The sequence below is a fragment of the Panthera tigris genome, chromosome B4, assembly GCF_018350195.1.
Source record: "Panthera tigris isolate Pti1 chromosome B4, P.tigris_Pti1_mat1.1, whole genome shotgun sequence".
In the NCBI taxonomy this organism is placed as follows: domain Eukaryota; kingdom Metazoa; phylum Chordata; class Mammalia; order Carnivora; family Felidae; genus Panthera; species Panthera tigris.
Genome location: NC_056666.1, coordinates 130,874,429 through 130,935,376, shown reverse-complemented (window position 1 = coordinate 130,935,376; position 60,948 = coordinate 130,874,429). Strand labels below are relative to the sequence as shown.

Below are 60,948 nucleotides of genomic sequence, written 5' to 3'. Positions count from 1 at the left end.
TGTAAGTCAAGATCTGGGGAAACCTGGTATCTGTTTAGAAAATGAAGAGGTTGAGGGGCCCCTAGGTGCCTCAGTCGGTAAAGCATCTGGCCGACTCTTGATTTTGGCTCAGGCCATGACCTCACAGTCATGAGATTGAGCCCTGCCTTGTGTTCCTCGTTGGGTGTGGAGCCTGCTTAAGATTCTCTTTCTCCTTCTCCCTCCATCCCTCCTCTGTGCACTCTCTCTCTCTCTCAAAAAATAAAAATAAAAAATAAAATAAAATAAAATAAAAATGGCCTTAGAAAATGAAGGCGTTGAAATAGAGTATCTCTGCCACCCCTTTCTTACTTTCCTGTTCAATTGTTCCTTAAAGAGCAAAGAAAAACCAAGTTCAGAAAGCCAGAAGATCAGAATAAGGTGGCCAAGTCAAAAATAGGGAATCCAGTAGACAAGACACCTGAGAAGAGATATCTTTCCTGGAGAAAAGAGGGGTTGGGACCTTGGAAACCAAGCTGCAGCCAGTCAAGTGTTCTTCACCTGACACTGACTCGGATGTAGTGAATATGTATACTTTTTTGGTTGTGCAGTTCCCATTTCTCCATCATAATAGCACCCTGGTTTTCTTTTCTTTTCTTTTTTTTAAGTTCTTCTTTATTTTTGAGAGAGAGAGCACACAGGGAGGAGCAGAGAGAAAGGGAGACAGAGAATCCCAATCAGGCTCTGCGCTGTCAGCACAGAGCCCAACGCGGGGCTCAAACTCATGAACCACGAGATCATGACATGAGCCTAAACCAAGAGTTGGACGCTTAATGACTAAGCCACCCAGGTACCCCCAACTCTGGTTTTCTTTTAAAGAGTTACTCTCAAAAAAAAAAAAAAAAAAAAAGAGTTACCTCTCCCCTAAAAAGATTTTTTTTTTTAACAAAAGGGGAGGGCACCTGGATGACTCAGTCGGTTAAGCATCCAAGTCTTGGTTTCGGCTCAGGTCATGACCTCATCATGATCTCATGGTTCCTGAGTTTGAGCCCTGTGTCAGGCTCTGCACTCATAGTGCAGAGCCTGCTTGGGATTCTCTGTCTCCCTCTCTCTGCCCCCCCCCCCCCCACTCACAGTCTCTCTGTCCCTCTGTCTCTCTCTCTCTCAAAATAAATAAACTTAAAAAAAAAATTTAAAAAGAGTTACCTCTCCCCAATTCATATGGTCTATCCTGAGACATTGGACACTGAGTGACAGTTGCAAGGATTAAAACATGGGTTAGAAGCTATTCATTCGTGCAGTGACAGCAGGGCGGCAGAGCCAGCAGCCAGTGGCAGTGACCTGGCAGTCTGTTCTTGCTGCTAGACTGCAGGTTTCTGAAAGCTAAACTGCAGTGTCGCTCAGACTCCCGTCCATTCCCAGGGTGGTTTTCCAGCCTCCTGCCAATTCAGTGACTCCTAATGTCCTTCTGACAAATTTTCCTTTGTTTCATTTAGCCAGAGTTGGACTATACTACTTGCAACCTAGAATTCCAACCAAGGCACGGAGAAAGTGACTCCCAAATGCTGCTTCTGGGGAATGGAGAAAAAGGAAGCCAGGAGAGGCTTGCTTAACACTCAGATGAGAGATTCCTCCTCTATACCGATCTTTAATGGTTTAATTTTTTAAACATTTCTTTCTTTTTTTTTTTTAATTTTTTTTAACGTTTTATTTATTTTTGAGACAGAGAGAGACAGAGCATGAACAGGGGAGGGGCAGAGAGAGAGGGAGACACAGAATCGGAAGCAGGCTCTAGGCTCTGAGCCATCAGCCCAGAGCCTGACGCGGGGCTCGAACTCACAGACCGCGAGATCGTGACCTGAGCTGAAGTCGGACGCTTAACTGACTGAGCCACCTAGGCGCCCCAACATTTATTTCTTATTGAGAGACAGAGAGAGAGAGAGAGAACATGAGCATGGGAGGGGCAGAGAGAGGAGGAGACACAGAATCCGAAGCAGGCTCCAGACTCCGAGCTGTCAGCACAGACCCTGACACGGGGCTCGAACTCACAAACCGCGAGATCACGACCTGAGCCGAAGTCGGACGCTTAACCGACTGAGCCACCCAGGCGCCCCAACCAGTCATCAATAGTTTAAAAGGAAAGTTGAGGTTTTACGTGGCTGAATATAAAAGAAAAACTGAAAGATAGCAATGTCTTAAAATCAAGGTTTGGATTTCTCTCGTCGGCAAGTAACCAGAAGCCAGGCAGTCCAGAGATGCTATGGTGGCTCTACTTTCTCCTCAGGACCCCTGCTTTGTCATTAGGCTCTGTCTTTCTGCTTGACCACCCTAGCTCTTGGCTTCCGTCCTCAAGGTCACCTTATGGCCTAAGATAGTGCTTGGAACTCTAGTCAGAGAAACCAAGCTGGGGGAAGAAGCATGAAAGGCAGAAGGAGAAAAAAAAAAAAAGGTTCCTTCCAGCTGAGTCAGCCCCTGTGAAGCAGCCCTCCCACACAACACTTCTGCTTGTGTGTCATTGACTTGAACTCAGTCACACGGCCTACAAAGAAGTAGGGAACTAGTCTTTTGTTCTAGACGGCAATATGCCCAGCTAGAATTTAGAGTTCTGTAATTAAGGGGGAAGGGGAGAACGGCTGTTGGGTAAGCAAACTAGCAGTCTTTACCACAAAATCTTTCACTTTCTCAGCAAAGACACACTGATCAGTAGTCTGTCTACTTGTTTTCTACTTGTACAGGTAGAGCTGGTTGAAGAGTGTATCCGTTAGAATGCCTTCAGCTGCGGGGGCGCTCGGCTGGCTCAGTGGAGCATGTGACTCTTGAGCTCAAGGTCATGCGTTGAAGCCCCACATTGTGTGTAGAGATTACTTAAAAAAAAAAACAACAAACAAAAGAATGCCTTCAGCTGCAAATAACAGAAAACCCAGCTCAAAGGAACTTAAGCAATGACGAAATATGCCATTTCATGTAATAAAAATTTCAGAAGTTGACCTTACTAATTAACTAGTAAGTTCATTAATGTAACTAATATTAAGTTAATAGCAACTATATAACGTCATCAAGGGCTCACACTCTTCCTGTTTCTTCACTTTCCCATCCTCGGTGCTGGTTTGTTCTCCAAAAGTTCCTCTCATAGTCAAAAGATGGCAACAGCCGTTGTACCTTCACATCCTAGCATGACAACACCTAGATAAAGTGGCAACAAAGCAGCCCACTCGCACAGCTGCATTCAGCTCGTGGGTTGGCCGGAGGGTCTAAGATGGCCTCACCCGTATGTCTGGGGTCTTGGCAGGGATGGATGGGTGAAAGGGTAGGACTTCTCTCTGTCATCATTCAGTAGTCTAGCCAGAGCTTCCACCTGGGAGCTGGGTTTCAAGAGAGCAAGTGCTTATCAAACCTCTGCTCGTCTCATGCGTGCTAATGTCCCATTGGCCAGAGCAAGCCAGGCACCAAGCCCAGAGTCCTAGTGGGAGGGGACTACCCAGGGGCTTGAATGCCAGGAGCATTGGAAGTCATCAGGATAACAGTCTTCTACAGGGTATTCTGTTGGGCCTTTGCAGGTAGGGAGACTTCATCTTCAAGAGCTTACAATAGGGTCAGAAACATGAGACACAAGCTCTTAGAAAGTTAAATAGCAACACGGGATTTAAATATTTAAATAACATTTTAAGACGATGTGAGTCTGACGGTAGGCTCAGAGAAAGGGGTTTTGACCTGGGAAGGCTAGCTGGAATTTTCCCAAGAGGTCTTATATAGTGGTGAATGTTTCATGCTTCAGGGGCAGGCCTTCAAAGTCTTCCTCTTCAATGTGTTTAGTGCCCCAGTATTGATTGATTTCTAAAGAAATGGCTCAGTCTGACTAAGCAACATAAGCTGCCAAGGAGAGTATACCAGAATGCCTGTGATACGGAAGAATGGACTTTAATGGCAAGCAGACCGGATGTAAAGATTGACCTGAACTACGCATTGCCTCCCGTGAGCAAGTTCAAGTGAAGTTAAAGTTGCTTGATGAACATGGAATCAAAATAAGGTTTCTTGGGTATAAATCTTAAATTCTTAATGGGCTCTGATGGCCCACTGCATTTATCCTCATTCATTCATTCACATGTATATTTTATTTTTTTTTTCAACGTTTTTTTAATTTATTTTTGGGACAGAGAGAGACAGAGCATGAACGGGGGAGGGGCAGAGAGAGAGGGAGACACAGAATCGGAAACAGGCTCCAGGCTCCGAGCCATCAGCCCAGAGCCTGACGCGGGGCTCGAACTCACAGACCGCGAGATCGTGACCTGGCTGAAGTCGGACGCTTAACCGACTGCGCCACCCAGGCGCCCCCACATGTATATTTTAAATGTTATGGAGTACTCAAGACAAAAAAGTATAAAAAATAATGCAATGAATTATTTGTGAAATGAAATATTACCAATATAACTGGAAGACCCCTGAATATCCTCTAGGATTGAATCTCTTTCCTCCCCCACAGAATTATTCACTTTTATGAATTTGTTTTCAAATACTCCCATATATTTCTTAATTCTTACATTACATATATGTGCATCCCTAAGTTACAAAGCATACTGTCTTGTATTCCACCAATATTGAAACACCAGTTAGTTGCCAAGTACAACAGATATAGTAATGATTAATCGAGACAGTCTCTGAGGCATGAACTTGCAGGGAAAATCACGCAAATCACCCAAATAACCACAAAGCAAACAGCAAACAGCTACAAAGCGAAAGTACAGGTAGCTATGAGAGTATGCACTGAGGGAACTGCCTTGTCTGGGGTTGACCTGACCAGGTTTGGGGCAGATACGAAGACCCGCCAGGCAGCCTGGACATTCACATTGTCTTGACAAGGCACCCTCTGCCTTGGGTAGCTCTTGGATGGCTACTTTGCCAACCTTCCCTCCACCCACTTCCTCAAATACTTTCACTCCTTGTTGGCAGAGAGCAAAAAAAACCTGTTCTGAACACTACAGTCCCAATTCAATTCACAAGTACTGCCCAGGGAGTCAACTCCCTCATTTCCCAATCTAAGAACTGGTCTTTGCAACAATTCCAATAGGTAGAGGAGGTAAAGCCCATGTGAATCTACTCGCACTGACTTCTCTACTCTGAGCAGGAGTCCGTTAGGGGAAACAACAGGGCTGCAGTACCCCCATAAATTCTCAAACATATATGCCTAGGATTATATATGTATTTAAAAGCAAAAGTCTTCCCTTTTGATTCGATCTGAACCACCCCGAGATATCAGGTAGGTATATGTGTGAAGGGGTGTGTGTGTGTGTGTGTGTGTGTGTGTGTGTGTGTGTGTGTGTTTAGGCTTGATGTCCTTGTTTGACACAGTCCTTCCCTAAGAGATAACCCTGATGCTAGTTGGTTTTCCTCCAAGTGTGTGCAAACTGCATTTTGTCCCTGTGATCAAAATTATTTAAACACCAGAGAGTTCCTTCTCATTATATAATGCCTTAGAGACACCAGTTGGTGTTTAACTGACCCATCGATGTTTTCACTCTTTGTCCTTATGTTCTGATTTTTGGTGCCAGCCTGTTTCTCTTCACATTATTGTCTATGTAATTCCAAAGTACGATTGTATTTCTAAAGTGCAATTCTAAATGTACAATTAAAGTACATAATTACATACTTTCTGGTCAATTCTCCTTTTCATTCTGTTCTTCAGCAGGACATTGCCAAGTTTCCTCTCAGATTCTCTCCTCAGCTCTGGACCTGATCAACATCCCTACATCTGTCTGGAGGACACAGAGGAATCTATTTAAATACATGAACTCATTCCTGTAACTCCTGCTCGGCTGCTTTAACACATAACTACTCCCTCCCCTCCAGGGTATGAAGGCTGACTTTTCCTCTCTATGATTGTCAAAAGTAAACCAAGATTGCCAATCACTGGTTCTTCAGGTTTGTCTTCCCCGGCAAAGATAAGGCCCTGCTGTGGGTTCCGAGACTGTCAGGGCCTCCCAGGCACCAGCGGTGCTAGTCACACAGCTCTGGCAGGTCTGATCTTGAACCCTTGAGCCACACCCAGGAGAGCTCGGAGATGGGGGCCCAGCTGTGACATGGCAGATGGTTCTTGGCCAGAGTGACCCAGAAATTTGCTTGGGTCAGTTTTATGCTTCTCCAGAGCCAAGAAGGTACCATGGAAATCACCTTGGTCACTCAGTCCGTGGTCAGTCCAAGCCTGTGACAGTTGTTTTCTATTGCTAGCGTGCACAGAAGAGCCAGTAACGTCAGCCATACCGGGACTCCCAACTGCTGAAAACCCCGGGATTGGCCGCAACCTTTGCAACAGGGGACATGGGGCGGTGAGGGGGTGGGGGAGACAGGGGCTACAGGAGTGAGGAGCAACAGAGAATTCGGGGAACCGGAATCTAAAGAAAATTAGCTCCCTGTGCTTTACAATCTACTGGAACATCTCGGAACTTTCTCTGGACTGAGAACCAATTAGTTACCTCCTTTGTGGCTGCGAAAACACTGACCGTCTCTGCTCTCAACCAGTATCCATCTTGAAGAGGAACTCAGCACTCCATGGCATTTTAATGGCACCTCCGTTAAACAAACACCCTCTGCTGAGCACTAGAGAACATTACCGATTTTACTGAAGGTGAAGCCATTGCCTTACTGCCTCCTCTCCCACTTCCCCATGCAAAACTTTTTTACCTTCTCGGGCTTCTCAGATTTTGCGCTCCCATACACATCATTTAACCCTGTCTTTAAATTCATTTATATTCACAAAACAAAGAGCCTTCCGCTACTAGGATCCTTCGACTTAGAAGGCTGCTGGGGAACTGTAACAACTTTTTCTGTCACAAAAAAAAAAAAAAAAAAAGTTTCTTGTCCCACCCTAATTAGAAAGGTACATTTGCCGAGGGAAAGGGCAGGGTGGATGTATCATCCTGTGTATTCCAAAAGATAAGTGCCAAGCGTTTGTGTATGCGAGTGTAGTATTTGTCACACCTTGTTAATTATAATACCCCCTTTCTCATTTAGAGTCTTTAAGACGAAGTAACACTGTTAATCTCTAGGCTTGTGAGTCATTCTCTTTAATTCTTGTCTGTGTCACCCCTAGTGCGCTGACTGTATAGTCTCAACTCTCTTCCTCAGCCTGCTTGCGTGCTGTGTTGAGGGGAGGAACCGAACAGCTGCCCCCATTATCTATCAAGAGAACAGAAAAAATGTTTCCAGGTGGTGATTAATGCCTCCAAATGCCAGAGCACAGGAGATCACTTCTCCAAGTTTCCAAGCAGGGAGGGGACAGAAGTAGACCTTGAGTTTTTCTACTCGCACGTATAGACAAGGATTAACAAAAATCACAAAAGTTAGCATAAATATTTTATTTTATTTATTTATTTATTTTAGCATAAATATTTTAAATGTGGGTGAAGGCTAGAGAATAGAGATTTGCCGGAGCAGGCAGGTGGTGAGAGGTTGGAGCCAGAATTTGGAAGGCCTTCAATGTCAGACTATGGAACTAAAACGGGGTCCTCAGGCCATGGCGAGCCGTGGAAAGTTTTTAAGCAAGAGATTTATACAGAATAGCGGAGTTGAAAAACAGTGACAGTGGGATTCCATTCTCCTATGTCTCTCTAATACAGAAGCCACAAACACACACATTCAACTCGAGTCCGTAACTAACACCTCTCGGCCTAAATTTCTGCCTAGCAGCAATTAGCTGGACAGTGAAGCACCCGTTCTAGATGGAGCATGGCCACCTGGTCTGGGTTCGCCTTTTTGGAATAGCAGTCTTCAAATAGGACCCTAAGAAAATTCTGAAAACAGAATATATGCTGACACCCAAACTTCTTCATTGTAGGTTTAAATTGTTTGAAAGGATGGAATTTATGATATGGTGAAGTATTGACATTTTATTTTATTTTTTAATTTTTAAAAATTTTATTTTCTCCCTTCCCCAAAGCATTGACATTAAAAAATTATTTTTTTTAAGTTTATCTATTTTTGAGAGAGAGAGAGAGAGAGAGAGAGCGCATGTGAGTGAGGGAGGCACGGAGAGAATCCCAAGCATGCTCCTTGCTGTCAGCATAGAGCCCCATGTGGGGCTTGAATTCATGAACCATGAGTCATGATCTGAGTCGAAATCAAGAGTTGGATGCTTAACCAACTGAGCCACAAGGCACCCCAAATATTGACATTTTAAAATGAAACTGTCACATCACTCTTTTAAATGTATCCCAGTGTAATTTAAATACCATAGCAGTTTGATACCCAGCATCTCCCTTTAAAAATACATGAATAGGAGGGGCACCTGGCTGGCTAAATTGGTAGAGCATTAGACTCTTGACTTCGGGGTTGTTGGTTCAAGCCCCACGCTGAGTGTAGAGATTACTTAAAAATTTTAAAAATCTTTAAAAAAATAAAAATATATGAATAATTTATATCATTATTACTTAAATTATTATTCTTTATAATAATAAATGGTTTTATATGGTTTTCTTTTTATTTTATATGGTTTTCTTTCCTCTTTGAACTCTTATTTTCTTTCCAGAATTTTATCCCATGTTTTTTATATCCAATGTCTTATTCATTTAATTTTATTTCTCTGTCACCCAGAATTGTGGCACAAATATTCAATTTTTTTTTCTCATTTCCTATGATTCTAAGGCTCTACATATTAAAATTTCTTCTGGATTAAGTTACCATTATAACTATTATTAGAACACAATTAAACAAAGCATCATAAATACATCAAACCTCTTAATAACTATTAAACATAGTACATTTTTTATTGGGAATGTATCTTTTAAAAACAAGATGGAGGCAGATTAAGAAAAAAAGATCCTGCATCCATGGAATAGTATTACTTTTGGGTATTCTTTTTTTTTTTTTTTTTTTTACATTTTTTATAGCTATAAGTGCTGAGATTCTTTGATCACATAATTTAGTAGGTGGGAATGGAAAGAACTTTGTTATAGTAATGTCACTCAGTTCTTTAATCTTTCAAGCTATATGCCAAAAATCTAGTAATCTATCTTAAATTATTTTTGACAATCTATTGGCTGAAAATTCTACGTGGTCCTCTTTCCATTTGTTGAAAGCAAAGAACTGGAAATCTCTTACTTTGCAAAAGGATGTGTTACCAAGTCATTAGAATCATTTCCTTTTCTCACTTCAATATCGTCATTTCTAATTGTCCCTGTATTCAGCACCTCTGAGGTTTTACATGCATAGCAAAGTCCATAGTGAGATTAAAAAAAATTTTTTTAATGTTTATTTATTTTTAATCTTTATTTGAGAGAGACAGAGTGTGAGCAGGGAAGGAGCAGAGAGAGAGGGAGATACAGAATCCGAAGCAGGCTCCAGGCCCTGAGCTATCAGCACAGAGCCCGACGCGGGGGCTCAGAATTCGCGAACCGTGAGATCGTGACCTGAGCAGAAGTCGGATGTTCAATCGACTGAGCCACCCAGGTGCCCCAAAGTTTATTTTTGAAAGACAGAGAGAGACAGAGCACGAGCCGGGGAAGGGCAGAGAGAGAAGGAGACATAGAATTTGAAGCAGGCTCCAGGCTCTGAGCTGTCCGCACAGAATCCGACACGGGGCTTGAACCTACTAACTGTGAAACCATGACTTGAGCCTACGTCAGATGCTTAACTGACTGAGCCACCCAGGCGCCCCCATAGTGAGATTTTGGATAGAAGAGAAATACTCTTTTTGTTTGTAAAATCGGAGGGTGACATTTTAAATATATTTCTCAGTTTTACCAATTTTAGAGAAAAGTATGTATGAAAGTTCATGCTTTGGAAATAGATTTCCTAAAAACTCTGTTTCAGTGTGTCCCTCACATACCATAGTTTAAAGGCAACTTCTTTAAGTTACCTTTGTTGACTGAAGTATGTCCGTATTCTCAACTTATATCTAAAGTACAATGAACCAAGCTAGCAAAAAACTAACGTCAGTCCTACCAAGACAGAAAGCAGGGCAACTGCATTTCACCTCTGGGTGAGTTTAATGACCCAAATTGCAGAGTTGTATCACTGAGAAGAGAGAATGTATGTATAGAACTTAGCATGGGTGGTTGATGGTGAAAGTAGCTTAAAAACAAAAACCTATGGCTTTAAATCTAAACAAGAGGAATAACTCTCTTCGTGGTTGGCAGTTGGGTTTTGAATACAAATTTTACTGCTGTGATAACAATAAAACAGATAAAATTGAAAATGGCAGGGGCGCCTGGGTGGCACAGTCGGTTAAGCGGCCGACTTCAGCCAGGTCACTATCTCGCGGTCCATGAGTTCGAGCCCCGCGTCGGGCTCTGTGCTGACAGCTCGGAGCCTGGAGCCTGTTTCCGATTCTGTGTCTCCCTCTCTCTCTGCCCCTCCCCCGTTCATGCTCTGTCTCTCTCTGTCCCAAAAATAAATAAAAAACGTTGAAAAAAAAATTAAAAAAAAAAAAAAAGAAAGAAAATGGCATTGGTATTGGCACACGGAGTGCAGAAGGCAAACCAAATTCGCAGGAAAACTTGACAACTGAAAGAGAATGATCATCCTGGGATCCCGCAGGGAGGGAGTGTAGCATAGGGGTCCTAAAACAGTGGTTCCCGATTGGAGTCATTCTCAATGTTCCCGAGGAGACAACCCCCCCCCCCCAACGAATTCTCTGGCCCAAACTGTCACCAGTCCTATGTGAAAACCTTCTCCGAGCACCCAGGTTTGAGTCCCAGCTATGCCAATGGCTCTGTGACCCTGGCTGAGTGACTTAATCTTCCTAAGCCTCAGCCTTTTTTCTGAGAAAGTGATATTTCCCTTTATTCTGAGAAAGTGATCTCTTCTGAGAGATGGTAACAGGCAACGCCACTCTGAATGGGATTTTCATTGGCTCTAAAATCCTATGGGGTACTGTTACCTCGTTTACAGATGAGAATAAAATAAAATAAAGTAACAGCTCATAGCACATGCCTAGGATATGGTGAGCATGAGCATTCCGTGGTCGTCGGTTCTCAGGGTTGTTTTTTTTTTTTTAAGGGTTTATATTTTTAGGGAAGTTTTAGAATTACAACAAAATTGAGAGGAAGGTACAGAGAGTTCCTATCTACCTCCCGTCCTACACATAGAGCCCCTCGCCATTATCAACCCTCTCCACATTCGTTACAATTGATGAACTTACGTCGATATATCATCATCACCCCAAGTCTGTAGTTTACATTATGGTTCATTCTTAATGTTGTACATTCTCTGGGTTTCGATAAATGTATAATAATACGTATTCACACCATCATGGTACCACACAGAATAGTTTCACTGTCCTAAAATTCCTCTGTACTCCCATCTACTGATTCTTCCTCCCCCCGCCCCCTCACCGGTATCCCCTGATACAATCACTGATCTGTTTATTATCTCCATTGTTTTGCCTTTTCCAAAAGGTCATGCAGTTAGACTCATACAGTATGTAACCTTTTTCGATTGGCTTCTTTCACTTAGAAATACACAATTACGATTTCTCAAGGTCTTTTCGTGTCTGGATAGTGCATTTCTTTCTGGTGCTGAATAACATTCCGTTCCCCTGATGTACCACAGTTTATCTGGTCACCTACTGAAGGACATCGGGGTTGCTTCCAAGTTTTGGCAACTGTGAATAAAGCTGCTATGGCCACCCGTGTGCAAATTTTTGTGCGGACTGAAGTTTCAAATGTTACAGGTGATACCAAGGGGCACAACTGCTGGATCATACAGTTTTCAAATAAAGATGAATTGAGCAAAGCACATTTCCTTTTTCTCAACAGTCGTGGCTGTTAGTGATGAAATTCCTAGGTTCTCTGACCGCTCTACTTAATAAAAATCTTTCTCTGTGTTTAGAAAAAATTTAATAAGCTTCAACCATCTTTGGTAAGAAAACAGACATATATCAAGAATGAGAGGGGCGCCTGGGTGGCTCAGTCGGTTGGGCGTCCGACTTCGACTCAGGTCATGATCTCGCGGTCTGTGAGTTCGAGCCCCGCGTCGGGCTCTGTGCTGACAGCTCAGAGCCTGGAGCCTGTTTCAGATTCTGTGTCTCCCTCTCTCTCTGACCCTCCCCCGTTCACGCTCTGTCTCAAAAATAAATAAAAAAAACATTTAAAAAATTAAAAAAAAAAAATGAGAAATGCATACTGTGGATTCACTTTATAATCAAAAACTTGTCTGACATAGGAAGACTAAAAGTTCACTTTTTTTGGACGTGGTATTAATCAAATAATGACATAAATATAGAATTGCATGCCGTGAAAAGTTTTATAAAGACAAAGGAGCTATGAGATGCTGTCAGACAAGGACCTGATCTCGTAGCAAAATACAAATTATTTCTCCTCAGCAAAATGTAGGGAGGGTTTCAGTGGAGCTACCTTACTTTATAAATTGTTATATGGAGAGCCTCATATTTAATTACTTAGCATCCATGATAAATAGGCAAACTAGTCCAAAGTATTCTTTCAGTGCCCATACGTTCTAAATCACGGGAGCTTGACCGTTGTGCCACTCCTACAAGATTTATCCTTGAGTATTTATTTCCTATCCCACCCATTAGCAAATCACTGGCTAAATTTCCAATCAGACCGTTCCTCTTTCACCCAGTGCTATTAACCTGCACCAAGCCCATCATCTCTTGCCTGGACTACTGCACCAACCTCCTAATTAATCTGCCTCCTGCTGCACTAGCCCACTCTCAATTTTTTCTCCACACTGTCATCATAGGGGTCCTTTCATTATGTCACTCGGCTGAAAACTTTCCGGAGATTTCCATTTTACCAAAAGGAAAAGATAAAGTTCACAATCTGGCCCTCTCTCTTTCTTCCTCCTCAAAATACGCTGGGCCACATTCTGCCTCAGGGCCTTTGCACATGTTCCATCCCTGTAGTTCTCTGCTTAAATGTCACTTACTTAGGGAGGCCTTCCCCAGGGCATCGTAGGCAAGTAACGCTAGGACACCTACACATTCCCCTCTCCCACGGGCACACAAGTACTATGCCCTTCCTCTCTTTTTTCTGTTTTAGTTGGCGATACTTAACCTACCATTTGTCTCCTCTCCCCCACTAGAGTATAAACTCCATGAGGGCAGGAACCCGGAAGTTCACTGCTCTAACCCCAGGGCCTAGCACAGCGCTTGGCCCATTAGGCAATCGACACTTGTCCAGTGATCCCCACTGCCCATTTGCGTCCATGGTCCCAGCCAGAGACACCTGAACGGCTCGTCACCAAAGCTCCTCTCCCTATGCTTTCATAGCAATTTGGGAAACATTCTCAACAGGGTAGGAGACAACACTCAGCCCCACAGCGAGGGACCTCAAATCTCCCATCTGTAGAAAGAAACAAAAGAGACGACAGATGAGCTGTTCGGAGGGCCCTAGCTGCTTGACGATTCTGCGACACCATCCGGCCTTGCTTGGGAGACTGAAGTTCAGTCTGGGAGAGAAGCAAGCAGGAGGCTGGACGCCAGCTCAGAAGGAATTGAGCGAGAGGAACGCCGTCCGGCCTGGTTAGACACACGTGCTTATGCCTTCACCTCTTCCGTGTCTACAGGCCACAGCTTTTGAGCCTTTTCGTCTCCGGAGAGCGCCAAGGGTCTCCCGAGGGCCTCCGGAGGCGGCGCCGAGATGAACGGCGGCCAAGGGACCCCGGCGTCTATCTATCTCAAGAGGGACCCCACCCACGTTTTGGTTCGCTGCTAGCCGACTGTGCTCAGCCGGGGCCAGCGGGAACGTTCGGCTCAGAAACAGCACTTCGGTGTGAACCGGGCGTCGTGGAGAGGACTTGAACCCAACTGAGACGTCGTCGACGGATCACCTCCCGGAAGAACGGACGAGGCGCATCCATCATGGCTGCCGGCGACGGCGCAGCCAGAGGCAACCGAAAGAAAATGGCGCCGAGGCGCGCGGCCCGTGACGGCAGGCCCAGGCCGGCGGGGCCAGGGAGCCGGCAGCGCTGTTTGGGAGCGCCGGCCAGGGACCCTGAAGACCCTCCTGGGCTTAAGGCGCCTGAAGGCCCTGACACCTGGCGACTGCAATATGGAGGACAGTTATTGTCTCCGCAAAGCAACTTGCACAAGGAGGACGGGAGACCGTCCCGCGTTCGGAGCACGGCAAAATCCTCTATTCTCCAAACAGAATGCGTTACGCACACTGCGCATCTCCGCAATAGTGGGCCGGCTAACGACGCAAAGAATGTTACGTCGCACCGGAGGCTCTTCCCCTCACCCCACCCCACGTTCTAGTTCAGGTGGCGCGAGAACTCTACGCCCGCTTCGTACTTTCTTTTTCTTCTACCGAATGCAGAATGGGCTTGTCTGCGCAACTGACGTAAAGTGCTTCCAAGAATACCCTTAGGACTCCGCGAAGCCCTCGGGCCATTCCAAGACGCTGTTTACGTATCGTCTCCGACGTACGTAGCGTTAAGCTGGAGCAGTCTCAGCGCCGGCCGCCATTTTGTGCAGTCGCTGGGAAGGAAGGAGACGCCTAGACCGCGGCGCTGCCGGGTTTGAGCGTAGCCAAACCTACCCACTGTTTTTATAACCCCGATTCTCTGTGTTTTGCTCCCGTCTCCGACGAGAGAGGCGGCGACGGTGGCGTCTGCGACGGGAGACAGCGCGTCGGAGCGAGAGAGCGCCGCGCCTGCCGCCGCCCCAACAGCGGAGGCGCCGCCGCCATCGGTCGTCACCAGACCGGAGCCGCAGGCCCTCCCGAGCCCGGCCATCCGTGCCCCGCTCCCAGATCTCTATCCGTTTGGGACCATGCGCGGAGGCGGCTTTGGGGACCGGGACCGGGACCGTGACCGTGGAGGGTAAGGGGGGAGGGGGAGAGGGAAGGCCTCGCGTGTGCGTGGGCCGGGGGGGAGGGGGAAGGTTGCTTCCCGAGGAGACCGCAGCCTCCGGCCCAGCGGGAGACCTGGAGCGGACCGCGGGCCCGGGAGCGACGCTCCCGACTCCGGGAGGCGAGGCGACCGGGGACTTAATGGCGGTGTGGGGCGCGGGTCTTCGGGGGGGGGGCCTGCGCCCCGGGATCGCGGGTGAGCCGGCGGGGGGCGGCGGCCTGGCGACGCCCCGGCCCCTCCTCTGCGGACCGCCGTCGTGGCGGGGAGCGGCAGCGGCCGCCCCGGCGCCGCAGACCCGGCCCGGCCTCGCCTCGCCGCCCGGCATTTCGAGCCCGGCCAATTTGGTCAAGTCATTTGATCTCCAGGCCTCAGCGCTCATCTGTGAAACCACGGATGTTCTTGCTGAGAAGAGGAGGAGGTCTCCGAGTTCGGCCTGGGAAAATCTTGACGCCAAATGGCTTCCCTTATGTTGTCGGCCGCCAGAGATCACTGTTAATGGAGCTGGAAACCTGGTTGGAAACTAACTAGAGACCCTAAGGCTGACTTCTCGTTTTAAACGTATTTTTAAATCACCTTTAGTCGTATTTCAGGTAATTCGAAGGAAGCACATTGGACAGTAAAGCAGTGGAATTGCTAGCGATCTAAATGATCTTGTTTGAGGAGGGAGGGGTTGTTTTTATTTTTTTTAATCGTTAGTTTAGGGGTCCCCCCCACCCCGTGTTTCGGTCTCTTTTTCTCCGCTTGGTGTCGGGTATTAGCTTCGCGGCCTAACCAGAAAGTTTTTGGTGGGGTAATGCCACGGTTCCTGGGGTTGAAAGTTAATAAAATTCGACCCGACGTCTTCGCAGATACTGAGATTCAACTTAAAATCCGTAAAAAGAAGAAGTTGCTTAAGAGCTCCATGTTGGTTTGTGCTGTTACTTTTGTGTAATAAAAGTCTTAACCTCTGGATAAAAAGTCATGGAACGCCACTTATTAACATATATGTGACCTTGGGCAAGATCCTGGACCTTTGTGAGCCTGTTTTCTCAGCTGAAGATGGGCATAATACTTGCCTTTACTTTGCATTGTTCTCTGGAATTAAGATACCATGTGAAATTGTCTCTTTGTAGTAGGGTGTTCTGTTACTTGATGTTTTCTTCAAACATTTTTGTTTTTTGTGGTTCAGATACACACGTCCCAGACGTACGAGTCACAAGCACTTCAGTTATCATTTGAGTTGCAAAATAAAAGATTATTTATGCTTTGTTAGGAAGGAAAATATTTGATCTTAGTGTTAAATTTGGAGGGCTAGAAGTGGAGTGTTTGCTTAGTGTTTCACAGTATAGCTAAATTTAGAAGTCAGTTTCTGTGCAACCATTTAGGAAAGGGAATTTGAGGTTAGCTAGTAAATTTGAAAATGACCAAGTAATTCCCCTCTTAAGCTTTATACTGTAGACATTAAAATGCAGAGAAACCTTGTACACCTTCCCCAGCATTTGTATACAAAAGCGTTTATACCAGCATTGTTCATGTTAATAGTGGACACAGCTCCTGTGTATGTCTGGATAAAGTGTGGGTATTTATACAAGTAGAATACAACACAACAGTGAAAAGAAAAAAACTTAACATCAACATGGATGACTCACAAACATTAAGTAAAAAAAATCGTGGTAAAAGGATAATAGCTATAAAGACGTATATGACAAAACTATGAAGCAAAATTTGAGATGGTTGTTAGGGGGTTTGTGAACTTGAAGTGGGCACAGGGAGCTACCAAGGTACTGATAATGTCCTCTTTGCTGTGGGTGTTTGGTTTAATACTTAATTTCATCGTATATATGCTGTAACAATAAAAATAAATTATTTTAAAAGAGGAAAAAGTGAATTACTGATCCCTACTTTATCCCATATTGACTATCAGATGACATTTTAGGCTTTAAAAATGGTTCATATCAACAAAATGACACTTTTTCATAATGTCTGTGTCTTAATTCTACCTTTACCATGAAATTTCATTTACGATTTAAATTGCTGTTTTTCTTAACTGAGTGTTAACAGAGCTGAAATGGATTATTAGTTTGAACAATGGATTATTTGAACATTTTATACATTGTAAATTTAAACTGGCATGATGTTGCTGAATCTTAAGAGCTGCATTTATTGCAAAGTCAAACTTCATATGCAGTCAAGACCTTAATGAACAGTATGGTATGTCAGGGATTAGGATATGTGCTCAAAAATTCTGTGAAAGTAAAAGGCTATCTTACTTGGGTTAGCTTTATAAAGGTGCAGCATATTTTTGAAGAATCCCGTGTTTCAAAATAATATATTTGTAGTATAGAGTAGTATGTCTTGGAGAATGAAATAGTCAAGATGATACGGGGGAAAAACCTCTTCCTTTGAATAAGCCTTTAAAGGAACCTGACTTTCCAAAGTTCTCTTGTAGATCATTAGTTTAAGGTCTGGACAGCATTGGAATGCAGCAGCATGGAAAGAGCACCTAGGAACTACATAAATTAGTAATAGTATAAACTAGGCTGACAGTCTCTCGAAAAATAGTATAAACTAGGCTGATAGTCTCTCAAAATTGGTCCTATAATTCTTTGCAAACCTGACAATCAAAATGCTTGACTTACCTACTTACTTAGAACTGTTGCTTCCTTTACAGGGAGGAAAGTTGACCCAGGTGGTCTTTGATCTGTTCGGTATTGACCTTTGGGCCTGAGGGCAAGTTGAAGAAGTCGTTGATCTATGTCTTCAATAGACGTATCTTTGTAACATGCTTCAGTTTTGATTCCTGATTTCTGTTAACAGTTCAGTAGTATACATGGAATCTGTCAAGTTCTGCCTGTTGAGTGTAGGTACTCAGTGGTCCCAAGAAAATTTCCTGCGGTCAGTCTTTGTATTTAGAGAACTATCTAGTTGGGTAAGTTTTAGGAACACTTTGAATCCTAGGGAATTGAAGCCCTTTAAAATAATACAGCTACTGCCTGTCAGTTGTGATGTGGAACCATCTGCAAGATGATGTGAGTGGGTTAGAGTGGAAAGGGGAAGTTAAATTCAGTATAGTATTTTGGGAGGTAAAGAAATGGAATGGAAACATCATGTAAGTGTATACTACTTGTATTCAAAACAATGGCCCACACTTCAGTAGGTTGAAACACAGGAATGAAGATCATCTTTGTGGTCTAGGAAGAGTAGGACATTGCAAGTTGGCCTAGTGGTCATATTTGTATTCCAGTTGAACTTGTCTGTTACGAATGTTGGATAAAACAAAGATCGGCCTTAAATCTGTTTGAGTTTTTAAAACCCTAAGTAAGGGGTTCCTGTCTGGCTCAGTCAGTGGAGCATGTGATTCTTGATCTTGGGATTGTGAGTTCGAGCCCCATGTTGGGCATAGAGGTTACTAAATAAAAAAAGACAAAAAAGAAAAACTTAAATAAGACTCAGTAGTGTTTTCTTCGGCACATTTATAGTTAACAGTACTATTTCCCTGGGAACAAAGAGGAGAAGGTAAAGGTGGCAGTTAAGAGGAAGGAGAGGTCATAAATCATTTCTGGCTATTCATTAGCATTAACTAAAGGTGAAGAGTAGCCTCTTGGTCTTATAGGGGCCCTGGTAGTTTTCCTTAGCTTAGCAGACAACAGGAGTACTTACCACAGTTACGGGTAAGGAGTCCACGAAACTGTTGCAGGTATGGGGCGACTTGCTTCAAGTGGATCTTTCTACCTGTCCACCTGCTTGCCTTTAATTTAAACATAAACTAATGTCTTCCTTTGCCTACGTGTCTGATTGTTCTACGAGAGTAGAGATTTCTGTTTTATTCAGTTTAGTATCTCCAGGAACCGCTTAAAACAGTACCTGGTGCAGTAACTTTGTTGAATGAATACAGTTACGCTAACTTGTATTGAATACTATGCCAGGTACTTTTTTTTAATACTTCTCACACATTCGTTTCATCTTCATAGCGGTCTCTGAAATAGGTGGTGGTAGTAGTATTTCCACTTACATAAGAAACAGGTACAGAGAAGCTAAACTGTTCATAACAACATCTTAAGTAGTAGAATCAAAATTCAAGCCTTTTCAGTGATTCCCGAATCTGGTTGTAATCCCTAGGATACATGTCTGTAAACATAAAAGAGTTTTTAATTTTTCACTCCTCATAACCATACCTGTAACAATATTAGTAAAGGAAGTTTTATGAACCCTTTTCCTCCATACCTTTGAGTAAGAAAAACATATTCTTGGAGGGGCCTGGTAGTATCCTAAGAGAAGAGTTTTTTGCTTGTTTTTTATGGCACCTAAGGTGCCACCCTCGTAAGTAAATACTCAGTAAAGTAAAAATTTTGGTGTTTCTAGATTTGGAGCAAGAGGTGGCGGTGGCCTTCCCCCGAAGAAATTTGGTAATCCTGGGGAGCGTTTACGTAAAAAGAAGTGGGATTTGAGTGAGCTCCCCAAGTTTGAGAAGAATTTTTATGTAGAGCATCCGGAAGTGGCAAGGCTGACTCCGGTAAGTTTTGGGGGTTTATTTCACCTTTTTTGTATACACGGTAACGAACTCAGTTGACATATTAGGCAGTCTTTACTCACACTGCTATTACTTGTTTTGTTCTAGTGTGGTACCTAGATTCTTCTTTGTTTGGTTTTCATTTATTGGTATACTTCCCAATTGGTCATGTAGGAGATTTCAACTGTATAGGAGGTTCATGTTTTTTCATCTGTGAAGTTAAAATGAAAACATCGACATAAATATAGGGGCCCTTGGCTGTCTCAGTCAGTTAAGTTGTCTGACTGTTGATTTCACCTCAGGTCGTGATCTTAACCATTGGTGAGTTCAAGCCCCGTGTCAGGCTCTGTGCTGACAGCATGGAGCCTGCTTGGGATTCTCGCTCTCTGCCCCTCCCCCCACTTAGACTCTTGTGTGTGCTGTCTCCATAAACTTGAAAACATAAATTAAAAAAATAAAACATTGGTCTAAATATACTTCTGTCTGTCTTTTTTTAACCTCATTGTGATTGTTTTGGACTCTACTCATGAAATGATTACTTGTTCAGAAGAAGGTGTAATGGAAAGAGCATTTGGTTCCGAGTTCCACCGTTTCTCCTTCCTACTTCTGACCTTGGGCACGTTACTTAATATTTTGAAGTGTCTCGTTTTCTCGTGGGGAAAATGGAACTCTTACCGTTATCACTTCATGGACTCACAAAGTTGGGAGGATCCTTACAAATTGGGTGACGTTGAACGTATGTGAAAGAGCTGTTAGAAGTGGTAGATATATTTTCCAGCGTAATCGTGGAATGGATGATAATTGTTGAGCTTGATTGGCAAGTAAAGTTTGGCGTGTTTAGAATAACTTTGTTCACTTACTTGTTTTACTTTGTTTTCTTCCATAGTACGAGGTTGATGAACTACGCCGAAAGAAAGAAATTACAGTGAGAGGGGGGGATGTTTGTCCTAAACCTGTGTTTGCCTTCCATCACGCTAACTTCCCACGTAAGTGTTCTTTAATCCAGGATTTTACTTGTTAGTTTTTATTGAACCGTGAACATGGGTAACGGGTTATTCAAAGGTTTTCATTCGGGCTCAGGATTTTGTTGAAGAGGCAAATAGAAACCCTTCACAAAGGTGATGATAAATGTTTTGTTTTATAATTTCAAGGCTTGGAAGTAAATGCTGTATTAATTGAATAAGAGATTTTTTTTTATGCTTATCTGTTCATTTATTTATTTATTTCATCTTCCCCTGGAACTTTTGTCTCCTTCTTTCAGAAAGTAGAATGAAATTGCTTTCTAGCTGGATATGACTTGGCAGACAATACATGACTGACAGCCATGTGCCCACTCTATACCTTACGGCAGTGGTTTTTAAAGTATTAAGGGGGGGGGGGGCGCCTGGGTGGCTCAGTCGGTTGAGCGGCTGACTTTGGCTCTGGCCATGATCATGCAGTTCATGGGTTCGAGCCCTCGTTGGGCTCTGTGCTGACAGCTCAGAGCCTGGAGCCTACTTCAGATTCTGTGTCCCTCTCTCTCTGCCCTTCCCCCACTCATGCTCGCTCGCTCGCTCTCAAAAATAAACATTAAAAAAAATTTTTTTAAGTATTGAGGGGAAGGGTAGATATATCTAGCAGCAGCATTCAGAGAGGTAGTCGTCATCGGGTCAGAGATTCAGTAACTAAAGAAAGAAACAGCACTTTCCTTGGAGGGATGTAAAGCCGGGTAAATCCTTCCTTTGATGAGTTGAACGGTTTTTTTAGAATTCTCTTGGCCGTGTTCTTAGTTTTTTATCTAAAAGCAGTAATGGTTGTTCTCTTACAGAATATGTAATGGATGTGTTGATGGATCAGCACTTCACAGAACCAACTCCGATTCAGTGCCAGGGATTTCCGTTGGCTCTCAGTGGCCGAGATATGGTGGGCATTGCGCAGACTGGGTCTGGGAAGACATTGGCGGTACGTACCACCAGGAGGGGAAGGTTAATATTGTGGTGACTTATTTTGCTATTCTGATTATCCCATTAATTCTTAATTCTTGGAAAGTTCTGATTCAGATGGTATAGGTAGTATTTTAGCTTTCTTAGTTATGTGAGATCATGTGCAAGTATTTTGTGTTCAAATTTACATTGCATGTGTGTTTAACAGTTGTGAGTTCTGTTTTCATTTTTGTGATTAGGCATTATCAGTTACTGTGATAATTTAAGGTAATGGCTTAGTTTTGGAATAAGACTGTCATTCTTTCCCCCCCCCCCCAGTATTTGCTGCCTGCAATTGTTCATATTAACCACCAGCCATACTTGGAAAGGGGAGACGGCCCAATTGTAAGTGTGTTTATGATTATAAAATTAACTGTAATTTATTGATCACTGTGTTTCAGGCACTGTGCTTTGCATGTGTTTTCAGATTTCATTCTCAAGTCCATCCTCCATATCTGAAAGTGATACTTTCTTACTGATAAATTTTAACAGTGCAATTAAATGACTAGTCCAAATAGCTATTTTTTATTTATTTTGAGAGAGAGCATGCGCAAGTTGGGGAGGGGCAGAGAAAGGGGGGGAGAGAGAGAGAATCCCAAGCCGACTCCTCACTATCAGTGGGGAGCCCGATGTCGGGCAGACTGCGAGATCCTGACCTGAACTGAAGTCCTGACATTCAACCAACGGAGCCACCCAGGCGCCCCTAGCCAAAACAGCTATTAAATGGCTGAACTTGAGTTTGAACCAATGTTACTTTTAACCATTATATATACTGCTTTCATATATAGGCATTTACTGTGTAGTAAATTCAAATACAGTTCTTAATTGCTCAATGGTGCTGTGAGGGATTAAAGGAAGTGTGAAATGATGTCACTTCTCTGCATGTCAGTCAGATTTGGGGTGTGTATTCTTTGTGGTTAAGTAGTATTTCTGTAAGTGTTTATGGGGCAGGATGATTTTCTGGTTTGATTGTTTTCACTTAGTGCTATTTCCTGTAAGTTTTGTGTAGTGGTTTTCAAACATTTTGGATGTACATTCTTACTTTTTTTTTTAAAAATTGAGGGGTGCCTTACTGGCTCGGTGCAATCAGTAGAGCATGCAACTCTTGATGTCAGAATTGTGAGTTTGAGCCCCACGTTGGGTGTAGAGATTACTTAAATCTTTAAAAAATTGGGCTCGCATTTGATAATGTGTTTACAAACAGGTACGTCTCAAAATATTCGCAAAAAGAAGTAACACGTTACTTTGCATTATATGATACATCATATATTCCATATGGCTAATAGAATCAGCTTTATTATTAGCTAATACTTAACGGATCTGTACACAAAACGGGAGTCATTGATAACTATGTATACGATACCTATTTAAAAGAGTCCTAATTTTGTATTGTTTTGAGTGTTCTAGAAGTCATCATTGTTTTTGCCTTGTGTGTCTGGCTAAAAGTTTAAACTGGAATTCAGAAAAGTGTCTGCTTCTTTCTTGTTTATCTCTTTTTACTAATATTTAATCCGTGGTTAAAGCCACTTGTTCATTCTGTGAGTTGTTAAAACTAGGTGATAAAATCTGTAAATCCACTTAGATAGCAATAAACTGTAATGAATCCTATATCAAAAGTAAACCATCATTCCATATGCTAAATATTGTCACAATTTTTTTGCCACACTCCGGTGCACAGTCTTAAACTCTCTGCCTTCTCTCCCCATCGTGTAATTTTTAAAGTATCAGATTAGACAGTAGAAAGAATTAGATCACCTTTTTGTTCTTTTTCTTTTTTAACTTGGGAGAGGTGTATTAATGTGCATGTTTGTTTCAGTGTCTAGTTCTGGCTCCTACGAGAGAGCTTGCCCAGCAAGTACAGCAGGTGGCTGATGACTATGGCAAATGTTCTAGATTGAAGAGTACTTGCATTTATGGAGGTGCTCCTAAAGGTCCCCAGATTCGAGACTTGGAGAGAGGTAATCTTTTTTAAAATTATTAGCACGTAAGAGTTTTATCAATTTTTATGAATGAAATCGAAGAGGAAAATAGTGGGTCCTTGTGGGAAGAAATTCAGTATTCCAGCAGGTTAGAAATTCTCAGGTATGGTTGAAAGGCTATTAGGGGAAAGTTTAACATCATTAGAGACAAACTTTGTGGAGATTTGGTAATTATACGTCAAGTGTCTTTACATCATGCTCTTCCAAGTATGGTGTTAAATGTAGCTAGTGCTCTGTGGTATTGAGTGCAGCCACCGGAGCTGGTGCTTCTCAGTTTGGTGAGGCTCGGAGAGCGTATGAAGAATTTAGTTGACTAGATCTGCGGTTTTGTTTTATAGGTGTCGAGATCTGTATAGCTACTCCTGGACGCCTGATAGATTTCCTCGAGTCAGGAAAGACAAATCTTCGCCGATGTACTTACCTTGTACTGGATGAGGCTGACAGGATGCTTGATATGGGCTTTGAACCTCAGATCCGTAAAATTGTTGACCAAATCAGGGTGTGTAAAGCTGATGATCGACCATCTTTATGCCTAGTGCCTGTTGCCATCCTTAGCCTGAAAGAAAGCTTTTCTTTTCCTGGTAGCCTGATAGGCAGACACTGATGTGGAGCGCAACCTGGCCAAAAGAAGTAAGACAGCTTGCAGAGGATTTCCTTCGTGATTACACCCAGATCAACGTGGGCAATCTGGAGTTGAGTGCCAACCACAACATCCTCCAGATTGTGGATGTCTGCATGGAAAGTGAAAAAGACCACAAGTAAGAGAGATTTTACCGTTTGGGTGCTATTAAACCTTTCCTAATTATCCTCCAAAATTAAAGCATTTGAGAAACCTGACATTTTTTGAGGCCCCAAAACATCAAAAGCATTACTAGCTTTCTTTATATCATTCATCAGGGCACTGTCGTTAGAAGCAAGGATTCCGGATCCTTAGTTGTGATAGTTACCAGCTGTATAGAACGTAATGTGAAAAAAAAGTACCGTAGTTTTGGGGAGTTATGTTGTAGACCTCCCTTCTACATAGTGTACGGGGAGGCCTTCTCCGAATGACTGTATTTTTGCTCGTCTTGTTTTCAGGTTGATCCAACTCATGGAGGAAATAATGGCTGAAAAGGAAAATAAGACAATAATATTTGTAGAGACAAAGAGACGCTGTGATGACCTCACTCGAAGGATGCGCAGAGATGGGTGAGTGCAGCGCTGAGGTAATTAGCCTCAGGTTTTATATTTATAGTTCAGTAGGAATTTTTAAAGTTTAGATTTCCTCTTTTTTAAAGATTTTTGAAATATTGGTTACTTTTCCTCTGACAGTTGGCCAGCTATGTGTATCCATGGAGACAAGAGTCAACCGGAAAGAGATTGGGTGCTTAATGGTGAGTTCAAAACTAAATATTGTCCGTACTGTTTCCGAGATGGGCACGCTTTCTGTAAAGGACCAGGTAGTAAAGATTTTCTGCTTTGCAGACTCTATGGGGGTTTGTGTCATAGTCGTTCAGGTCTTATGTTACAGCAAAAAGATGGTCAAGAACCATATGAAAAAAATGGTCTGGCTGTGTTGCAGTAAAAGTAAAAATAGATATTGCCAGATTTGATCCATAGGCCAGCGTTTGCCAAACTCTGCCCTTGTTTATTGAATATGAGGGGCATTTTTGGCATATCTCTACTGTCCTTTAAAGTCAATAATGCGGGCTGTTTACACTTTTTCATAACTTACACCACATTTTCGTTCATAAGGTCTTTTTTTTTTTTTTTTTTTTTTTTTTTTAAGCTTATTTTGAGAGAGTGAGAACGCCAGCAGGGGAGAGGGAAAGAGAGGGGGAGAGAGTGTGGGGCTCTAACTCACTGTGAGATCATGACCTGAGGCAAAACCAAGAGTTGGACACTTAACTGACTGAGCCACCCAGGCGCCCCTAAGGTCTTATCTTTAAAATACATACGGGGGCGCCTGGGTGGCTCGGTCGGTTAAGCGTCCGACTTCAGCTCAGGTCATGATCTCACTGTCCGTAAGTTCGAGCCCCACGTCCGGCTCTGTGCTGACTGCTCAGAGCCTGGAGCCTGTTTCAGATTCTGTGTCTCCCTCTCTCTCTGCCCCTCCCCCACTCATGCTCTGTCTCTCTCTGTCTCAAAAATAAACAAACGTTAAAAAAAAAAAAAAATTTAAAATACATACGTTCACCAGCCTGTAAAGCTCCCCAAACCTTGTACTTCTGGAATTTTCACGGAGGCTTCATAACATAGGCTTAATTGATTATTAACTCGATCTCTATCCTCTCCTCTGAGGATGAGGGGTAGGGCTGAAAGTTCCAAGCTCTTATAATCATGGCTTGGTCTTCCTGGTGACCAGCCCCCATCCTGAAGCTTTCCAGGATTCCACCAAGCATTGCCTCAGCACAAAAGATACTTCCGTCACCCAGGATCTTCCGAGAGACTTGGGGTCTGTGTGTCAGGACCTAAGGTCAAAGACTAAGAATAAAAGACTCTCCTAGCATTTCTGTTTACAAGCGTTTTAGGAGCTGAGTGCCAGGAGTTGGGGGCAGAGACGAATACACGTATTTTCTGTTATTTCACAGAGGAAAGTAGGGTTCCTCCTTTCATTTCACATCTTTTAAAGTTGCTTCCTTCTCCTGCCCCTTAACTTTTGGTTTTATTTCATGTGAAAGGTAACTTCAGTGTCATAATTTAAGGGCAAAAAATTGTAGCTCATTTAAATTTTGTTACAAATTGCTACATAGTTTTAACAGTCCTTTTCAGTAGAGGTAGCTTTTGGTCTGTTGCCTCTCTGCTAAAAGTGAGTAGAGTGAAGATTTTCAAAGAATCACTGTTTTCCTTTGAATTTAAAAGAGCTTGGCATGTTCTTGACACCATCACTTGAAATTTAACGTGGTAGAGTGAAAAGGCCAGATAGCTAGGAATGTCTGTGTGGTCATTTTTAAAGATAATCATTTGGCCTTGATTGTATAACTTGGCTTTCGTGGTACTATTCTTGTTTTGCAGAGTTCCGTTCAGGAAAGGCTCCCATCCTCATTGCCACAGATGTAGCCTCCCGTGGGCTAGGTTTGTATAGATAGGCGTCTCTGTCAATGGTATATGTATCTTTTGGTTTAAAGATTTCTTTGTCATTTCAAATTAGAGTCGTGTATACATGTGTTTAGATAAATATCTAAAAGAGAAGAACACAAAGTGTGATAATTTCCCTTCCCCCCACAACTTTTTTTTAACCTTGGTGTTTTTTGTTTTTTGTTTTCTTTTATTTTCAAAGTCTCTTCCTGCTCCTGACAAACAGGCTTTGGTCTGCAGCAAGGCCTAGGCATGACTATTCAAATGGTTAGAGGGGACAGGAGACATTCAGTTGAACAGCTCAGCTTTTTCCTGGTTTTATTCTGTTTTCTGGCTGGATAGGATGAGTCTGATTGAACCTAACTTATTAGAAGCTAGTTTCGGCAGATACTCCTTTCTCTTTCTCTCTCTCTCTCTCTCTCTCTCTCTCTCTCCCTCTCTCTCCCTCTCTCTCCCTCTCTCTCCCTCTCTCTCCCTCTCCCCCTCCCTCCCCCTCCCTCCCCCTCCCTCCTTCTCCCTCCTTCTCCCTCCTTCTCCCTCCTTCTCCCTCCTTCTCCCTCCTTCTCCCTCCTTCTCCCTCTCCCTCCCTCTCCCTCCCTCTCCCTCCCTCCCTCATCCTCCCCCGCCCCTCTCCCTCTCTCCCTCCCTCTCTCCCCCCCTTCTGTATATGCATATACATATATATATATATATATATACACGTGTGTATATATACATCTATATGTATGTGGAGTTCCGATTCCATGAATGCTAACATAATCTTGGTATTTAATGAGTCCATAAATATGTTATCATTCAGTAATTAAATCTGCATTGCCCAATTTTATTCACTGAAGTAAGATAATTGTGTACGCTCAGTTGTCCCCTCCTCCCACCTATGCTCCTATCATCAATGTGCTGTCTTCCAGTTTAAGAACTTAACTTGAAGCTTATGTTCTTTTGGAGGTTTCCACCCATTATGATTTAAATTTATAGAACTATTTTGTGGTACTTGACCCCATTATTTTCTGAGGTACACAGGTACATCTCGAAATTTTTATATCAAAAAAGATGACATTATGTCTGTCACAAAGATCTTTTTAAATTACTGACAGGTGTTTAATTTCTTGCCCAGTAAGGTGAGAAGTACCATATTCCCTTGTAATGCGTAGCGTAAAGAGAAAGCGTTCAACCGGAATACAAGAGAATGAAGGCTTTTTATACATTGCATTCATCATTCCCTCCTTCAGGGGTGGTGGCCTGCAGCCATGACTGAGAATTGTCTCTGCCCTCAGAGGTCATGTCTGGATCTGTGCGGTTAGAACTTGGGCCTGTTGGGAGAAGAGGCTGAGGCCTGAAAGCAGTTTACACAAAAGCTTTCAGTGATGGTGGTTTTTAAACAGGCTTGCTATGTGCTGGTAGCTTCTTTGTGCATCTTGCCTAGACAATTAAAAATACTTCCTCCCTTTCCCCTTGCATTTCTAAACCAAATCAATTGGCTACCATTAGAATAACTTAGACTCTTCATCCCACCCCCACTCATCCAAGTGAGGGGAGAGGGAAGGTACCTGAGTCTGTTTCTTGTTACTCAGCATCAGTGCTTGTTTTGGGCCCCTTTGTTTGCTGCCTTGTAAAAATCAAAAGGAGGGGGAAAACCCACCAAAATGGCAGAATGCTGACCAAGGTCCTACAAGATCCTGGAAAGTGAAGGCTTCTACCTCATAGACAGGGGTGCAATTTTCAGCTGAGTCACCAGGCCTTTTTTCACTTCCTGTCCAGCGATGGCCTCTTAAATGTTCCCTTCAGGTAAGTTCTTCAATTCCCATAGTTTTACGATAGTCATCCTCAGGAAACCACTATTCCCTTTGCGCTGGGATATTTTTAATTTTTCTTTTTCTTTTTTTTTCGTTTAAACTACACACTGTTAAACTAAAAGTATTGAATTGATTTTGTTTTGTTTTTTAACAGAAGCTTTGATATCAGCTGCAGATCACTCAGTACATGGCCGAGGCAAATCTACATTGGCCCGAAGCAGCTCTAGATGAGCCTGTTGGCTAGTCTCAGTCCCTCCCAATTAGTGATTGGGAGGGGTTTGTCAGACAAAAAGTTGTTATCCCGGGCAGCTGGCCAAAACGTTAACTTTTCAGTGTCTTACCCTGCTACAGCATCTCCTCTAAAGGCAGCAAGATCATATTGTGGCAGTGCGCAGATAAGATCAGGGCAGGCCCGACTGGAGAAAACCAAATCCTGCGCTTGCTCTTTGGTGCCCTCAGCCAGCTCTGTGTGCACACACACAGGACCCCTTTCTAGGGTGAAGAACTTGCGACATGTCCGTCCCCTATCGAACCCCTCCAGAAATACTCCCGACTAAAAGTTTCTGAACGGTTGACTCCAGTGCCCAGTGCTTTCTGCTAGGAAAGCACACGTCTGTGCCTCCAGTGCAGTAATTCAGCTTGCTCTGCTGCCCACGGTCCTACACCGTGGGACTGACTCTGAGGAGCATTACCATAGGTCTGAAGATGTGGTCCTGGAGCGTAACTTCCCAGCCCTTCAGCCCACATCCATCCTGGCCCTGGCAATTTTTATTTTTCCTTCGTTGCATCAACGACCCTAGCCGGAGACTCACGCTGCCCCCTGTGATAACTGCCTTCTCGTCTTTCTGGTGTGATTTCAGGACTTTAGGGGTCAGTAAAGACTGAGGAGCCTTTATCGTAATAAGAAACAGACATAATGCCCCTTTCTTCACAGGCCCTTTAACAACAGCTGAATTTTTTTTTTTTTTTTTTTTTAATCATCTCCCCTTTCCCCTGAAATTGATCCAGTCTGGGCAATAGATGCAGTCTGACCCTTTGGATGTAACTTACATTTTTTAATTAATTATTTTTTTCTACAATCACCCCAATTATCCTTGGGGGAGGCGTTGGAGGACCTGAAATTTTTACCCGAACCCAGGTTCTCCGGCGCTTGGCAACCAAATGGGGCTACAGAGAAGCATCTAAGCCAGTTCACAGAGCGAGCGTGTGTGGGGACTTCTCACTGCCACGGACCCTTGATGCATGCTCCCCGCGCTCCAGTGGTCCCGTGTCAGAAGGCGGAGTTTTCGAAAGGAGGCCGCCAAAAATAAAAGGCAAAGAGACGGGATCGGCTGCAGCGGTTTCCCAAAGGAGGAGGGAGTGTGCATCGGTCTGGTAACAAACAGAGAATGTTTTTTAATTATTTATATCACAAAAATCTGTGTTTTATCTAGGATATTTTCTGAATATTCTTTGTAAAATGCAGATTTTTTTCCACAAAACATTAGGATTCTTTGTTATATTAGACTTGTTTGTTTAAGTAGGTAAAAATCTACATTTCGCTGAAAGCATTACACTAACATTTACATACTTGAAGCATTAGGAGGTTATTCAACCCAATTCCCAGCAGTGGATAGAACATTAAACTTGTGTCTCAAGGTTTCATGGTTTTTCCCACCCTCTTTGGCTATTTTAATTTCCCAGGTTACGTAGACAATCTTTGACAATTGAAGCAAGTACTGAGTTGAAATAACCTTGAGTTGAGCAAAAAAACCTCATTTGGCAGAGCTGGGCTTGGTAGTACAGTGAAATTTTAGTGTAATGTGCTCTTGTGGTAATTGAACGGGGAAAGATAATTCGGATATTTCTGCAAAGGAAAATAGGTGTGTACTGTACTTTGGCTCTGATCAGTTTTTTAAATAAGGAGAGCAAAAATTCTTTTAATCTATTCTGATTGAGTCTCCTTGAAAATGCAGTAAAGTATATATGAAGTTTCTTTTTTCATTTTGCTCTGTGACTGGTTTAAAGGTAAGTTTGTTATACTACTGGTAGATTTTGCCAGGCTTCTCCCAACAGAGTAGAAGTAATTTGATCTTGTAGCTTATCGGTGGTACCACTTTTTTTCTGCATTTCCGGTTTTGAAAAGGAGCTGGAATTCGATACAACTCCTGCCAGTGCGTTGGTTAAAATAAAGAGGCAAGAGTTCGGGTGGTCGAACGGGATTCCATTAGGATTTCATAGCTGATAAAGATGCCGCTTCCTGTGCATGTCCCAAGAATCAGTAATCCTCTTTTACTCTGTTGGGATGAGTCTTTTTTTGTTCCTGTTTGGAATGGTTACTAACTTGATCTTCTTTCCTCTTGCTGTCATCTGCATTCGTGCTTCCCACCTGTTGTTGGCATGTCCTTTACCTTCTCTTTCCCTGCCACATCAACCTACACACCGATTCGTCGTTGGCCTCGAAGATGTGGAAGATGTCAAGTTTGTGATCAACTATGACTATCCAAACAGCTCTGAGGATTACGTGCACCGTATTGGCCGAACGGCCCGTAGCACCAACAAGGGCACTGCCTACACCTTCTTCACCCCAGGGAACCTAAAGCAGGCCAGAGAGCTGATCAAAGTGCTGGAAGAGGCTAATCAGGCTATCAATCCAAAACTGATGCAGCTGGTGGACCACAGAGGAGGCGGCGGAGGAGGGGGTAAGGGTAAGTCCTGGAGTTTTCCAGGTACTGCCAAGGTATCTTTTTGGGCTCATTGGGCCTTTTTTTGGTTTGCTTAAGTCCTGTGAAGACTTTGAAGTGTTACTGAATAACAGAGGATAGTGATTAATAGGTTTTCATAATTGTTCCTGAGTAAGACCACGTGATTGGGGCGGGGGGTGGGGGGGCTGTCATGTTTGGCCTCCTAGCAGCATGGTATTTCCACAGACAGTAATCTAAAACTGACTTTTGTGTTGTGAAGTATATGGTGCATGTTCAAAATTAAGGTGAATTACGGTTATTTTTAATACCTTCAAAAACTTTAGTGTATTAGGCTTTCAGTTTCTCATGTGAAGAGAGCAGTAATTTTATATCGTTTTGTGGCAGTAGAAACAGGTATAGTTAACGAATATAAAAATTGGATAGTTCTGGGACACCTGCGTGACTCAGTTGGTTAAGCATCCCAGCTCTTGATCTCAGCTCAGGTCTTGATCTCGGGCATGAGGTCGAGCTCCGCCTTGGGCTCCTCACTAGGCATGAAGCCTACTTAAAAAAAAAAAATGGATAGTTGCAAAATAGGCTAGGGTCATAGCTTCTGAACTACTATTTTGGTATTCTTTTGTCCCAAACTTACTGCATGCTAAAGCTCTGTGTCTGAATTACCTGAACGGTTTTTAAAATACAAGGTTTTTGGTTTATTTGTAAGTGGGTTTGGAATTGAGCCTAGGAACTTCAAGTTTGTGAGGTAACTTTGACGCGGCTAGGCCCACGGAGCAACGTCCGAGAGCTGGTGTGCGCTAGTAGACGGTCCTCGTAGGGTCATAGCAACTTGGCTGCTTACCTTTTTGCGTTTAATGTTTATTTATTTTTGAAGGAGAGACAGAGCGTGAGCAGGGGTGGGGCAGAGAGAGGGAGAAACAGAATCTGAAGCACGCTCCAGGCGCTGAGCTGTCAGCACAGAGCCCAGTGCAGGACTTAAACTCACGAGCTGTGAGATCATGACCTGAGCCCAAGTCAGACGCTTAACTGACTGAGCCACCCAGGCGCCCCACTGTCTTTTTATTTTTAATCTATGGTAAGTCACCTCAACTTCTTTACCATTGTTGCTACATTTGTAAGATTGTTTCTTAATAATCCTCAAAGAAAAGGATTTACAATGGTGAGAAGCTGAATGTCTTTTCGTGTTTACCATTCTTTTGAATATGTCCTATTAAAGAATCAAATGGTGGGTATCTTTTAAAGTAACGGATTTGGAGGCTGGCCTGGGTAAAAATCAGATCAAGAAGGAACGTTGACTGCTTTTGTACCCGGTAGAAGTTTTTACACGTGGTCGTGTGTGGACTGTATTTCTGGCATTAAAAACTCCTCGTGTCCTCCCATCAGGAGGTCGTTCTCGATACCGGACCACTTCTTCTGCCAACAATCCCAATCTGATGTATCAGGACGAGTGTGACCGGAGGCTTCGAGGAGTCAAGGATGGTGGCCGGAGAGACTCTGCGAGCTATCGGGATCGTAGTGAAACCGATAGAGCCGGTTATGCTAACGGCAGTGGCTATGGAAGTCCAAATTCTGCCTTTGGAGCGCAAGCAGGCCAATACACCTATGGTCAAGGCACCTATGGGGCAGCTGCTTATGGCACCAGTGGCTATACAGCCCAGGAATATGGCGCTGGCACTTACGGGGCTGGTAGCACCACCTCGACTGGGAGAAGTTCACAGAGCTCTAGCCAGCAGTTTAGTGGGATAGGCCGGTCTGGGCAGCAGCCACAGCCACTGATGTCACAACAGTTCGCACAGCCTCCGGGAGCTACCAATATGATAGGTTACATGGGGCAGACGGCCTATCAATACCCCCCTCCCCCTCCTCCCCCTCCCCCTTCACGTAAATGAAACCACTTGAGTGGTAGTGACTTGCGCAGACTTAACTGCATTTAAAGGAACGCTGTCTTTCCCTTTTATTTCTCTTCCCCTTTTCTTTCTTTTTTTTATTTTCCCCCCAACCATTGTGATTTGTCTTTCATGCAGATTAGTTAGAATTCACTGCCAGGTTTCTTCTGTCCGCCAAAATGATCCAGTCTGAAATAACAGATTTTGTAAAAACGTATATATAGCCGACTGGAAGAGATTCTTTTTTTTTTTTTTCCCCAACTTCTTGCATGTTGAGGATACTTGAGCTATTTTTCATCTTAAAAGAAAAAGTAAGGTATTAGGCCCTTTTGTGGGAGCCCATTTTTGTTGTCCTGAGTTGGGGGTAGGGGGGGGAGGGTAGAGGGTTGAATTCTGCAGAAGAAGGTGGCATCTGTGCTTTAGATTGCTCTCATTACTGGGTTAGAAAACCAAGAGGGAATTCCCTGCACATTCTGTAATACTTTTTAATGTTCCTTGGGCCTGATGAGTATTTAAGACAATGCATTGGCCGTTGTCATTTTGGCTGATTGCTCGTTAAGCGCATTTGACAGTTAAAAAAATTCCTAATTGGTTTTGTCTCCCTTATATCTGCCTTGCCCCTTCCCAATTACTGAAAAATAACCATTTTAGTCAGGTTAGACATTGAATTGCTGAGTCTGAGTTTCTTAAGTGTGTCTTTTAAAAACCCCAAGTGTTTATTGAAATGGTGAAACGTAGCATCTCGGCGTCTGGGTGGAAGCTGCCTAGTTTTCTTCCCCACATAACCAGGGACCATCTGTGAAATTCATTTTCCAACTAGATAGTTGCTCGGGGCAGAATGAACGTAAATGCTCACTGAAAATTTATTAACCAGTTAAATAATTTAACCAGTTACATATGCGTTCACCTGCAGTGTAAAAACCACTTTTAATTATAAACAGTATACTCAGTGGCAAAGTTTCTTTTTAAACTCCGTATCTATAAAGCTAGAATAAAAGCAACTCTTGCCAGCTACTCTGCCCTTTCGGCCAAATTCTCTTGAATAAAGAACCTTCGGGGTCTGTTAAGAAAGAACTCTTAATTCTCTTCATACTCTTCTCTGCAGTGCTTTGTTGTAACAGCTTTGGGATGCACATTTTCTTCAGCATCCTTTTGCACTCAGCTTTTTACAGGTAGGTAGTGCTTAAGAGAAGTTACAGAGGACTAAAGCCTAAGTCCTTTCACTTTTCCTCCTTCCGAAGGTAGGTGAGTTTGTCCCCTTTAGAATGATACTGTTTAACTGAGACTCCCTGTAGCACACGGGCCTAGAAAGAATTCTCTGCTCTTGTGGTCACCGTAACAGGACAGGGAAACCAGACAGCACCAGAAACCTCTTCCATATCCAGTGTTGGACTATTAATTTTTTTATGCTATTGGTATCGTTCATGAACAATGTAGTTAAAGGGGGAAGGCTCCACTGCGTCCTTTGGCTAAGGCCTGAGGGTGCTTGCTGGTTTGTAATATCTAAATACTTGAGGTTCTTTTGTTTTTTTCTTTTCTTTTTAAAATTCTTCAGGGAGAGAGAAGGGATGGTTTCTGAGGGGTTCTGAAAAGTATGGTTGAATGTGCAACATACAGGTAGGTTGTCAGCATAAGCTGAAATCTGTGCATGTGAGAACTTTGACATGTCGTCTCCCCCCAGTCCCCCCCACACTTTCTTCTTCCTTTACTTCTCTTTTTTCCCCCCTTATAGAAGTTGAGGCCGAGGGAGGATGGTAGGCACAGGAAAACTTGGGCAGAACCGCTCTGTGCTTTCAAACCAAAGTGCCCCCCGCCACAGAAAAATTGTGTCTGAGCACTGACCAGTCCATCGTAGACATTTCTTTCTACATCAGACTCGTGACTATTTTTAAGCAGAGGTGCCACTGTAAGGGGTGCCGTTTGCTCTCTCGCAGGTCTTAAAGCCTCCTTTGGTGGTGAAGGCCTCTGGGCCCGCAGACGGCATTCGGTCTGCCACTCGCTTCCCTTTTTCCGCCAGGGATATTGTGGTCGTAGAGTCAAAAGAACGGCATAGCCCGAATCTCAAAAGCTATCGTGGCCTGAGTGCAGCTGAAATCGGGCAGAGTTTTTCCTAAACGGCTTTAGAGTAACTCTTCTGCCTCTACGTCTGTCCCTCATGATTCAGGCTCTGCCTTTGCTTCAGGACATGAGCAGAAGAGTCCTCGTGTGAGGCTAGTTACTGCAGTCACGGTTGAAACTCATTTAGGGAAAGGATTTCAAAATTAAGCTCTGGGGCTGCTTCTCCCCAGTTCCTCCCTAACCATTTGTTGTGTGGACTTCTCTCATCTAAAAGGTTGGTGGCTTTTGCTTGGGATCAGTGCTCTATTCATGTTCTTGCTGGTCTCTGAACACATTCCTGTCGCATTAAGACTTGAAAGATGTGTAGATGTGTGATGTTCAGGCACAGGATTCTAAGAGCTACGTTACTGTTCTTAGTTTGTCAATTGTCCTTTTGATACCATCTTGTTTTCTTTTGTAGGTATAAATAAAACACTGTTGACAATAAGGTGTGAGCTTTTTATTGCACAGGACAGTGGTAGTCGCCTTACAGTTTTTATTCGCTTCAGGACCAAGTTTGGGGCGTGTTGGGTTGAGTAGTAACCTTAGCACCTAAAAACGTGGAAGGGAGGTGGGGTTGATGGCTCTTACTGGGAAGATTTGAATCCCAAAGCAACGAGGCAGAATACCTAGTAGGGTGAGGCTTCAGCATCGGTTTCCTCACTGATAAAATGGTCCTCGCGGTAGCAGTACCCACCTGGGTTATTGCTTGGATTTAAGTACTCCGTGTGGAGCTGCCGTAGCCGTGGAAAGACGCAAGGCCATTTTAGAGCCGAGGCACACAACTACTGAAGTCTGGCCGAAGCTCATCTGTTTGGCTTTCGTCTGGCTTTTGGAGGCGGGTTAGAAGTGGAGTAACGACACTTCATCCCCGTGAGACTATCAGCTTGGTATCCCTGCCTAAACTTGGTCTCCTGTCTGGGAAGTGAAAATCGCCACAGCAGCCTGCTTTTCTTGAAGTCTGGTCTTTGGGGGCATTTGTCTTCTACACAGAGAGACATCTTTCCAGGTGGGACTGACTGTTCCTTAGTGGGAGGCTCACACTAGGGCCATAGAGAGCAAGGTTATTTCACCCATATATGGGTTAAGCACCTAAGATTTCTTAATGTCCAGCTGACAGGCACCATGCTCGTATAATTGGCCTGGGTTTCTCATTGCAGCTATAATTTAAGGGAGAGATTGGTGAGAACGTCTTCTATGTAGATCAGTGCTCTGCCGAGATATCCCCACTAAGCATTTTTCTGACATTAGGCCTGAGTCCTGTAGAAGTCGTCCAGGAGACTATTCCAAAGAGTTTATTCTGTGTCCTCGTGAAGGCGTAGAACCATCTGTGGGGCCCTCAAATTGGCATTGGAAGACTTAACTTCTTTCCTTTAAGGACTAGGAGAAAATAGAGACGAAATGAGAATTCACCACACCGAGAACTCCCTTTTAACTACATAACCTTAGGATCTCTAATGCCCAGTCCACGGTAGCTACATGTTACAGCCAAGGGGGAAGCTTCGTCACGGATTACCTACAGACTCCCTCACCCCTACGCCCCACCTACGTTCCTGATCCCACGCTCCCTCGGGCCACAAATGCAGTTGGCCTCCACTTCCGGTTCACACCTATCCGGTTCCTCTCCGCTCAAGATTGCCCACCCACCGGTGACCTCTTCAACAACCGCACCTGCCCCATAACAAGTCTCCCTGCTTCGGCCCCTTTCGCTGCCCAGCAGCTGCTGGCTCTGTAAATGAGCCCTCCGGTGGCCGCCCTGTGCGATGCAAACCCATTATTACCCTCTGATCTCTCCAGGTTCATAGATTCTGAACACGCTAGCCTTTCTGTCCTTTAGCACACCAAGCTGGTTCCTGCCTTAGGGCTCCTGCGCAAGCTATTCTTCTGGAATGTTCCTTGTATATCTTTCTAACAAGCATTCTGTCCGATGTCCTCTCCTAGTCGACCTCTCTATGTATATCATTTGTGTCCATGTCCTGGTCTGTAGTTCTTCGCGGTGCTCGTTTCTTAACGACACTCGTTCCTCTCTTCCCACTGAAATAAAAGCACCACGAGGGGCAGAGACTTGGAGCTACGTTCACTTCCCAAACGCCCTCAACTGGTGAACGGGTGACACCTGCCAGTGCCAGCAACACTGCTGTGGCCGAGCACCTACCTTTGGTCACATACAAGTAGAAGAAGTCGCAGTAGAAGATGGTTTGTACTACTCCAGACACCACCGCGATTTGGTCGTAGAAGTTCTCGGTCTGGTACCGCCTGATCCAGTTAGCCAGGTAGAGTGCCCGGTACAGCCCGAGAAAGAACAGGTAGTGAGTAGTGATGGTCTCTGCCTCTCCGGTTTTACTGATCATGAAAAGCTGGGGCAGGATGGCCACCGATTCCAGGTAGATGGAGAAAGTCCAGAGGATCTGAGCCAAAGAGGGAAGAGGCCGGAGGAGGCTGATCAAGACCAAGAAGGGGGCCGTCTCTTCAAAAGAAGGTAACTACTAAAATGTTCACGGGACAGAATATGACGAAACAAAAAAGTTCCCGAAATAGAATCCATTCCACCCCCTTTTCTCTGTAAATAGGAAATATTTTTAAAGTTCCAAGTAAACTGCTTTTTTTTCACATCACGTGGACATTTTCGAACAATTTTTTAATCGTAGCAGAACTTTATTGTATAAACTCGCCTTCATGCAGGCCATAGTTTCTCAATGCACGAGCATCACAAGTTCATGTTTGTTGGTCCACAGCCCAGACTTCCTGAGTTACGTTCTCGGCCTGGACTGTGCTCAGGTGTCCACCTTTGGGACAGAAGTTCTCAGTAACCATAAGTGGTGCTGTGATGCCTGCTCTGTTTGTCCACAGGACTATTTGGATGCGCCCATTTCCAAATGGAGTCGTGTGAATAGCTTATTACCGATTTCTCAACTAACAACGATATACGAGCGATGGTCACGGTTGTACCAAAACACAAGCCCAGACCTTACAAAAGATCAGAGGGAAGGATGTTCGGCAATGTGTTTACCCTTAGCGATTGGTATTCCGCGTCCCTTCACTTACCTCCAAGGGAGTGAAACTGTAGTTCTCAAGGAAGGAGAGACCAATGACAGGGACCAGAAGAAATTCCAGGCGGAACGTGTCATTCTCACTGTCAAATGTTTTCCGAAATTTCCCATAGATCATGTACACTGTGACGTAGGCACAGAGGAGAAAAACCACCTAACAAGGGAAAGAGCCACAGGGGAATCCATAATGAAGTCATTTTCCACTCTCTTGGCTGGGCTTCCAAGCTACCTTGAGTTGGGACCAGCCTAACTAAAGGGCCAGTGCTCTCGCCCCAAGGGGGAAGAAGTGAAATGCGTACAATTTCTCCGGAGTCATTCCCCTTGATTCCGAAACTAATGACCCTTTTGTTAAGTAACTCCTTGCTTCTAATTAGGACCACTGGCACTAACCGTGTGAGGACCCAAAGGTGCCTGGGCATCTCCTTACTGGAGAGCCTCAGGCAGGAGATGGGGGGGAGGGTTGGTCTCTGTCGGGGGATTTAGCAGTGGCATTCCAGGGCTCTTAAATGTCAAATTCCTAGATCTGCATCAGTGACCTGTGAGCATTCTTCCACTAGGACTAACGTCCTTTGAATCATTTGGTCATTGGTCCTGCGGAAAAGCACTCTCTTTAAAAAAAAATTTTTTTTTTAATATTTACTTTTCAGAGGGAGAGCACAAGCAGGAGACGGGCAGAGAGAGACGGAGACACAGAATCTGAAGCAGGCTGCAGGCTCTGAGCTGTCAGCACAGAGCCCGACGTGAGGCTCGAACTCACAGACCGCGAGATCATGACCTGAGCCGAAGTCAGACACTTACCGATTGAGCCACCCGGGCACTGCTCTTTTTTTTAATTTATTTTGAAAGAGAGAGCGAGCAAGCGGAGGATGGGCAGAGAAGAGAGGGAGACAGGATCCCAAGCAGGTGCTACACTGTCAGTGCAGAACCCGATGCAGGGCTCAAACTCCCGAACCGTGAGATCCTGACCTGAGCCGAAGTCAAGAGTCGGACACTTAACTGACCGAGCCACCCAAGCGCCCCGGAAAAGCTCTAATTGCAGTAGCCGTCCCTCCAGCATGTGACGTTATGGTTTGGCCTCTAACTTTCTAGGCCAGAGGTTCTCAACTTTGTGCATCAGAATCGCACAAGTAGCCACCTTTTTCCCCTCCTGCCCCCAGAGTTACTGATTTGGTAGGTCTGAGTAGGCCTGTTGTATTTCTAGCAGGTTCCTATGTGATGCTGATGCTGCTGGTCCAGGAACTCACTGGCCTAGAGAACTCCTATGTGAACTTCAAAACTCAGTCTCTCACCAGAATGAGGCAAATACACTTGGTGTCACCATAGCTCCACGGGAACATACACGATGTCCCCCATAATCACATGCTCTGGAAATGTCTGTGTACCCGGTCTCTTTCCCCCGTTTTCTGTAAGCGGGTCCTGACTGTCCTGTCCACCTCTGAACACCCAGCCCCTAACTCAGGGCCCGGCACAAAAAACATCCCAGAATGAATGAATGAATGAATCAATGAAGTGGTGATCACTTCCTCACTTCACCAATGCAGAAACTGGCCTCTCTGAGGTTTCCACAACTAACTCGTTCTGCTATGCCAAGCGCTGGGTCCTCAGCCCCTCCCAGGACCGTTCAAGTCCGACCCTCAGGCAGAAAAATGAACCGAGCAGGTGGTGGTTGCTATTTCCGTGTTGAATTTAAGCAGACCGTGATTTCAGGACCTCAGACAAGTTCACACAGTTCGACGCCCCACAGGCAACAACATCTTCCATTCCAGCAAGATGCCTGGAATCCCAAAGTCACATCCCTGATGAGGAGGAGAAAGTACCTTCTGGGTGCCAGGCGCTTTACCTAAATCATCTCATACAGTCTTCACAATAGCCCCGCGAGATCGGTAGAGTTCCCCATTATGTAGCCTTCCTTCCTTAAAAAGGGAACTGTTAGTGGGGCGCCTGGGTGGCTCAGTTAAGCATCCAACTCTTGATCGCAGCTCGGGTCATGAGCTCACAGTTCATGAGATCGAGGCCTGCATCGGGCTCTGCGCCGGAAGTGTGGAGCCTGCCTGGGATGTTCTCTCTCTGTCCCTCCCCTGCTCATGATTGCTTGCACTCGCTCAGAAATAAACTTTAGGAAAAAAAAAATGGAACTATTAGATGATGTGCCCAACTGAAAACTACATTTCTCAGCCTCCTTTGCAGATAAGGATGGTCAGTGACGCGCAGTCACTGGCTAGCGTTAGGGAAAGCTCTTTACAAAGGGCTTACCCAGATGGCAGGTACACTGTTGCTCTTTTTTCCTTTCCTCTTCCTTCCTGCCCAGAATGTGATGTGATGGTAGGAGCCCTGGCATCCATTTTGTGACCCTGAGGCAAGCTTGAGGCTAGATGCCACATTAGGACCTGCTATATAACTTGCAAGGCCTCTTTAAAAATTAAAAATTTCAAGGGGTGCCTGGTGGCCCGGTTGGTTGAGCATCTGGCTTCAGCTCAGGTCATGATCTCACAGTTCCTGGGTTTGAATCCCCGCGTCGGGCTCTGTGCTGACAGCTCAGGGCCTGGAGCCTGCTTTGGATTCTGTGTCTCCCTCTCTCTCTGCCCCTCCGCTGCTCGCGCGCTCTCTCTCAACAATAAATAAATGTTAAAAAAAAAAAAATTTCAAGATGGCAACAGCAAAGCATTAAACCCGGTGTAGGGCTCTTCTGAGCAACTGCATGTGTCCCACACTGACAAGTCCTGGTCACACTAAAGACAGTGGAGCAGAACGTTGAAAGGAGCTAGGGGTGCCTGGGTGGGCCGGTCAACATCCAGCTCTTGATCTGGGCTCAGGTAATGATCTCACAGTTTGTGAGTTCGAGCCCCGCATCGAGCTCCATTTTGAGCTCCACGCTGACAAGCCTGCTTGGGATTCTCTCTCTCCCCTCTCTCTGCCCTTCCCCTGCTCGTGTGTGCGCGCTCTCTCAAAATAAATAAACAAACAAACAAAAGGAGCCGCCATCCCAGGCCTGGATGGCCCACCTCCAGATTCCATGTTACGAGTAAAGAAAAAATAAACCTTCATCTTACTAAAATCACTCTTTTTTTTATTTTTAATTTTTTTTTAACGTTTTTATTTATTTTTGAGACAGAGACAGAGCATGAATGGGGGAGGGTCAGAGAGAGAGGGACACACAGAATCTGAAACAGGATCCAGGCTCTGAGCTGTCAGCACAGAGCCCGACGCGGGGCTCGAACTCACAGACTGCGAGATCGTGACCTGAGCCCAAGTCAGACGCTTAACCAACTGAGCCACCCAGGTGCCCCTACTGAGACCACTCTTAAGTCTCTGTTACCAGCATCCAAGCAGGAACATTCCACTTCCCTCTGAAACCCGGGCTCCTTCCACTAACCTGTGTTGCCTTAAAGAGCTAAGATGGCTGAGGGAGAAGTTCCTGGCCGCTCGCTCAGTCGGTGGAGCGCGTGACTCTCGATCTGGGGGTCGCGAGTGCAAGCCCCACATTGGGTGCGGAGTTTAAAAAGACGTGGGATGGCTAATTTGGAAAAAGCTCACCCCAACGTAACCTCCAACGGTTGTGGCCCGGGGCCCAAGACGTCAGAATAGGACCAAGACATTCTCAGTTTCCCCTGTGAAACAGGACCATGCTTCAAAGCAACAGTTTCCCATCACAAAGTTAAGTCCAAGTTAACCTGCGCCCTCCCCCAGCCCTCGGCGGCAGAGCCCCTGCCTGTCCCCTGAATACAGCAGGCTTGATGCCACCTGGGTGGTTTCTGAACCAGCTCTTCTCTGCTTGGAACGCTCTTCCTCTGATCGCCTCGTGGCTGGTTCCTTGTGTCACACAGACCTTGGCTTCCGTGTCACCTCCTCAGAGAGGCCCCTCCTGGTCACACTCCCTGAACATTTTCCTGTTCCTTCTCTATCACGTAACCCAGGTATTAAAACTTCTTTTCTTATAACCAAAGGAGGGGCGCCTGGGGGGACTCAGTCGGTGAAGCGTCTGACTTCAGCTCCGGTCATGATCTCGCGGTCCGTGGGTTCCAGCCCCGCGTCGGGCTCTGTGCTGACGGCTCGGAGCCCGGCGCCTGCTTCGGGTTCTGTGTCTCCTGCTCTCTGTGCCCCCTCCCCCGCTCGCACTCTGTCTCTCAAAATAAATAAATGTTAAAAAACAGAATGAAAGCCAACGTCACCCTATTTTAATAATATCTGCATGACCTCACCCCTAACCAAAGTTTTGCTGGCCGTTTTATTATCTGTCTCCCCAGTGAGAATGTAGGTTCCTTGAGAACAGAAGCCTCGCGGGTCTTCTTCAGGTACCTGGCTCACAGGAGGTGCTCAAGAAATACGGATATTTGTCAAATGCATGTCGGACGAATAACCTCTCTGCAAGCTCAGGGTACCAGGTTTGATTTTTGGCTCATTTTTTGGAACCGTCATAATAGCCACCCTTTATCGAATACTTGATATACGATGGCTGTGGTGTATTTGCATTTATTACCTCATTTCGTGTTCACAACGGAACCCGCCGAGGCGAGTACTGGCACTGTCTTCAGTCTGAAGATGAAGTGCACAGGGCCCAGGGCCTCGCCCAAGCCCAGGGCCCCCAGCGGCTGTCAACACAGTCAGGATTCCCATCCAGGTCTGCCCGGCTCCACAGCCCGTGTTCCCGGGCGCGCAGTCTCGGTCTGCGGGGCTCAGGGGACCCTGCCACCACGGCCACCCCTCCCGCCGCCCTCACCTTCATCACTGTGTTGTAGACGGAGATGAAGCTGGTGAACAGGTCCAGGTACCTGGTGGTGAAGACGAGAGCAAAAAGGATCTGGCTCTTCCCAGAGATGCCTGTGGCCAAACGAGAAGAGGGGAAAATGAGACCCGGACTCCTAGGCCCCACGACACTCAAGAAGCCCAGTGCCCGGGGTCGCCCGGGGGGGCTCCGTCCTTTAAGCGTCCAACTCTTGACCTCAGCTCAGGTCTCGATCTCAGGGATCCCGGTGTCCCCGCATGTGCCTGCCCGGATTTCAGCTCTGGAGAGGGTGTGTGTAGTGGTGGGGGTAGGGGGGCCCGGGCCTCTCTTCGCTCCACCCTCACACTTCCACTGAGTCCCCAAAGTTCTGCCTTTTAGACGGCAACTCACTGAGAGGTGATTCATCAGGGAGACCAGAGCGGGCAGAGGAAGAAGCAGGGCCGGAGGACCATCCTATTTTATTTTCCAAATTTTAAACATTCAAAACGCGGGGCGCCTGGGTGGCTCAGTCGGTGAAGCGTCCGACTTCGGCTCGGGTCATGATCTCATGGTTCGTGGGTTCGGGCCCCGCGTTGGGCTCTGGGCTGACAGCTTGGAGCCCGGAACCTGCTTTGGATTCTGTGTCTCCCTCTCTCTCTCTGCCCCTCCCCCACTCATGCTCTGTTTCTCTCTGTCTCAAAAATAAACATAAGAAATTTTTTTCTAATTTTTTTTTTAACGTTTTATTTATTTTTGTGACAGAGAGAGACAGAGCATGAACGGGGGAGGGGCAGAGAGAGAGGGAGACACAGAATCGGAAGCAGGCTCCAGGCTCTGAGCCATCAGCCCAGAGCCCGACGTGGGGCTCGAACTCACGGACGGTGAGATCGTGACCTGAGCTGAAGTCGGACGCTTCACCGACTGAGCCACCCAGGCACCCCAAACATAAGAAATTTTTAAAAAGAAAATCAATTAAGAAATCAAAGATTCAAAACGCTTTTTTTTTCACCGATAAAAGGAATAACTATTTTTGCTCTTTGTAAAACAAAAAGCAGCTGATCATAAAGACAGTGCAGAGGGTTCCCGTATACCCGTCACCCAGCTTCCTCCTGCAGAACATTTACCAAAACTAAGACATTCACCCTCGTATGGCACTACTGACCGAACTCCAGGCTTCAGTCAGGTTTCACCCATTTTCCCACCGACACCCTCCTCCTGTTCCGCGAGCCAATCCAGGGATCGATGCTGCATTTAGTGGTCACGTTCCTTAATCGCCCTTCGGCCACTTCTGCTACGTCACGGAGGTGGGGGAGGCAAGGACAGTCTGGACACCTCACCAAACCATCCCCATCGACGATGCCCGCGTGTCTGATCCAAAGGTCAACTCACCCAACCTCCCCAGAGGCGGCTGAGGACTGCGTTCAGAACCACATCCTTCCCCGGGCTTCTGCGACTGTCCTCATGGCTAGCTCACCGCCCCTGGCCGCTCCCGTCCTCACCACCTAATCGTTGAGGGCTCCCCGGGCTTCTCCCTGGCCCCGTGCCGTCTCAGGGACACCCCAGCTCCGGACTCTCCTCCGAGTTCTGACCCCTATATTCCAGCCTGACCACACTCACCATTTCCCCGCGAGCCCCTCCCCTCCTTCGAGAACGCCGCCACGGTCCCCTCCAAGCTCACGCCAGGAAAGCAAGAGCCATCCACCTCCACCGCCCCCACTCCCGTGCCCCTCGCCGGCCCAGCACCCTACCTCAGGGCTCCCACCCGTCTCCCCAAGTCCTTCCTTGCTGCCACCCCCACCCCCATTCCACTTGCCAACCAATGGGCTATTTTTAAAATAAAATTCCACTTAAAGCCCTTAAGTGGCTCCCAAATGCCCTTTAAAATAGAGACTCATATCCTCCTCGTGGCTCCTGAGGTCCCGCCCAACCTTTCCTGGCGGCCTGCCTGGCCCCATATCTCATCACTGTCCCCCTCAGTCCCTCCCTCCAGTCACGATGATAACATCTGGGTTTTACTCTACGTGTAACCGAGTGACTGGGGACTTTGGCACCCAGAAGTGACATTACCTGATTAAGGGCCCGCTTCCTTTATACGCCTGAACTGTGCCTTATCTATTTCTCTGGTGCTGCACATTTTGGGGAGGGAGACAACTGCTGACGCCCCCCAACGTTCTGGGGGGCACCGGGCCCCCGTGCCGGCTTTCCTGCCAGTATGGCGAGCCCGAGCCCCACACTCCTCATCTGTAAGATGAACGCCCCCCCCCCACCCCTGCCACGGGTGGGACAGCACTGACGTGAGGCCTACGCAGGTTTCAGTGAGGGTGTGAGTGCCCCCTGGGGGGGTCTGGGACTTGGACTTGAGGCCGTGGGGCTGGCTGTGGTGACGGAGCCCACTGCTGGGAGTGGCTCCTGGGGTCCAGGCGGCAATGCCGACCCGAGGCCAGCTCCGGGCCATGCCTGTGGCCACCCCATCTCACTGAGCCCTCCCAGAGGCCTCTCCAGGGAGGTCCTCGGCACCACTTAGGAGGGTCCAGGAGGAGGGTCCGGCGGGGGACAGCTACCCTCTCGGCACATGGCCTTCCTCCCCCGCTCCCCTCTGCATCCTCAGCCTGCTGGGTTCCTGGGCTTCACTCACACCTCAGTGCTCGAGCCCGACAGTCAGGAGCACAAAGGTTTTCACGCTCCTTTGAAAGCAGTGAAACATTTCCACCGAAGGGAGCCAGGCACAGAGACCCGGGACAAGGAAGGGAATGCGAGCCGGTACCTGGCCAGAGTCCCCCCACCGCCCCGCCCCGGGGATCCCCTGAGCACACAGCAGCCCTCCTTCCATTTGACGGATGGCAAAACTGAGGCCCGAGGTGACACAGGGAGTCAGTGGCTGGGCGAGACCTAAGCCCTAGTCTCCTACCTTTTGGGGTGGGTCAGCGAGGGTCACACCAGGCTCCGCGTCTGGGGGCAGACGGGGCTGGCGTCCAGGCACCTCACCTCCTCAGATCCCCGCCAGGCGTGTGCCAATCCCCCTGCGCGCGCGCGAGCGCACACGCGCACACACACACACACACACACACACACACACACACGCTTCACCGCCCAGCTGCCCTTTTTCTTTCCCCGTAGCACTTAGCACCTCTAAGAAACCGTATCATTTACTTGGCTGCTACGACTGTTGCTGGCTGGCACGTCTCCACTGCTAGAAAGTCCCCTCCACCAGGCGCGGGGCCCAAGTTGTCGGTGTTCCCTCCGGGGGGCCAAGGGCCGGGCGGGGCAGCGTGGGTTGGGGAACAGCGCCCCCTCCCGGTCATGGTTGCTCACTCCCGCCTAGGGCCCTCGGTGGAAGTGCAGGAACAGGTCCGAGCTAGACTCCCCCACCCTCCCCACACCGGAGCCCCTGCCTCACTTCCCCGAGTGGGAACTTGAGGGGCCCAGAGTGCCCATCTCTCCAGAGACTGGAAACCGGAATGGCCAGCAGGTCCAGGACCACACCCTCTTGTAATGCCTCTCCCGCCAGCCAGCACCCAGCCCCTCCTCCGTGGCCAGTACACGAGGGAGTGACCTGCTTCACGTCCCTTCCGAGCCCCCCTCCCCTGCTCCCCACACTTCCGCCGCTCCCCAGTCCCGACTCCCTAGCCTGACCGACAAGGCGCTTTCACATTTGGACCCCCCACCCCTCTGCCACTCATCTCCCTTGCGGACCTCCCCCACATCGGGCTGCTAGCTCTCCCTGGGACAATCCCTGTGGGCTTTGGCACCCCCAGCACCCTCCACACAGCACACCCTTCCTGGTGACAGCCCGCCCATCCTCCAGGACCCAGCACAGAGCTGCTCCCTCCACCAACACTTCAGGGGTCTGCTCTCTGCCTCCTCGGGCCCCCACTCCGCCTGCATTCATCTCTGTATCCCCTGACCCCAGTGCCAAGCACAGGGTGGGCCCCTCCAGGACACCAGCGGGGCAAAGATGGCTGCAGGAGGCCTGAGCAGCCTTTTTGACGCACCGGGTCCTTTTGGCCACCAGCAGTCCCACCCTGAAACGTCTCCAAACCCCCCAGGGAAGGCAGCCAGACTGCTGGGCAAAACGGGGGACTTCTCCTGCCCTCCCGGGGCTTCTGCTACAGGGGCAGGTCCGGGCTCGCCAGGGCCCAGCCTGGTGTCCTTCCTGCCACATCACGGCCTCGTGTGCCACGCGCAGGCAGAGGAGGGAAGAGGGCCCAGCCTGAGGGGATGTCTGGAAGGGGCCGTGGAGAGCGGTGGGGGGAGGAAAGAGAAGCCCCTGAGAACTGGAGGCCAGTCCTGGGTGCAGACCCCCCCCTCCACCTTCGGATCCCACTCTGGGCCTGAGTGAGGGTACACAGAGTCACAGGCCGCCAGCTCCTGAGAAGCAGAAAGAGCAAACTGTCCAACAAGCCAGACTAGCGGAAGCAAGAGGGTATCACCTCCTGCGCACCCCCTTCTCTTCCCACTGGCAGGGGTGGGGCAGGGGTAAATCACCCTCCCTCCAGAATCTCCGAGGGTCCTCCTTCTTCGATGGGGTGCACCTTCCCATGTTCTCTGGAAGCTGAGCTGTGCGAAGACAGTCTCAAGCACCCCCAGGCCGAAGTCCCCACCCTGAACGGAAATTCAGCAGCCCCCCCACCCAGGGCTTGCAGGCAGGCGGCACCGGCTGGGGCCCAGGCGGCCCAGGCCCTCCCTCCCCCACCCCACTCCCCACCCCCCACCCCGTCGCACACCTCCGCCCGGGCGACCCTCACCGGAGCAGCACTTGGACCTCCAGATCTTCCCCAGGAGCAAGATCATGGCCAGGAGGTGGCTCAGGTCGCCGAGGATCCGGAACACGTTCATGGTTCCCCGGGCGGGCGGCCCCCACCCCTGCCCCCGCACCGCGCGCGGCCAACTCCTGGGAAACTTTCTGGCGGGAGAGGCGGCTGCCACGTCCCCGGGCCGGGCTCTGGGTCCCGCGCTCCGAGCCCCGCGCTCCCCGCCGGCGCCGCCGCCGCCGCCGCTCCGCCAGCGCACCCTCGGCCGGGCGGTGACGTGGCCAGGCCGGCAGCCGTGCCGGGCGAGCCAGGAAGCGCCGCCGCCCGAGATCCCGCCTCCCTCCCGTCCCAGCGCCGCGGCCCCGGGGCCTCCCGCACGTGACCTTGGGCGGGCCCCCGCGCCCCTCCCGCCGCCGGGGGCCCCCTCATCCGCCTCCAGGGTTTATAACTCGGGGGCCAGGGTGGATGGGGGGGGGGCGGGGCGCGCGCCAGCGTTTGGCCTAAGCCTGGAGGGTTGGCAGCGCCCCGTGAATGTGACCCACTGCCGCTGTCAGCATCCGCCTGGGGTTCAAGGCCTCCCTCCTTTCCCGCGCTCTTACCTGTCCACTGCCAGAGCCCCCTTGTCCTGACCCGCCCAGTCGGGGCGGTGAAGCTGGTGAAAGATGGCCCTCAGGTTTGGGGTCAGGCTGACCTCTGTTCCGCCCGAGTGCTGTGGGCCTCCCTCCCCCGCTCTTGGCCTCAGTGGTTTCATCTGTGAAATGAGGTTGCTGTGAGTATGAAAGATGTCCGTCAGGGAGACCCCGGGGGCCGCGACTAGTGTCTCCCTCTTCTTGGTGTGACAGGATGTAAAACGGGAACACAGGCCGGGAGACTCCAGGGGGCCGCGGGCTGTTGGCCAGCAGGCTGGGAGGCGGGAAGGGTGAAGGGCCCGCAGGGGTCTTTCCAGGGCTGTGCCACCCTCTCCGGGCCTTGGTCTCTGCATCTGTAAGAGCGGACGGCATGAGCTAAGGCCCCTCGTGACCACCCTCCTTTTGACCCCAGGATCTTCTCTCCCAAACACCGGCCTCCTCCCAGCCTCATCCCTGCCCCGGCCAGAGAGGCTCTGCTACCATGGAATCTGTCTCGCCCCTGCTCATCACCCTTCCGTGGCTCCCTCACCATGACTCCTAAGGCAAGGCAGTCCTTCGAGACTCAAAATGCGGTCCACGGGCCAGCAACATTTGTATCACCTGCTGGGAATGCGGAATCTCAAGCCCCCGGGGCTCCTCGGGGGGCTCAGTCAGTTAAGCATCTGACTTCAGCTGAGCTCATGATCTCACGGTTTGTGGGTTCGAGCCCCGCACGGGGCTCCGTCCTGACAGCGCGAAGCCTGCTCGGGATTCTCTCTCGAGCCCTCTCTCTGCCCCTCCCCCACTTTCTCTCTCTCCAAAATAAAGAAATAAACTTAAAAAAAAAAGGGGGGGATCTTGAGTCCTACCTCAGGCCCACTGGATCCGCATCTGTGGTTAAACAAGATCCCTGGCTGATTCAGGGGCCCACGGGAGTTTGAGAGGCACTGATGTAAGCAATACCATGGGGGAGGTACCGCTATCACTCCCATTTTACAGCCGGGAAACTGAGGCACAGAGAGGTTAGGTGATGTGCTTCCAGTCACGCAGACCCTAAGTCTGGAGCCTGGATTCCAGCACAGTCTGGCTCCAGGGTTTATGTGATTCGTGCCTTTAAAAAAAAAAAAGAAAGAAAGAAAAAAAAAAGAAAAAAGATTTTGCGTTTAAGTAATCTCTACACCCAACGTGGGGCTCAAACTCACGACCCTGAGATCAAGAGTCGCGTGCGTCTCTTACCGAGCCAGCCAGGCCCCCCCCAGGGTTTATGCAATTAAATGAATGTACGACACCGTGGGTTGTCAATAGGGGATGATGAGATAGATCCCTGTCACCAGAGGTGGGTGAACAGAGAGTGGGTGTCCATTTGCCAAGGATGCCGCGGGGGGGGGGGGGGGGACTTCTGCCCTGGCAGGGAGTTTGGAGTAACAACAGCCGCCAAGTATTGAGCGGTGACCGGGTCCCTTGCATGCGTCGGGCACGTTAGTTGCTTCTATCCGTTCAGCCTCCGCAGACACCCTCCGAAGCAGGCTTGAAATCCTTGTTTTGCAGGTGACAGCTGTGGAGGTCCAGGGAGGTGAGGTGCGGAAGCCAAGTCTTTCTGGAAGGAGGAGCCAGGCACTCGTCTCGGGGCTGTGGCAGGTTCTGAATGGGCTGCTCTGCTCTCTCCTCCCCCCCAACCCCGCCACCCCCCCCCCCCCCTGCCAGTCCTGCCCAGATGCTTCTCTCGCCCAGAGAAGGCGGTGGCTATTTAAACCCCTCAGGTGTGGCTACGGTTCTCTGCCCTACCAGCTGGCATCTCCTTCTCAGCGCCCACCTCCTCCCCAAGCCAGGAAAAGCACGTGCATTTGCCATTTGGTGAAACATCTGTCCTCCCGAGAAGCAGCCCCAACTGCCAGCGGGGGCTGGAACAAGGCTAGAATTCTCCTCTTCCCTCTCTTTCTCCAGGCCCCCCTCCCCGTCCCAGGGGAACTGGCTGAGACCAGGGTAGGTTTGAGGAATGGCCACCGTGGTGGCGGAGGGGAGAGATCCCGGGCTGGGTGGCCCCCGTGGCCTTGAGCCTCCCAGGGCCCCTCCTTGGGCCTCAGCTTTCCCACCTGTTAGTGGGGACAATGAAGGGAAAAGTATTGCTGACGGGGGACGTGGTCCTCCTTGCCTCTAGTCTCCAGCGTCCCCAGGAAACTGGTACTCCCTAGGTCTCAAGACAGGGAGCTCATCACGCCCATTTTACAGATGAGGAAACTGAGGCTCAAACTTGTCTCTTGCTCCCCCAGGTCACGTAGACGGCTCTCTCCAAAGTCCTACCACTCTGTTCTTAGTGACCCGCCCTGCCTTCCTCATACTCACCCCATCTTTAAGCTGGAACCCTTTTCAAAGCTCCGCGTGGAGAAGAGGGAAAGCCCTTGGCTCTGGCTCATGCCAGCGCTTAGGCCACCAGCTGACACTGTCCTTCCCTGATGCTGGGTGGTTCCGGGCACATCCCTCATCCCGGCAAGCCCCGCTTTCCCGACACCCTACATGTGTCTGCGTCGGGGATGCGGTTGGGGGGACGCCAGGAGGGAAATGTCCTTCAACTCAAAGGGCAAGGGTTCTGTTTTCCTCATTAACAATGCAAATTGTACATTCAGAGTCAAAGGAGAGAGGATGGGGGAGTTACTGCGTTCTAGGGGGGAAAAGAAGATGGGTATAACAATCTCTTTTCCTCCCTGGTCCTCGCCCTTTGTTACACTTTGTTACACGCCCAACTGAATAGCTGCCTCAAATTCCGTGTGGAAGGAAAGTGCGGCTATCGAGTGAAAAGCACTGTCCCGAGGATACCCACCAGTGAATTGGCTGCCTCTCGCTGGGCAGGGCCCTGGAAACACTGGGGAGCTATGGGCCCCAGCTCCTGGGACTCCCTTAGGGTCACCGGGGGCCGCTATGGCATCCTCTGGCCTGCACGAGTGGGCGCCCCCCAGTAGGAGGAATGAACTCTTCCCGGGCAGCCCCCCACAGCGTCATTCGGGAGGGGCGGACAAGTCCGTTCCCTCACCTAGTCTGGGTGGGCTGCGGGCAGCCTTTCTCCTCCCGCAGTTCTGCCCAGGTGTTCTGGAAGCTTCCCACCCCCCAGTATCTCTTGAGCGACGTTCCGCAGAGCGAGTGCGGCCCTATTTTTAACACAGTGGGAAACCAAGGCTCCAAAACCTCTGCTTTTAGCTCCGAGCACGTTTGTTGAAGACCAGCTGCGTGCTGGTGCCTTGCAGGGTGAACCAAGAGGCAGCCTCAAGGAGTCCCTGGGGCACCGTGGGAGGCGGGGTCCCTGCAAGGGTTAAATCTGACACAGGGGAGAGACTGATTACCCTTGGTTGTGGGGGGAGTCGTGAGGGAGGACTGCAGTTAGGAAGGCTTCAGACGATGCCCCAGTGGGTTTTGCAGCATGAGTAGGAGCTTGCCTGAAGGACAAAACCTGGGAGAAAAGAGTAGGAGTCCCAAATAGAAGGAACGATGTGCTCCAAGGCACGGAAATGGGATGCGACCCGCTCTCCCAGCGTATTTTATTTGCATAGATCTTTAAAAGAGGCCAATAAATGGGGGAAAGGGGAGGGGAGTGAAGAATGACCACCAAGGTTAGACAGATCTTTGTTCAAGTCTCAAGTTTCACCACTTACTGAGGAGCTGTCCGAATCTGGGCACTTCGTTTTCTCTTTCCAAGTCACACGGTTCTCATGGGTAACCTGGGTGTGAACCGAGAACTGACTTCATAGGTTAGTTATCCGAGTCAAAAGTTAGCTAAGTCTCTAAAGCGCTTTGCAAACAGGAAACTGCTCAACAAGGGGAACCAGTCCCTGGCTTCCCTTGAGGGGACACCAAGGCCCAAAGAGGGCCTGGCGAAGCAGAGCCGGGAGAAAAGAAGAAAATTCCGAACATTCCGTGTTCTCAGAAGGCGATCATCCCCTCGCCGGTTTATTCCAGGAGAAGTGCAAAAAAGACAATTAAAAATAACCTCTGGGCCCGAGGAAGCCTTCTGGGGCGCTAGAAGCGTTGTGTGTTTTGATCCGGGCGGTGATCACAGGTTTCATGCACACGTAAAAATCCACTGAGCTGGACCCTTTAAGATGTAGGTATTACGGCTTGTAAGTTACACCTCAATTAATAGAAAAAGGAAACATAACAAACCTTGCGACACCCCCTCCCTTCGCTCCCGGCGACAGGTGTCCTTCTGAGACATCAAAGGCCACACTCCGCGCGCGCGGTGCAGGCCCCGCGCCCCGCGAGTCGTGCGCCGAGCGCCCGGGCCGCCGCGAGGTTCCCAAGGCAACCGCAAGCCGCTCGCCGCGTCTCCCCAGTGACGAGGCGTCAGCGAAGACCCGGAACCCGGATCGAGGAACCGGAGCCACGGAGCGCGTGGTGCGCGGGGGCGGGGGTGGGGGCGGGGGGGCTGTGGGGAAGGGGTGGCTGGCCAAGTGCGGAGGCGAGCGACCGGTGCCCTGCCTCCTTGCGGTGCCGTTCTGAGGGCATCCGGCAGGCACCTCTGTCTAGCCCTGTGGCTACAAACTACTGAGCGTGTACACCCCCGGGGTCCGCTCTCCGCTTTCCCGGCGGGGAGATGGAGGGCTTGGCTGCTCCCCAATATCACAGGGCGAAATCAGGGGCCAAGGCAAGCCCTGCACCCCGCTGGCCTGCTTTCCAGCTCGCGCAGTGCAGCCGAGTGGCAGGCGCGTGGAGCTGGGTGCTGGCACCTGCTTGGGCTCCGGCTCCAGCTCTGCTAGTGCCTCGCCGCGTGGCCCTCCAGTCCCCTCTCCCTCCTGTGCCGCAGAGATGGGACAGCACCGCGGATAACTCAGAGTAGCCGCTACCAACTATGTGACATGACGAGCGTCAGGTGGCTTGTAAACTGCAAAGCGCTGTGTGCATGTTAAGGACCATCACTGCTGCCACTCCAGTGTCCTCTTGTCTTCATCCTCACCCCGCCCCCCCCCGCCCCCCCCCCCCAGCTGCAGGCCTGGTGACATCCAGATGCCCGGTGAACCTGGGGCTCCCAACTCTCCAGGCCCGGAGGTTTCCGGTCTGCAGTTCCCTCCCGGAATTGCCCCCTTCCCCAGAAATGGACCCAGGTTCGTTCTCCCAGGCACCAGGGATCCTCTGGTCCCCCCACCGCCTACTCGACGGATTCGCAGAGACATCGACCTCTACTCACGCTCCTGTACACCTCCTCCTAATCTTCTACTCCGTGGCCGGGTCACAGGAGTTCTCCACTAAGCGAGGGTGTCTGGAGAGCCCCGGGCGCGCGTGGCTTCTGCACAGAACCCGACGGTAACACCACTCGGGGCTCTCTGAACGCCACGTGCTGGGCACGTGTTTGTCCACTTGTATATTCGCGGGCTGTGAGACTGTGTATACATCGGGGTGTGTGTGTGTGTGTGTGTGTGTGCGCGTGCGTGTGCCAGGCATGCGTGCATGCACTGGTGTTTGTGTGTACTTGGGATTCATATTTGAGTATGTGTATGTCAATGTGCGTATTTATGGCTGCGGGTATGTTCTTGCAGGTGTGTGTTGTGTATTTGAGGCATATGTGTTTACCCGGGCGTCTATTTGTGTCTTGGGTGGTGAATAGGCATATCTGGGGGGGGGGGGCATTTGTGCGTTTGTACTTGTGGCGTGCACAAGTGGACGTGTAAAACGGTGAGGTCTGTGATGGTGCCCGTAGAGGAGTGTGCCGGGGGGGGGGTGGGGGTGCAGCGGCTCTTTTCTCCGCCACCTCCCCTCATCTGGGTGACCTTCCTCCAGCCGAGGACTGTGGTCGAGGCCACCGGCCAGCCCTTGCCCCCTCTGCAGACCTGTGGCTGCCCAGGTCATTGGCTTGCCCCAGTGTTGGGGCAGCGTGGCAGCAGGGGCAAGGGCGGGTGGGTGAAGCTGGGTCCGGGGTTCGTGTGCCACCCCCTCCCCTCCTGGCCTCCTCCCCTCCTCACAGCAGGAGCAGCGGCGGGAAAGGTTGGCGGAGGGGGGCTATTTTGGGAGCGTTTCCTTAGCAACAGCTGCCACAGGCCGTCTGTGGCGGTTTTTCTATAGGTGCTAAAATATTCCACCCCGGTGACTACTGAGTGCTGGGGGGTGGGCGAGGGTGGGAGCGGAGGGCGGGAGAGACCCCTTCGGTCCTCCATACCCAGGGCACAGCCTGCTGGGCTGGGTCTTGGGCCGCTGGACCCCCGTGGCCCCTTTCCCCACCGTGGGTCCTCACCCCCTCGGGGCTGCTGGGACTTTAGAGTTCTGAGGCAGGCCAGCTGTGTCCTGGTCTGATTACCAAGCTAAGCGGCTGGGCTGCCTCAGTTTGTCCCATCTGTAGAATGGGCTGGCCAGATGGTCAGGAACTCTCTAAGCCCCAAACCCCTGGGCTCTGTGACTCCGGCATTTTGAACCGGCCCTTCCCGTCCACCTCCCCCATTCCGGGCGTCCAACCTGCTTGGCCCAAGCCCCCTCACCTCCAGTCCTCCCTGCCCTCTGCACAGGCTCTCAAGGCCCCCGTGGGACCAGGGAGGCCTGACTGGGCTCCCAGAGCGAAACGACCGGTGAGCGCCCTGCTGGCCTGGAACGACCTTTCCAGAAACTGGGAATCGGTTCCACTTCTGGCTCAGACACTTGCTTACTCTCTGAGTGAGCCTGGGCACTTCCCTCTCTCCGTGTCTTAGTTCAGTTTTCTCACCTGTGCACTAGGGACGCTCGTAGACTCTCCCTCATAAAGACATTGCGAGGATCAAATCTGAGAGTGGAAAACGGGCAGGGGGGCTTTGGCAAAACGTCCAGGCGGACGAAGGTTTCGCCATCATTACCCGTCCAACTTCAGAGCAAGTCTCGCCCTTCCAGAGAGCTGTCCCTGTCCCTGGCCACCGGGGGCCCCGCCGCTCACAACAAGATGACCCGTGCCTCAGTTTCCCCGTTGAGTAACAAGCGCCTGCACCATAGAGTTCTTGCAAGGATTAAATGGGACAGTGCCCCCGAAGGCCTGTGACATAGTGCTGGGCTAATGGAACCACTCGAGGGGGCCCGTTCTACTCACTCCTTCCGGGGCGTGCTTCTGTGCTAGATGAAGTCAAAGCCTACTCACCCTCTGGGGACCCAGTCCAGACTGTCCCACCACAGGTGAGGCTCCTGAGGTCCAGAGATGACAAGCCACGTGCCGGGGGTCACCCAGGTTCTGACATCTAAGCCTCTCTCCCCTGCCCCTTCAGGCCTCTGCGCTCCTGTCTCACATCCCTCCTCCCGCCCCCTCCCCACCCCTGCCCTTCCCCAATATAGCGAATTCTCCCTCTAGTCTCAACAGTGGGGGTGTTGTCCTACGATATGATAGGGTATCATACATATGAGGAAACTGAGGCACAGAGAGGAGAGGAGAGCTGCCCAGAGGCGCTCAAGGCTTGGGTGTGGGGAGGGGACTCTTTTTCCTGGGGTCCCTGAACCTCTCTCTGACTGGAGCTGCCCTGTCTGCCTCACTGCACCTCCTCTCAGCCCACCGTCGGCCTCCACCAGACCCTCCTTACAGGAGATGAGCCAGAGGGGTCCCGGAACTAGCAAGGGGGCCATGACCAAACGTTTCCTCTCAACCCTATGGTGTCACAGCCACCAGGCCTCCCTCTCCTGTCTCCCAAACGTCACTGTCCCCGAGCCTCTACCTTTTCCTTAAACTTGTGCCCAGTGACCTAGCATCAGGACTGATCCCACAGGAACAGAGGCTCTGGGTCTACAGACACCTCTGTCCCTCCCCCCCCTTCTTGCCCCTCCCTTCTTCCCTGGCACCCCGCATTCCCAGGGCAGCCACCAGGCCAGGCCTCTGGCTGCGTGAAGGGACCACACAGGTCATCTGCCTCCCCTGAAATCCTTCCAGTTTCCCCGGAAAGGTGTGACAGTGACCAGGCACTTCTCTGCCACTGACCCAGGATTCCGATTACTTAAGTTTCCCCAGCGGTTCACACCAAAGACTCACGGGAACCCCAGTCCTGGTTGCCTGCCGGTGAGGCCACCGCAGAGTCATGAGGGAGGGGGCATGGGGTGCTCCCTGGGGCTCTGCACAGTGTTGAAGGGAGGATTGAGAAAGGGCCGGTCGCGTTTATTGAACACCTACTATGAGCTGTGCATTTCTTGTGCATCTACCTCCCTTAATCTGCCCCTGTGAGGGGGCGGGACTGTTAGGGACCCCGTGTTACAAACAGGTTAAATAAAAAATCGGGGCACCAGGGCTGGATGAATGAATGAGTGGGTAATGAACGACTTGTGCTTCGGGCGTCAGGAGGCCCTCCCAGGGGAAGTGGCGGGGAGACGGGGCTCGGAGGGCCCCAGGAATTCTCTGGGCAGAGGAGGAGGCAGGGCACTTCAGGCAGGAAAAACAGCACGGGCAAAGGCAGAGAGGTGCGGAAGCATCTGGTATGTTCTGGAATCTGTGGGAATCAGGGCGTATGTGTGGGTATATAGGGTGCTGGGTAAGGTGGGGCCTGACTGTACATCATGCTGAGGAGTTGGGACTGGATCCCGACTGGAGGTGGGGACGAGGCACGGGGAAGGGAGGCTGTCATGGTGGTTAGTGTGCGGGACACATGCTCCGGGATCAGCTTGGAGGAGAAGCTGGAGGAAATTTCACCTGCAATAAATTCTCAATCCGGCTTTGGGGTGCCTCAGTCTGTCCGCCTCTTAACTGAGACTAGCCACAGATGGCCAGGCTCTCGGGGAAGTTCTTCTGGCTGTCTAACTATAGGTATTCTCTCCTCCCACCACCGGTGGAGGAGCACTTCCCCTCCTCAGAGGGTCGGGGTGGCCAGGGGCGGTGAGGGGCCGGGGGTGTACTCCCCGCAGCCCAGAGTGTGGGGCCCAGACCTGGGGGGACGCCGGGGCGGGGATCCTCCCTTGCAAAGACAGTTCGGAGTAATGCGGGCGCAGAGACCCGGAGACTGGGTTTGGGTCCGGCTCTGCCACCTCTGCGTGACCTTGGGCGAGCTCCTGACCCTCTCTGGCACTCAGTCTCCCAGTCTGTAAAATGAGGCGCCGCTGTCTAGGCGGCCGTGAGGGTCCCTCCGGCCAGGCCACCTCCGTCTCCCCGAGCACGGTGCGTAGGGTCTTTAAGTGCGGGTACTCCCGGAAGGGGAAGGGGAGCGCTGAGCCGCGAGGCCGGGAGCCACGGAACCCGGGACAGACCCTCTCCCACCCACCCCCTTCCCGGCCCGGAGGAACCCAACCGACCCGTCCCTGGGGGCCAGGAAACCCGGGAGCGGATTCTCGGAATGGGTTCTGGGAGGAGCGCTCCGGGAGGGAGGCGGAAAACCCGGGCAGGATCGCGGGCAGGAGCGGGGCCGCGCAGCCCCCCGCCCCCGGCCCTGCCCCGCGCGGCCGGCCGGCGGAAGGGGGCTGGAAGACCCGCCGGGCTGCGGGGAGGGGGCTGGGCCGGGGGCCCGCGGGCCGCCGGGGGCCCGGGCCCTGGGGGGGGGGGGGGGGCGCGCGGCCTCCGCACTGGGGCGCGGGTCACGTGTGAGGAGGGGCGAAAGTCTCGCAAAGCGGGGCGGCGTGCCGCGAGTTGGGAGTTCTCGGCACGCCGCGGGCGGCGGGAGCTCGGGCTCCCGGGCGAGCCGGGGACGCGGCGGAGGCGCGGGCCTGGGTCCGAGACAGCGGGGGCCGCACCGAGAGCGGGAGGGGGAGAGAGACGGAGACGGACAGACGGGGACCGGGAGGAGGACAGATAGAGACGCGCAGGGGAGAGAGACAGGGCAGAGGCGGAGGCAGGCAGGGGAGACACCGGGAGGGCGACGGAGACGAAGGGACCCCGCAGGGAGACACGGAGAGAGCGGCAGCGGGAAGGAGGAGACCCACCGAGCGACAGAGATCCGGGGAGGCGGGCGGGGGAGGGGGCAGCCGGGGGAGGTGGCGGCGGATCCCGGGCCGGCCGGCCGAGGAGGAAGGGGGTGGGGGGGGGGGACAGTGCAGCGGGGCAGGGAGCGGAGCGCAGGGCGGGGGACGGCGCGGAGTGACGGCGCGAGAACAGCAGGGGGGGCGGCGGAGGGCAGGCGGCTGCGGCGGGGGCGGGGGGCGCGAGCGCGGGCGGCCGAGCGCCATGGGCCCCCGGACCCCCGCGCTCTGAGCCGGGGCCCGGCCCGACGATGCTGACGCCCAGGCGGCGCCGGGGGCGCGGCGCGGGGCAGCGCTGAAAGTTGGGCGGCCCGCGGGGAGCGGCGCGGGACGGCCCGGAGGCGCGGAGACCCGGAGACCGACGGACACGTCCACCTGCAGCCGGGGAGGGGGGCGGGGCCGGCCCGCCGAGTTCGCGGGGAGGGGGCGCCGGGACTCCCCTCTCCCCGCCCGGGACGCCGCCCGCCCGACTGCGCCGCCGGGGGATGTAGAGCCCGCTCGCCGCCTCCTGGACCTTCGTCGGAACCTCCGCCCCGCGGTAAGCCGGGCCCACGCCCACCGCTGGCGTCGTCCGTCTGTCCGTCCGGCCGCGTGCGTGTCTGTGTGTCCCGTCTGGGCTCCGTGGGCCCCGCCCGCCGAGCACCTTATCCCCGCGGGTCTCGGGTTCCAGGCGCGCGTTCAGCGCGGTCCGGCGACTCCCCGGGAGCTGGCAAGCTCTGTCGCTCTGTCGGTCGGTCGGTCGGTCGGTCGGTGGGAAGCGCGAAGGTCTGGGTTGTGGCCGGCAAGGCCGCGAGAGGTGGGCGGAAGAGGCCTTGACCTCCTGCCCCGGCCACGACCTTTCCCTGCCTCCACCCACCCCCGGTTGTCAGCCCGTTCTGAGGAGCTTCGAGGCAGGTGACTTGTGGCAAAGGAGGGGGGGGGGTCCCCTTTCCGCTTCCCCAGCTGCAACCTGTTTGCAAAGGGCCCTGGCCCTCTGATCTGACCGAAGACGACAACGTCCCACTTCTCATGCTCTGAGCACCTACTTTGGGCCAGGTGAGCCCGGGGTGCGGTCCAGTAAACGAGGTAGAGACTGTGGAGAGAGGCAAGGGCTGCTTTTCCCTCCCTGGAGGAGAGCCCCAAGGAAAGAGGTCTGAATGAACCCCTGAGCAGGGAAACTTCCCTGCCTCCCCACCGGCATCAACACCACACTTCGGCCGTGGGTGCCTAGGCTGTGAGATGGGGAGAGAATACAGGGAGGTGGCAGGTGGGAGTGTGATGGAAGCACCGGAGGCAGGGCAGCCTGGCCAGGCCGGCAGGTGAGGCCCTCAAGGCCAGTAGGATGCTTAGCAGCGGCTTGGGGGAACCGGGAACTGAGGGATGGAGGTCCCAGGGCCACGCGTTCGAGACCCAGAGAGGAGCCAGACCTCCTGTGTGTGTGTGTGTGTGTGTGTGTGTGTGTGTGTGTAAAATGTCTGTTCTGCTTCTCCCCACATACAGTCCTGTGACCTCCAGGGCTTCGGCAGTTTGGGGAGCTGTTGGCAGGACTCTGGGGGCCCTGCGAGCCACGCAAGCCCTGCCTTGGCCTGGGATGGGAGCAGCCACAGCTAGAAGAGGTGGTGGGTTAAGGTCTGGGTTGCAACATGGCAGGAGCACGGGCTGCTGGCCGTCGAGCTGACCCATATCCAAGTTGGAGCCTGGAGGGGTGAGCCTAGAACATTCGACCGTTTTCCACAGGGAGGCGGGCTCTTTTGGGGGCTTTCCACCCTGGGCAGGGGGCTTCACACACCCTACGTTCAGGCTCCTGGAAATCAGCTCACTAGCTGAGGGACCAGCACCCTGAGGCAGTCGCTCTCCTCCCCGACCCTCAACTTCCATAGCTGTGGAATGAGGACACAGCTCCCTGCCCCACTGACCTCCAAGGGCTCAGATGAGCGGAGGGCCGTTCACAGACTCAAGAAAGTGCTGGGCGGACGGCAGTAAGGATTCCTTTTACCTTCAGGAAGGTGAACAGCTAACGGGGAGGGAGTATATGGCCTCCAAGAGAGGATTGACCAAGGAGGGGAATGTCCAGGAGTTAGAGGGGCATCTGGGGCTTGGGCGCCATTCCTCAGGAACCTTTGGGGGTCCTGGAAAAGGAAGCCCCTCTCCCCATGAAAGCCTTTGGGGTGACTGGGAACAGGCAGAGCTGGCCTTGAGTATCTGCTGGGTGACCTTGGGCCGCTGGCTCGACTTCTCTGGGCCTCAGTGTCTTCAACCGGAGAATGGGGACGTTGGTACTGACTCCACTGGGTTGCCGAGCGATTTGCCGACTATTTGAGGCCTCTGAAAGCAGCTTGCAAAAGCCTGGAGCATAGTAGGTTCTCAGACGTTTGCAGAAACCAGGATGAAGTAGCTCTAGAGGCTGTGGAAAGATTTCTTTGCTTCGGATAAGAAGGAAGGGGAGGAGGAACAGTGTAGGCTTACAGGGCGGGTTGGTTCTTAATGTGGATCTGGGGGAGGCGGGGGCGAGTGCCGAGGGGGGTGTGAGGAGGAGGGGCCCCCTCTGCGGGGACCACTGAGTCACGAGGACATGGAAGCGACATGACAACCAGCAACATGGTAACCAGGAGACTCGTGGCGGTGGGGAACGGAGCTGGAGCCGTGTGTCGGGGAGGGGTGGGGGGTGGCAGTACCGGGGCTGGAGGGTCCGGGGAAGAAGAACCGGGCTGGTCTCCCAGAGGGAGTAGCGGGGAGACCCTGAGGTCAGGTGGGCTAGGGTGGAGAGAAGGCGAGGGCAGAAGGAGAGGCGACTCTAGGGGCCGCCGGGCAGGGGGCTTCTCCCGCACCTCCCCAGGCTCCTCGCTCCTCTCCTCCACATCTCCACTTTTCATGCCTCTCCCCCTAGGATGCCAAATTTGGCTCACGCAATCTGTCGTCTCTCTTCTGAGATTGGCACCGGGACCAAAGCCGAGTGCATTACATCACCGCCGCTCCCCCTGCACGAGGAGAGGGAGGGACAGAGGGCCGGGGGGCAAGTGGCCAAGCCTCAACTTTCATTCCTGTCTTCCTGCTCACTCTTGCTGCCTCAGTCCCAGGCGTTGGGGGCTTCCGGGGAGCAGGCAAGCAGGGCCTGGAGGCAGGACGAGGGCTCCCATCTTGGAGAGATCCCAGGGCCAGGGCCGGAGGTCAGACCGCGTCGCTGTCCCCCTGGCTAGGTGGCGCCTGGGAGGCAGGGAGCCTAAGTGCAGCACATTCTGTCATCGCCTTGCCGTGTGACCTTGGGCAGGTCCCCCCGCCCCCCACCCCCGC

General features: G+C 49.9%; 2 protein-coding genes across 2 annotated transcripts; one reads left to right on the top strand and one right to left on the bottom strand.

Moving 5' to 3' along the window:
* Positions 1-13,771: 13,771 nt before the first annotated feature.
* On the top strand, positions 13,772-35,154 carry DDX17 (DEAD-box helicase 17). The gene is made up of 14 exons (XM_042993718.1): positions 13,772-14,023; positions 14,441-14,733; positions 19,105-19,255; positions 20,139-20,238; positions 21,060-21,193; positions 21,493-21,558; positions 23,030-23,171; positions 23,531-23,691; positions 23,778-23,950; positions 24,270-24,380; positions 24,504-24,565; positions 26,187-26,246; positions 30,487-30,729; positions 32,107-35,154. Exons 1-14 carry the CDS (start codon positions 13,772-13,774, stop codon positions 32,610-32,612), a joined length of 2,454 nt encoding a protein of 817 aa, XP_042849652.1. The 3' UTR covers positions 32,613-35,154.
* Positions 35,155-35,646: 492 nt separating this feature from the next.
* KDELR3 (KDEL endoplasmic reticulum protein retention receptor 3) lies at positions 35,647-47,338 on the bottom strand. The gene is made up of 5 exons (NM_001320169.1): positions 47,204-47,338; positions 42,474-42,574; positions 37,752-37,910; positions 36,862-37,114; positions 35,647-36,086 (listed from the first exon to the last, which is right to left on the bottom strand). Exons 1-5 carry the CDS (start codon positions 47,292-47,294, stop codon positions 36,046-36,048), a joined length of 645 nt encoding a protein of 214 aa, NP_001307098.1. The 5' UTR covers positions 47,295-47,338; the 3' UTR covers positions 35,647-36,045.
* Positions 47,339-60,948: the final 13,610 nt, after the last annotated feature.

Bases quoted from the DNA above. Each gene is read 5' to 3' on its own strand.
- DDX17 (XM_042993718.1), top strand. From the start codon at position 13,772: ATGGCTGCCGGCGACGGCGCAGCCAGAGGCAACCGAAAGAAAATGGCG. The intron at 14,024-14,440 runs GTTCGGAGCACG...GTTTGAGCGTAG, and splicing joins AGGACGGGAGACCGTCCCGC to CCAAACCTACCCACTGTTTT. The intron at 23,951-24,269 runs GTAAGAGAGATT...TCTTGTTTTCAG, and splicing joins GAAAGTGAAAAAGACCACAA to GTTGATCCAACTCATGGAGG.
- KDELR3 (NM_001320169.1), bottom strand. From the start codon at position 47,294: ATGAACGTGTTCCGGATCCTCGGCGACCTGAGCCACCTCCTGGCCATG. The intron at 42,575-47,203 runs GTGAGGGTCGCC...GTTTGGCCACAG, and splicing joins GAGGTCCAAGTGCTGCTCCG to GCATCTCTGGGAAGAGCCAG. The intron at 37,911-42,473 runs GTGAGGGCGGCG...TTCCCTTGTTAG, and splicing joins TCTACAACACAGTGATGAAG to GTGGTTTTTCTCCTCTGTGC.